This window comes from Papaver somniferum, chromosome 3 (genome assembly GCF_003573695.1).
Source record: "Papaver somniferum cultivar HN1 chromosome 3, ASM357369v1, whole genome shotgun sequence".
NCBI classification, from domain to species: domain Eukaryota; kingdom Viridiplantae; phylum Streptophyta; class Magnoliopsida; order Ranunculales; family Papaveraceae; genus Papaver; species Papaver somniferum.
This window is the reverse complement of record NC_039360.1, coordinates 7681048-7753136: the sequence shown is the minus strand read 5'-3', so window position 1 is coordinate 7753136 and position 72089 is coordinate 7681048. Positions and strand designations below refer to the sequence as shown.

The 72089-nt window shown below is 35.9% G+C and overlaps 3 protein-coding genes and 2 long non-coding RNA genes across 9 annotated transcripts; 3 read left to right on the top strand and 2 right to left on the bottom strand.

The window, feature by feature from the left end:
• Positions 1–11928: 11928 nt before the first annotated feature.
• On the top strand, positions 11929–14326 carry LOC113360893. Of its 3 annotated transcripts, none has more exons than XR_003364851.1 (5): positions 11929–12199; positions 12510–13076; positions 13246–13377; positions 13530–13632; positions 13723–14326. It is a non-coding gene; the product is annotated as an uncharacterized LOC113360893 (long non-coding RNA). The 3 variants fall into 3 exon arrangements; XR_003364852.1 differs by having other exon boundaries at positions 11934–12199; positions 12829–13076; XR_003364850.1 differs by lacking the exon at positions 11929–12199 and having other exon boundaries at positions 12209–13076.
• A 14806-nt stretch (positions 14327–29132) lies between these two features.
• On the bottom strand, positions 29133–30778 carry LOC113355261 (heterogeneous nuclear ribonucleoprotein A3 homolog 2-like). 3 transcript variants are annotated; one of them, XM_026598079.1, is made up of 2 exons: positions 30197–30778; positions 29133–29631 (listed from the first exon to the last, which is right to left on the bottom strand). In XM_026598079.1, exons 1-2 carry the CDS (start codon positions 30626–30628, stop codon positions 29629–29631), a joined length of 435 nt encoding a protein of 144 aa, XP_026453864.1. In that variant the 5' UTR covers positions 30629–30778; the 3' UTR covers positions 29133–29628. The 3 variants fall into 3 exon arrangements, with proteins under 3 accessions (XP_026453864.1, XP_026453862.1, XP_026453863.1); XM_026598077.1 differs by having other exon boundaries at positions 29134–29605; XM_026598078.1 differs by lacking the exon at positions 29133–29631 and adding an exon at positions 29787–29828.
• Positions 30779–36393: 5615 nt separating this feature from the next.
• On the bottom strand, positions 36394–38300 carry LOC113355260 (F-box protein PP2-B15-like). The gene is made up of 3 exons (XM_026598076.1): positions 37940–38300; positions 37742–37860; positions 36394–37638 (listed from the first exon to the last, which is right to left on the bottom strand). The coding sequence occupies exons 1-3, from the start codon at positions 38201–38203 to the stop codon at positions 37146–37148; spliced, it is 876 nt and encodes a 291-aa protein (XP_026453861.1). The 5' UTR covers positions 38204–38300; the 3' UTR covers positions 36394–37145.
• Positions 38301–48212: 9912 nt separating this feature from the next.
• LOC113362254 lies at positions 48213–48613 on the top strand. The gene is made up of 3 exons (XR_003365660.1): positions 48213–48277; positions 48359–48434; positions 48563–48613. It is a non-coding gene; the product is annotated as an uncharacterized LOC113362254 (long non-coding RNA).
• A 13815-nt stretch (positions 48614–62428) lies between these two features.
• Positions 62429–66702, top strand: LOC113355259 (kinesin-like protein KIN-14K). The gene is made up of 11 exons (XM_026598075.1): positions 62429–62815; positions 62905–63038; positions 63118–63203; positions 63310–63429; positions 63509–63652; positions 63754–63860; positions 63974–64152; positions 64521–64679; positions 64825–65081; positions 65471–65593; positions 66300–66702. The coding sequence occupies exons 3-10, from the start codon at positions 63170–63172 to the stop codon at positions 65542–65544; spliced, it is 1074 nt and encodes a 357-aa protein (XP_026453860.1). The 5' UTR covers positions 62429–62815; positions 62905–63038; positions 63118–63169; the 3' UTR covers positions 65545–65593; positions 66300–66702.
• The last annotated feature ends 5387 nt before the right edge of the window (positions 66703–72089 follow it).

Below are 72089 nucleotides of genomic sequence, written 5' to 3'. Positions count from 1 at the left end.
TTGTTACGTGCTAATAAGGGGACTTAATGTTAATGGTGGTTTTTAGTTTAGGGCGAAAATTGTAAAAGTCTATCTACCTGACCCGACATCGGAAGTAATAGACCGTTATATGTCTATATTCCGCAAGGAATTTGAAGAATATATCAAAATCTGATGAGTGCCTATGTCGCTCTTCATATTGTATTGAAATTCAAGCTCCTAGACTAATTGTTCACTAGTATAGAGCCTAACGAGTATTTAAGCTCCTAGTTGCATTATTCACTAATGAAATGGAGTCATTTAAAAGTGTTGAGTGCCTAAGCCTCTTCGCCCATATATGTGTTGAGAAATTCAAATATATTTGTGTGTATAAAATTTACTCAGAATGGTGTATGTAGCAACAATCCCAAATATTCTATAAATTTTATCTTGCACCAGCATTATTCACTAATGCATGACCTGCCTAGTTTTTTCCTATGCTATGTTCCCCAGCAAACTCTCAATATTGGCATGACATGACGATTAAATGTTCGCTCGCAACAGAGTAGCATGAATCTCCCGAAGTGTCAGTATTGAGACCTGCATGAAAACACTCACATAGGCTACCACACTCTCTGAGAAAGAGAGTCTCGACGCGCTTCTAATTAAAGGATAGCTCGATCTAACATGTTTAATTTCCTTAAGGAAAATCTAGACTGTCCATATCAGTCTCAGAAATGATCATGGCCACACAATTTGGCCGCAAGATTTAACAAACCTAGCCAAACCTTGGCAGGAGTGGGCAATCACCGTGATGACCAATGACGGGCCCACTAATGACCTAACCGACCGAACATCATTGTACATCTCCCAGCGCTATCAAAACGTTAACCCTAAGTAGGGTAGTCCCGCTGATTAAAGAGAAGCTCGAACAAATTTAAACTGTCCAAGACAATCTTAAAATCGTCGCAACCGTTCAACTTCGCCAGCATGGTTATACGGGTTAGATGATCACAGGAGCAATTAGGGGAATGATAACATGCACACCGGCGACCCCACTTTCCCCTTGCTCGAACGACTTGCCCATGGTGGGGCCATTGAGCAGTGAAACGCTCGCCCAAACCATGACAGGCGTGATGCTTCCAAACCCTAAATTGGGTCGCGGAAATTCACTAGTGTCTTTAATCGATCACGAACATCCAACTTAGCCAGCCTATTTGGATGAGTTAGATCGCATTTTGGACCATCAGGAAGGTGCACATGAGTTCAGCGTCAGCCCAACATTGTCCCCACAGGATCGATTCCCTCAAAGGAAGCCGACAACATGCCAAACCGCTTGTTCAAAGTCGTGTGGACGTGGCTGTTTCAAAACCCTAATTAGGGTTTACAGCAACATGCATCTATTGTAAATTGATCGTGACCATCCATATTTGCCGGCCTAAATGGTCGGTGTAGATATAGAATCAAGAGGTCCCAAGGATGTCAACGTGATCACTGTCGCCCCACCTTTACGTGTGACCGGTCGGCCTATGCAGACTAGGGCCCGGTGCCTCGAAAAACACGCCTTAAAGGTGATAGGTCGCACGACCTTTCAAACCTAACTAGTGTTTTGCGGAAATATATTTCTTTCGCAAATCGATCACGACTACTCATCTTTGCCAGTAAAATTGAGTGGCCTAGATCGAATCTTTGAGGGATCGAGAGGTGTAGGCATGCACGCCAGCGGGCCATCTTCACGCATGCCTGGTCGATCCATTCAAAATTAGCATCGGTGCTTGGATTCGATCGGCCAAAGAAGGGATGTTTGCACACCTCTAAAAAACCCTAAATTCCTTCAACGGCAGCAAACATGTGCCATAAATCATCTCGTCCGTCCAACTTTGCCAGCTTGGTCGGACGGCTTGGATTAAAAACTAGGCGATCAATGAAGTGCCTCAATGATCACCTTCCGCCACTCTGTCACAGGGAGTGATCGACCAGATGATGGCCCGCCCATGCGGCCTCCAAACGATCACTCGAAGATGGTTGGACGTGCTTAATCTGCGACTTACACAATCAAGTTTTAAAAACAGCGATGCTTCATGCATATCGATTGTTTTGAGATGCTTGCTTAAAAGCGATGCATTACATGCATCGAGTATGCACGATATTTCATGAATATCAATTCCATAAATAACTTAGTTATTTAACCTGATAGCACCGTATGCTATTTCTTGCGGCAGGTCCCACGACTTGGCCCACTCACTCGAGACATCAAATGTAGGATCCAAATATCGCACAATAATAAGATCTCGCGAGAATGTAGGGAAGCTTGCGAGAGAACGTAACATGTGTGCAAATTAAGATCCAATGTGAGCCTGCGAGAACATCGCACGGTGATTCCGAAATTAGGGGAAATGTTAGCTATATCCCACCACATATGAGCTGTCATCCACTATGTAAATATCTATATAAAGAGAAAGGCAAGAGAGAGAAAGGGTAGAGACACTTTAGGGAGGACACATTTGTAGAGAGGGAGGGCATAATTTGTATTATTATCTTCTTCTTCCTTCTTCAACCAAGAGCTCCAAATACTCATTAATGGAGTCTCAATTGTAATCCATATGTAATTACAAACAATCATAGTGAAGATCCCTAACCCCGTGGATGTAGATCACATTGATCTAACCACGTAAATCTTGTGTCTTATTTTCTATTTTCATTGTCTTTATCTTTATTTTCATATAAAATAAGTTTAGATCTAGAAATCATAGTCATGATAATACAAGGGATGTGTTGTAGGATTTCCTGCAACTACATTTTGGCGCTAGAAACAGTACCTGCTACTTGTTAGATTGATGAAGATTCAAAGAAATCAGCTATTATTAGAGTTAAATTCACTGGATATGCAAGCTTTAAGGTGAAATATGGAAGTTTAGGCGAAAGAATTATATTCCAAATCAATAAGCGACTTCTGCGATATAGGGAAATCAAGAGAGATACAAAGAAGTGTTAAATCTACAACAACAACCAAAGACGCAGAAAATTGTTGAGGGAGAAACAAAACTAGTAAAGGATTTATCCTTCCTGTAACTTGTTGATTCAAGAAATTTTCATGAAGATTAGCTACTGTTCATATTTTTCTAGATCTACAAAATTTAGGTTCAAAAATGGAAATTTGATGGAAGAAATCACACTTTCAGGGAGTAAACATCATCAACAATTCAAAGACATGAAAAGATTGAGAGAAAAAAATAGTTGTTGTGGTGAAATTTAAGGAGAAAATGGAAGTTTCAGTGGAAGATTTTCATGTTCATGAGAAGAAGGAAAATGTGAAAGAAATTAAGGAAGGACGAAGAAAAGATAAGAGGCAGATGCTGCAATTTCTATCACAAAAAGAAATTCGCACAGATGGTTTGAGCAGGACCGTGTAAGCGATAGGTCACGGGTTCGAATTTCGCACAGACACATATTTTTCATTTTCTTCTCATTTGCATGGGAGAATAAAAGAATAAGAGAAAAACATTGTGCGTTTATTTCGCAAAGAGATTCTTGAACAGTTGGTCAAGAAAACAATATGTATGTTCGTGGTCGCAAGTTCGAACTTCCCTGCGAGCATAGTTTTCTTCTTTTTACAGATAGCAAAAAAATAAATAATTTCACAATATTTTTTCATTAGTTCGCAAACATGAGGTAGCACAGTTGGTCAAGCTTCGCTAAAGTGAGTTGTAAGACTCGAGTTCGAATCCCTCATCAAGCTTAATTTTTCGCACATTTTTGAAATCCTAAAGGCGAAGAAATGGAATAAAGTACAACATTGTGTGTTTCTTTCGGAAGCAACAAGTAGCGCAGATGGTCAGAGAAGGAGTATGCAAACTATAGGACATGGGTTCGATTCTCCCTGCGACCAAATAATTTTTGCTTCGCAAATATTCATTTCGCAGAGTTGATATTTGATTACTTCGCACAGTCTTTGATTATTTCGCAAGAGAGGGTTAGCACAGTTGGTCAGGAGGCATGAATGCAAGCAGCAGGTTGCGGGATCAAATCTTGCTTCTCACATGTTTATTTTTATTATGCGAAATTTATACAGAATTGCCTCTTACACAGTTGGACTTTGATTATTTCGCAAGAACTTTGATTATTTCGCAAAAGAGGCTTAGCACAGTTGGTATGGTGCGAGAAAATCCAAGAAGCAGATCAAGGGTTCAAGTCTCACTTCTCACACTTCTTTTTGCTGCGCGAAATTCATACATTTCAAGGCATTTATTCACTTCTTTGACAACAACAGCGACTCACATGGAAGCTAAGTACCACTTTCCTTGAACATTTTACTTTATACTAAGAACTAATAAAAAGATTTTTGATTTGATTTACAAAAAAGCGATTCAATCGCACGATTACAAAGATTTCAAAGATTATAAAGATTACTAAGATTTCAAAACTACAAAGACTTCAAAATTACAAAGATTGCGAGATTTCAAAATTACAGAAAACTGAGAAAATTTAATTTATATGTTTCTCTAGAATATTTCTTTTACAGAGAATAAAAAGATTTTTGATTTGATTTATAAAATGCGAAACAATCGCAGAATTACAAAGAATTCACAATTACAAAGATTTCAGAATTATAATGTATTAGAATTTCTCTTGAATATTTACTTTGCTTCAAATGATATGATATTATGAGAATGAAAGAATGGATGAAAGAAATGACATAAATAAAAAGATTAATGAGAGAATAAAGAAACGCGAACATTTTGCAGAAACAAAGAGACGCGAAAATTTCACAGAAACGCGAATAAAATTTCGCAGATATGGGCGAACCTTTATGGCGTACACCCTAGTTCGCGAATTTTTTTTCGCAAGAGGCAAATGTAAGACCTAAAGTATGTCATATAAGGGGGTACCTGTTGCATGGCTCAGGGAAAGGTTACACCGCCCCCGGAACCTGAGTCATGGAGATTTAGGGTCAATAAAGCCCATCCGGGAGAGGCACCTTGGATTCTCAGCCTAAGCATATGACTTAGGTTGGGCGACTAAGGTAATAAGGACTCTCCCAAGGAGTGAAGAATATGATCAAGGCGCCGAGGTACACGGTTGAGTCAAGAGTGCCGGGGGCGTTTGAAGCATCCTTTCCATTCTTGACAAGTCTTGGCTTATACTGCACTCGGCCCGAAGAAAACCCCACTTAGGGTGTAGTCTCGTAACCATAAGCCCTATAGGTAAAAAGGTAAGAGGATGCAAAAACAACTGGTTGTTGTTAAGACCGGATGGGAGGAGCTAACCTTGTATGGTAGAAGTACGCCTCCTTGAAGGGGTAACTAGGGGGAGATAAGGGCGGCACCCTCCATTAGGGAGCTGATAAGTGTCTTAAGACGAAAATATCATGAGGATTTTTACTCGCAAGGGTATTAAGGCTTGTCATATTTGTGCAACAATCCTGAAGAGGAAATAATACTAGAGAAAAAGATAAGACGAGATCAATGGGTCATTACATGAAAGTGTGAAGACGTCCTGCGATTTCGTCGCAAGACGGCAATGTCATGGGGCTTTATTTTCGCAAGAATATTTAGGCCTGTCATATTGTCGCAACAATCCTGAAGAGGAAGTAATACAAAAGAAAAAGTTAAGGCAAGATCAATGGGTTTTTTCATGAAAGTGAAAAGACGTCCTGCGATTTTGTCGCAATGACAAGAGGTGGCAAAATAAGACCTTTAACTAGGAAGGCAAAATAAGACCACATAAGAAAATGAGTAATCAAATAAGCTTGCGAATATGTACATGGAAATGAAACTGAGGCAGTGAAAATTCTGCAGACTTGATATTATGATCATAATGTTATGAGATACTAATAGTGCAGGAAAAAGGAAAGATGAAACACAAGTTAGAACTTGTGAGGAACAATAACTACACGAAGAGGAATGCATACACTAAAGAAAAAGCCAGAGAAATGAAGAATGGAGGCAATTTAAAGCTACATCAATTTTAGACGGCAAAATGAGTTAAGTAACACAAACATTAACTATACATTGCAATAGATAAGCATTCTCATCATACAAGCATCATACTCGCATCATAAAAGCATTGCACAAGCATTTCATTGAATAAACATCGCATACACATTTCATAATATAATCATCACATAAGCATTTAGATTCGCAGAGTTATTCAGAATTTCGCAGAATTATTCAGAATTTCGCAGACTTATTCAGAATTTCGCAGAATTTATCAGAATTTCACAGAATTATTCAGAATTTCGCAGGATTATTCAGAATTTCGCAGAATGTGTCATAATTTCGCAGGATTATTCAGAATTTTGCAGAATGTGTCATAATTTCGTAGGATTATTCAGAATTTCGCAGAATGTGTCAGAATTTCGTAGGATTATTCAGAATGTGTCAGAATTTTGCAGAATGTGATTATTTCGCAGAGTGTGATTATTCCGAACGATATGATCATTTCGCTCAATTATTTCGCACAATTATAATCAACTTGAAGAGATTATACTATCGCATGAGCACAAAACATGAGACAGAGCACAATTAAGAAACAATTCGCACATTCAACATTTTCTCAAAGATTCTACCCTCATAGATAAAGAAAAGAGGCAACTATGGATTACCAAGAAAACATTTTATGTTTTTTATCTTTTCGGAAAGAATCACCAAAAATGGAGTAATAATTTCGCATGAATATAGGCAATACTTATTATTCTCATTCAAGGACGTATATTTCTTACATTTCGAGAATTGAATATTTCTTATACTTCTTCAAGGATATTTTGTACTTCGCATACTTCAAAAGATGATACTTCTTATTTACTTCGCAACATTCCGGAACTTCACAAAAGAATAGAGGCAAGTACGTACTTTTCAAATCCAGTATTCTTTCGCTCGTTCCTTCATCAACAAAGATTAAAGACTACTCCAACAACTTCAACAAGACGGATTTTTCCTTAAAGATTGCTCCTCAAGCAATATTCAAGAAAAAAGAGGCAAGATGTAGGATCCAAATATCGCACTTAATAAGATCTCGCGAGAATGTAAGGAAGCTTGCGAGAGAACGTAGCATGTGTGAAAATTAAGATCCAATGTGAGCCTGCGGGAACATCGCACGGTGATTCCGAAATTAGGGGAAATGTTAGCTGTATCCCACCACATATGAGCTGTCATCCACTATGTAAATATCTATATAAAGAGAAAGGAAAGAGAGAGAAAGGGGAGAGACACTTTAGGGAGGACACATTTGTAGAGAGAGAGGGCAGAATTTGTATTATTATCTTCTTCTTCCTTCTTCAACCAAGAGCTCCAAATACTCATTAATGGAGTCTTAATTATAATCCATATGTAATTACAAACAATCATAGTGAAGATCCCTAACCCCGTGGATGTAGATCACATTGATCGAACCACGTAAATCTTGTGTCTTATTTTCTATTTTCATTATCTTTATCTTTATTTTCATATCAAATAAGTTTAGATATAGAATCATAGTCATGATAATACAAGGGGTGTGTTGTAGGATTTCCTACAACTACATCAAACATGTCACAAACTGGGGGATGTTCGATGAGGTATTGGTCTGGCGGTTTACAGCGTGCGGCATGCAACACATCCATTACGAGAACGTGTCAGGGAAATATGGACGGTTAACGGTGATGAGGGAAGTGGGCAAAGGTGTGATCGTGTGACAATCACCATCCCTACACGACCCCACTACTCCATCACTCAACTTTCTCCACTTCCTACGAGATGAAAGGTTGCACTTAAAATGACTTGTATAAATAGGTTCTCCAACCTATTTCCAAAGGGGAAGAGAAACCAAGTTGTTGTAAAAACTGTATCCAGAAACACCCAGAACTGATAGCTTACATTATGCATGCCAGTTCAACATTCTGATACAAGTCATAAACAACCAAACACTTTCACAAATCAACACCTTCTTCGCTTCCCTCCCTAAGATCAACCCCATCTCCTTCACTTTGTGACCGAAGCAAGTCTGGAACGGCCATTTCTTGGTTTAGGCCAGAATTGTACAGATTGATCTCTCGAATCTTAAGTACTCACGTGCAGTGCATTTGTTTAGGTTTTAGATTCGTTTCTCATCCGCACACACCCAAATTTACCAAAACCAGCAGAAACAGTTTTCACCCTCAAACACCTGTACAACTCGTATATGGGCATCAACCAAATATATCTCGTCTTCGAACTTTTGGTTGTACTATGTATGTTCCCATTGCTCCACCATAGAGAGAGAAAAATGGGTCCTCAACGTAGACTCGGTATATATGTTGGCTATGACTCTCCATATATTATTCGGTATTTAGAACCTCAAACAGAAGATGTTTTTAAAGCAAGATTTGATGATTGCCAATTTGATGAATCAAATTTCCCGTCGTTAGGGGGAGATAAGCCAAAACTTGAGGAATACCGTGAATTTTCATGGAATACACCATCATTAGCCCACTTTGATCCTCGTACAAAACAATGTGAACTTGAGGTTCAAAGAATTATACATTTGCAAAATATTGCAAACCAAATGCCTGATGCATTTACTGATACAGGTAGGATAACAAAATCACATATTCCTGCTGCAAATACTCCTGTACGGGCAAGTATCCAAGAAGGACATCATGATAATCAGTCCACGATACGCTTGAAGCGTGGAAGACCTCTTGGTGCAAAGGATTTAGTTCCACGGAAAAAGAGATCGGTAGTTGGCATTCCAGAAAAAGCCATTCTCTCTGAAACATTGATTGATCAATCAAACACTGATACACAAGTTGCACCTGAAGAGGCACATGTAGCTCAAAATAATGAGAGCTCTATAAACTATGTTGGTACAAGACAAAACTTGGATATGAATACAATTATTCCTGATAGTAAATTTGCTTTTACAGTTGGTTTGGATATCATTGAAAATATTGATGATCATGAACCACAATCTATCGAAGAATGTCGTCGTAGAAAATATTTGTCTAAGTGGGAGGTTGCAATCCAAGCAGAGTATAAGTCATTAGTAAAACGTGGAGTTATTGGTCCTATTGTTGTAACTCCTAAAAACGTAACAGCTGTTGGATACAAATGGGTATTCGTACGAAAACGTAACGAGAAAAATGAAATCGTGAGATATAAAGCTCGACTCGTTGCGCAAGGTTTCTCACAAAGACCAGTTATTGATTATCAAGAAACTTATTCTCCAGTGATGGATGCCATCACATTCCGATTTCTAATTAGTTTGGCAGCTTCAGAAAATCTTGAAATGCGTCTTATGGATGTAGTTACAACTTATCTTTATGGGTCACTTGATAGTGACATTTATATGAAACTTCCCGAGGGATTTCGTATGCCTAAAGCAGACAAGTCCAAAGATCGTAGTGTATACTCAATAAAACTTCAAAGAACTCTATATGGACTAAAGCAATCTGGAAGAATGTTGTATAATCGCCTTAGTGAATATTTACTGGAAGAGGGATATACTAATAATGCTATTTTTCCATGTTTTTTCATTAAGAAATCCAATTCTGGGTTTGTTATTATTGCAGTATACGTTGACGATCTAAATCTTGTTGGAACTCTAAAAGAACTCACTGAAACCGCTGCTTACGTGCAGAAGGAATTTGAGATGAAAGATCTTGGTAAAAATAAGTATTGTCTTGGTTTAGAAATTGAGTATGTCTCAAATGGGATATTTGTCCATCAATCTACTTATACAGAAAAAAGTCTTAAAACGATTTTATATGGACAAAGCACATCCACTGAGTTCCCCTATGGTAGTGAGATCACTTGACGTGAATAAAGACCCATTTCTACCTAAAGAAGATGGTGAAGAACTTCTTGGTACGGAAGTTCCATATCTAAGTGCAATTGGTGCTCTTATGTATCTTGCAAATTGCACAAGGCCAGATATTGGTTTTTCAGTTAATTTGTTAGCTAGATACAGTTCTGCTCCAACTCGAAGATACTGGAATAGAATCAAGCACTTATTACGTTATCTTAGTGGCACTATTGATTTAGGTTTTACCCTTATGAATATAAGTCAAAACTAATTGGGTACGCATATGCAGGTTATCTTTCAGATCCACACAAAGGACGATCACAAACTGGGTATTTGTTTACTTATGGAGACACAGCTATATCTTGGCGGTCAGTGAATCAAACAATTTCAGCTACATCTAAAAATCAATCTGAACTAATAACAATCCATGAAGCAAGCCGTGAGAGCGTCTGGTTAAAGTCAGTAATACGTCATATTCAAGAATCATGTGGACTTCCTTCAACTAAAGATTCACCAACAATATTATACGAAGACAATACTGCTTGCATTGCACAACTAAAGGAAGGATTTATCAAAGGTGATCGAATAAAGCACATCAGTCCGAAGTTCTTTTTCTCACATGATCTACAGAATGATGGTATCCAACAAGTAAGTTCAAATCACAATCTAGCAGACCTCTTCACTAAGGAATTACGAACTTCTACATTCAAGAAATTAGTTCACAAGATTGGAATGCGTCGACTTAAAGATTTGTAGGCCAAGATTTCGCTGAAGTAACCATCAGGGGGAGCATCATTAGGACTTAAACGCGTTGTACTCTTTCCTTCGTCAAGGTTTGTCCCACTGGGTTTAGTTGTCAAGGTTTTAATGAGGCAACATATACGTGTCCAACACTGTTCTGAGTCTCACACATTTCAGGTTTTTGCTCTCTTGATTTTCCCGATATATTTTGTGACTTAGACACAGTGGTCATCAAGGGGAGTGTTATAAACGTGTATTGCACGGGTTGTAATATAGGGAATATCTAGGGTTTTACGTTTATTTTACTTAGATGCCCTTGTGTCTAGCCTATATAAATAGAGGTTGTATTCTCCCTCATTGTTCTACACATTAATAAGAATTCTCCTTCTCTTTCTATTTTTCTATCTTTCACACTAATATCAATCTTAACCCAAACCACAAGAGTTTCATGGATTCTTATGAACATTTTTTTTTATCACAACATGCTATGTTTTTCCACCACCACTACAAACCACCACCACACACCACTAACCACCACCATCAACCATCGCTTCCACCACCAACCAGCACACCGTCACACACCAACCACCACCACCGACCACCGCCGCCACCAGCAACCATCACTGCCACCACCACACCACACACATCAACCACCACCTCAACTTTTGGATTTTTTTTTTTTAAGGAAATCATCACGACCTTTGTTTTTTTAAAATATATTACTAATTGGTAATATACTCCAATTTTTAAAAATCTAACTATCCCTAAGAAAATCCATTATAATCCAGAATCATATATCTATAAGAATCTTAAAGATTCTTTAAGAAACATTATAAATCCACTAGATTCGGGTAAAACTAATATCTAATTTTATCTAAATAAATCCTGATACAATACACCCCTGTCAGTGTAGCCTCACTGATTGATGGCACCCAATGGTTACCTTCAACCAATATTCCGTTTTTTCCGGAATTAAATGAAACTGAGAGTTAGTGGTGAAGGTTTCTGATAAAAAGTGTTGTTGTATTATTGTTTTCTGTTAAAGATGTATGAACTATGAAGTAATTATTATGTCTATACACTATATTTATTGGGGTAGGATCCGTTGACATGGTTATAATGACATAATCTTGACATTTTAGCGCCATTTTTTCTATCAAACCCAACGGGCAATGAATTTGAAGTTAATTTTTTGATGACATGTTCTTCTTATAAGTCTCTACGTTCCCACCAAAAATGAGAGCATTCCGAGATATATAAGACCACCATTTACCATTTTGAATATCAACCGTTGAAGATTAACGGTTGAAATTAAAATTTGTGGACGGTGAAGTTTCGTATTTTGAAATTCTCTCATTTTTAGCAGAAATGTAGAGTTTTATACGAGGAACATGTCGCCAAAATATTAGCTTTAAATTCATTGACGGTTGGGTTTGGTAGAAAAAATGACAACCATGTCAACGGATTATGTCAACGGATCCTTCCCCATATTTATTAACTCTTTTCTCTCCACTGGGATTTATATGATTTCTGTTCTCATTTATCTCACAATTCTAGGGTTTACAGATTGATGAAGGAAATGAAGAAGGTATAAGTTAGGTTTAATCGATTTACACCCTCTCTTTGATTGGTTTGCGTTTTTGGATTTGTAGTAGTTATTTGTTTGATCAATAAAAATGACAACAAAGAGGAGTATTGGATGATCAGTCATGGTGCTACAGTTATTCTCTATTCCCATCTCGTAAGTAACTCTTCTTTTTGATTTTGGATTGAAATTTATTTGATTTTAAATAAAGGGTTTTAATTATTAGTTTGGATCATGGGTTTGAAATCATGAATTTTGATGTTTGCATCTTAACTCAGTTACTCATTTAATGAACCTGATTTAGGAAATCATGAATTTACTACCCAGTGTTGTTTCTCTACTGTGAGTTAAGAGGATCCTTAAATGAAATGAATAGTTTCGATAAAACTGACTTTGATTTCGAATTGAGTTTAATAATGGCTTGGGTTAGTGCTGCATTAACAAATGAATGATACTTGTATGGAAGAATTAGGGGAAGAAGATGTTAAAGGCAATGCAAGGATTATTAAGAAATGCTCCTCTGTTTATGGCCTCAGGGATGATCACATCAGTGCTACTGTTTGTCATCCCTAGGAGTAAGGGACAACCAACAAGTTTGAGTAATTGGAGACCATTGTGATAAGCATCGTATTTTGGCTGTTTATTTTGTTCTGAATATGTATCATTTATGTGCACATTTCTTACATCACCAGTTCATTCAATCTTGTCCAATACTGATTTGAGCTCATGTATTTTAGAATCTGCTTATTGATAACTTGAATCATTGTCATCTGTTCTCAATTCAGCTTCACTTATTCTACCCCAATTGCATATGAGTCCAAGTAAAAATTCAGTTGACAGTGGTGGATTCATCACCACTGCCACCATTAATACTCAATCCCAGAATTCCCAAGTTGCAGCTCTCGTAATTATCGTCCTTCTCACAGTAACTAGTGCTGGATAATTATCAATAAATAAGCAGCCAAATATGATGCTTAATCAATATCATTCTTCTCAAGCAAAGATCTCGTAATATCTGCAGGAATCGCTAAAGGTAATTTAGAAATAATCAATAAATTCTTAGGTTTGGGTGCGGTATATTATTATTCCGCAATGCCTTATTTTTCAAATCATTAGTATTTATGGTGCAAGTTTTTTTTATATGATGTCTTAAATCATTTTTTCTAAAGGGTTTATGAACCTGCTTCTGTGCTGCTATACAGGTGGTCAAGCCTACCATTGTGCCTGTGCCGCTGATCGGACTGGATAGGCTTTGTTCCACACTCTGTATGCTCGGGCACCGAAACACAATTCTTTGCAGAATACTTTGTGTTGGATCATGAAGAGCACAACAGGTTCGAATCTTTAGAATATTCAATGTTGTTATTTTTAGTTTAGTAGCAAAAGGCAACCAAGTTCTTTTGTTGCATCCACTATGGACAAATTATCAAGGTAATATAGCCTAGCTTGTGATGTTTGTTAACGACATTCATTTGTATGACTGCAGCTGGAACCACTACTTCATCCTTTCTATGATGAGCTACGGGACCCAAGTGCGTGGTTGACGAAAGGGAGATTCCTTCCCCCACTTTTAAACTTCAAGCCTCGTGGTATGAAATTCTGAAACTATAATCCTCTCTACCAAAGTATACTAGGCTACCAACACAGATTGCTAATGATGCTCTTGTTTTATGCAACAGTCCTGACAAGCATCTGTGCAAACTGCAACCTCTAACAATCATCCAAATGGTTTATTGATTGAATGATGCAGTTAGTGGGAGTTAAAGCTTACTAGCCTAATGGTTGATGCAATTGATTTGTCGTCAGTTGAAGCGATATCTGAGCTCATTCATTCTAATTTGCCCACTAATGTGAGTGATTATCTCCTTTTTCTGTCTTTTGTAGAGTTTGTCTTTTGTACAATGTAGTTCTTTACAGCAGTATTGCACTAAAAACAAGTCGTTGCTTCTTGAGTTTGTAGGTAAGTTGATTGTGAATATACAACTTAGTGTAGTTCATTTATTTATCAGTTGGGAAAATGTGTCGCAACCATAGCCATTGTCGAATGTGTCATTAAACCAGTAAATTGTCTTGCAACTTTATTTTGAGACACGGATTAGTTCAGATATCACTTTTCAAGAATCTCTGAAAAAATTCGAGTGAATTGTCATTTAGTCAGGGACTCAGATATTCTTTTCTTATGTCTATTCCACAATATGATTTTAGCTTGTTGTAAGTTCTAGACATCGTAAACTCTCTTAAGAAATTAATAATGGATCTTGATAAAAAAAAAAATTTGTACCACTATGTTAACATTTGTATGTACTGTGTTGTTGTATTTACATTGCTTTTGATTTGGTTAAATGAGGGTTTCCTTTGTATGTACTGTGTTGTTGGAAATGATTTTATTGATCCAGGGATACTTAAATATCATTATGTATTATCTATATCCATATCTTGTTTGTACTTTCTTAGTTTAGCAACAAAACACACGACTTATTACAATGAACAGAAATAGTGGTTTTTTCAACAATCGCAGCATTTTCTATTTGATTCGCTACTTCAGTGGTAATTAACCTTACTTGATGGTCTCGTCCTGTTTAGCTTACACTAATCAGTACTTAGATGGTAATAACTTGAGAACTTGTCTCATTAATGATAGTTGATGGTAGACACTAAGTGAATATATCTTCACTTGTGGTCGGATTGAATATCTAATTGGGATTTTGTACATAGATCAGTATATGACATCAAGTCTCTCTAAGGCACATAATGCTCTAGATAGTTCTGCAGTGACTACGAGCTATGGGTTTTCAGAATGAGCTAAATATTAATAATTTATGAGGTGATATTTAGACCACTGAGTTGTGCACCATGTTATGCCATAGGCAGCTGGAATGGTTATTAAACTAGGCATAGGGGTTCTGTGGATAATGTTTTCTCACCTTGGTATTTAGACTTCACTTATGTTGTTATTTGCCGAAAAGAACTAGTATTGCATATGGCTACATTTTTGTCCAGTACTCTTTACTTTGTTGTGTTTGAAACGTAATCTATATTCAATCACTTTTATTAGTGGGATTGTAGGATCAGAATCTCGCAGTAATAATGTCTCAGCGAAATTATTAATAACACAACATGACAGTGTCGCAGAACAACTTTAGAAACGACATAGTAAACGACATCAATCAAATCATGAGAAAAGTGTGACGGTCCTGCAAAAATAAGGAAGTTTTGCGAGATTGATATTTATGAGGTTGCGATAATGTCGCGAGTCATATCCGAAAATAAAGGACAGATTAGTTGTCATCCACTATGTATTTCCCTATAAATAGTCATTCAGTTGTAAAGAAAATGAGAGAGATCTTTTCTGAGCGAGAAGCAAGTAAATAGGAGAGAGAAAATCTAGAGCAGTGGTTATTCTTGATTCCTTTATCTTTTTTTGTAAGATTGTCTAAAGATTCATCAATAAAATTAAGATTGTTAATCCAAAAATGAGTTAAATGTTAATGAAATCTTGTGAGGGGTGTAGTGTAGGATTTCCTGCAACTACATAATGGCGCTAGAAACAGGGACGAAGATTGAAGATCACCCTAGAAAAGGTTGAAGATTAATATTTTGATTTGTGGGAAATTAGAATAACTGGTGAAGAATTTTACGGAATCTCTTACAATTCATTAGTATTGAAGAAATGGCTAGAAGGAGGAATATATCCGAACAACCAACAACCGCTAGAAGAAGAAGTAAAAGACTTGCTGGAAGGGAGAGAAGTGAAACAGGAGAATCTACTAGAATAAGAAATGATGGAGAATATCAAATTCAACAACCAGTTCAACAAACACCGGTACAAAATAGAATTATGGATTATGATAGAGTGAGCATCCATACTTGGCGATCAAATTCAGCAGATGAAGAAGAACGACAAACGAGAAATAATAGATTAACAGAGGGAAGACAAGAAATAGTTGAAGGAATAATTCGTGAAGATGAGGAAATTGGAGCAGTAGAGATGTTGAGACGAAGAATGCATGGAGAAAGAAGAGCTGAGACAGAAGAGCGTGCAAATCTAACAAGGCAAAATCACGAATTGAGGATGGAAAATATGAGACTACAGAGTAGAAGATCAAGAAGTACTACAAGATCGTATTCAAGATCGACTAGAAGAGAGATGAGGCGAAACTCATCCACAGTTAATGCTGGAAATAATATTCGAGAAGAAATACGAAATCCGAATGAAGAACATCGCGAAGGTAGAGAAATGACTGATGATTGTTACGTTCCACAAAATGAAACTTTTGATGATTGGCAAAATGATAGAAATCAGGAGAATAGACAACGTCGGGGAAAAAATAATCAAGATGGCGAAGGGAATTGAGAGGAAGGAAGGAGAATTTTACATGAGAGAGAAACTCAAAGAAATCAACAAATGATTGAAGAAGAAATTGAAAGACACTATGCTGAACAAGCACGTTTAACTTGCGAACGTGAAAAATTGAGAGCGAAAATGAAAGAACAAGAGCTTCAGGAGGCAATTCGCCAGAACAATCATGACAATCGAGAAAGAAGGCGTACACAAACCGGAATAATGATAATCTCAATGAAGAGTATGATAGAGTACATAGGAGGGCTGAAAGACAGCGAATGGAATTGATAAGAAATGAACAAAATCATGGAGGGGAAAATGAGAGACATCATCATATACGAATTCAAGATAGAGATGAGGAAGAGAACCGCAGGAGAAGAAGAGATGAGGATGATGAAGAAGAAATGCAAAATTTCGCGAGAGAAGAAAGACATGAACGCAAAAGAAGGGAGGCGAAATTAAAAAGACCAATGGATCAAAATTCAGGCGTAAATGAACAAATCTTAAAAGAATTGGAAGAAATGAGAGTAATGCTAAATAATAGAGGAGAAGTAGGCAGAAGACAATTAGATGAAGCTATAGAAGAAGCCGCGAAAACTCCATTTACAAGAGAAGTACAACTAGGAGGAATACCTCTGAAATGCAATTTGCCCGCATTAACCAACATTTTTGATGGAACAACTTGTGCAATTCAACACATTGAAGCCTACGTGAGGTGCATGTTGCAGTGGGAAAATCATGATGCCGTATTGTGCAAGTATTTTGCATCCAGTCTAACAGGAGAGGCGTTAAAATGGTTCGAAGGTCTACCAAAAAATACAATAACATCTTTCAATCACTTGCAGACCACATTCTTGGGGGCATATATAAGTAACAATACTTCGCGACCTGGTATTGAAGATGTGTTTGGATTAAAACAAAGGATTGGCGAAAGTTTGAAGCACCTAACTAAAAGGTGGAGAACTATGTGCAGTGAAATGGCTGGCCGTGTGGATGAGAGATATCTTATCATTTATCAATGCTATGTTCGCAACCAATCTATTGTATATCCAAATTTTCAGAGTCAAGAATACGATCACAATGACTGAACTGCGAGAACTTCAGGAAGAGTATATTGCTCTAGAGGAAAGATAAAATGAAATGGAATCATACCCAGTTGCAAACACCAATTCACAAGCAGCGAATGCAAGCTTATTACCTAAACTAATAAACACAGTGGAGAGAACTTCACAAGTACAACAAGAAAAGGTTACGGGCAACAATCAACAGAAACTGGTGGCTATGGGAAGCCGAGATCAAGAGGAGTATGAAAGAGAAAGAAATTTCTACAATCGTGGTGGAAATAATAAGATTCAAAGACTTTATCAGTCGCAAGAAACTTATGGAGGTCAAAGACAAAATTATAATAGAGGACAAGGAGGTCACAAGGTAGTATGGGAATAAATCAAGATGCCACCTCTGAATGCAAGTGTGGAGAAAATATGGGAAGCTATAATTTTGATGGAGAATATACCAACACCATGGAACATCGGAACGGAACCACCTCAAAGCCGCAGAAGTCATGAGTTCTGTTCTTATCATGATTTTCACGGACATACTACAAATGATTGCAGAAATATAAAGAGAATTATTCTGAGAATGATATATCAAGGAAAACTAAACCACTTTCTGGTAGGACACCCACAATCTCAACCATTACTACCACCACCACCAAAGCATCACAGAGTAAACACGGTGAAAAAGAAGGAAACGTTCTTCGTAGAAGTTGGTACAAAAGAAAAGAATCTATTTTGTCACTCTATTGTACATTCATACAAGAAAATTGAATACTTTCATGACAATGTTTTGAGTAGAGTGTTCGCAAGAGACAATAATGGAAGAGAAATTATGAACATTGCGAAAATCTCGCCACTAGAGGAATGGCAGAAGCAGACTATTTCTTTTACCGTAGATGAAGTCCCTGAAGGTGGAGAGGTACATGACAATCCATTGGTGGTAAAATTAGAAATTAATCCAAAACCGAAAGAAGATGAAGATGATGAAGATGAAGACTCATGGGAAATTAATAAGATTCTAATCGATATCGGAAGCTCTGTAAACATCTTATTCTATCATACTTATAAAACCATGGGAGGGAGAGATGATGATTTTATACCATCAACATATAAGATATATGGTTTTAATGGTACTGCCAACAAGCCTAAAGGGGAGGTTACTATGCGAATTCCATTGAAGGGAATATCTTCTGAAATCATGTTCTGTGTTGTTGACGTAGAGTCACCCTACAATGCATTAATTGGTCGACCTTGGCTACATGGGATTCTAGGTGTAGCTTCAACTTTCCACCAGTGCATCAAATTCCCTCACCCCAGCGATGTAGGAATCATAAAAGGAGATTGGGTTGAAGGAAAGAATGTTACGAAACTGAGGTAGAATCCTGCGAAGGAAGAGAAAACAAGAAGGAAAGTTGGCAACGCAGAATCAAAGAGACACAAAGAAGTGAGAGATTGATGGTGGATGCAATCGAACGAAAAGAAGAAGAAATGTTGCGAAACTAATGCTAGCTCAGAATAAGAAATGGTGAACATACCACTACCAAGGAAGCAGTAGCAGAGAATAACAAAGAAGCAGATAATGACAAAGGTAATAAAAATAAGAAGTGTATGAATGATTGATTTGTTGCGACACTCTCGCAACAAATAAAATTCTCAAAAATACGTTTTACTGAATGATGAAAATGAGATTGACAAGTGCAAATATGATATGATGATGTGCGAGAATCTCGCAGAGATAATGAATTCTACAAAACACAATCAGACAACAATGACAAAAGAGAAAGGGGCGAACCTTTATGGCGTACACCCTAGTTCGCGAATACAATTTCACAAGAGGCAAATATAAGACCTAAAGTACGTCATATAAGGGGGTACCTGTTGCATGGCTCAGGGAAAGGCTACACCGCCCCCGGAACCTGAGTTATGGATATTTGGGGTCAATAAATCCCATCCGGGAGAGGCACCTTGGATTCTCAACTTAAGCATATGACTTAGGTTGGGTGACTAAGGTAATAAGGACTCTCCCAAGGAGTGCAGAATCTGATCAAGACGTCGAGGTACACGGTTGAGTCAAGAGTGCCAGGGGCGTCTGGAGCGTACCTTGCCATTGTTGACAAGTCTTGGCTTATACTGCACTCGGCCCGAAGAAAACCCCACTTAGGGTGTAGTCTCGTAACCATAATCCCTATAGGTAAAAGAGATAAGAGGATGCGAAAACAACTGGTTGTTGTTAAGACCGGATGGGATGAGCCAACCTTGTATGGTAGAGTTACGCCTCCTTGAAGGGGCAACCAGGGGGAGATAAGGGCGGCACCCTCCATTAGGGAGATGATAAGTGTCTTGAGACGCAAATGTCATGAGGCTTTTTACTCGCAAGAATATTAAGGCTTGTCATATTTGTGCGACAATCCTGAAGAGGTAATAATACTAAAGAAAAAGATAAGACGAGATCAATGGGTTTTCGCATGAAAGTGCGAAGATGTCCTGCGATTTCGTCGCAAAACGGCAATGTCATGGGGGTTTATTTTCGCAAGAATATTTAGGCCTATCATATTGTCGCAACAAACCTGAAGAGGCAATAATACAAAAGAAAAAGTTAAGACAAGACCAATGGGTTTTTGCATAAAAATGCAAGGACGTCCTGCGATTTTGTCGCAATGACAAGAGGTGGCATAATAAGACCTTTAACTAGGAAGGAAAAATAAGACCACACAGGAATGAGATTTTGAAAAGAATCAAAATTCACTTCGCATATGATTGCGAAATTTTACATAAACAACTGCGAAGTTGAGGCATAAAATAAGAAAAATCTGCAAAATCTCTCATTTGGATACAAATAACAGAGGCAAGTATGGGAATGAATGAAATTAGAAAATGTTATTTGTCTCCACATGATAGATTTACGCAAAAATTCAAAAATTAATGATTATGTTAATTAACTGTATTGCAAAGAAGAATTGTTTTAATGAATGCAGGTCGAAATGAAAGAAACTCATATGTTAAGGAATATGGGGAACCAAAAGAATTCGCAAAAATACAAAAAGAAGGAATAAAATGTACAAGTATTACAGAAGATCAAAGAAAGAAACAAAGACTACTTCTTAGTTGATCCTTCATCATCTTCATCAGACTTGTTTTCTTCTTCGTCTGCATCAGAACCTTTATCTCCATCAGAACCTTCATCACCATCAGAATCTTCATCATCAGCTTCGCTATCAGAGATAACCAGACTAGGAATGTTCTTTGGGATCTCCTCCAAGAGACAAGGATAATCAGAGTGAGGAATATTATGGTCATCACAAACCACTTGAATAGTTTGATTACGAAAATGCAGAGCGTCATTCTTAAAATTCGCAACAGTGATCTTGGTTTGATTCTTTAATCTAGAATATTTGTCGTTGCGAGAAGAAAGATTCTTTGCGAGTTCCTCTTTTTCAGCTTCAAGTTCCTCAACTCTTTGGCGATATCTACTTTCAGATCCTGCGAAGCATATAGCAATTAATCAGTAACTTGATAAAAACTCGTGAAAAACCAAAGATTAATAAAGGAAAATAGTTAATGACCTTCTCTCTCAGAAATCATATCTCTAATCAAGGCTGTATGCTCAACTTGGAGACTAACATTTACACCTAAAAATCTTTTCTGGCGTTATCCAATATTGTTGCGGCCCAAGCGAACTCATCATCACTATTTATGAGAAGACGAGAACGGACTTGGTTTTCTCTCCCGCTAAGCACGGCATTTTGATGATTGGCTTCATCTCGTTCAAGTTGAACCTCAAGAAGAGTCTCTTGGAATTTCGCCAAAGCCTTAACACCTTGATCAGAGATACGATCTTTATCATCTATAATTTTGCTAATCTTGGTTCTTAATTCATTGATCTTCTCTTTAGAATTGAGATAAAAACATTTAAATTGGTTGGCTAAACCTAAACTAGATCTATGATCAATCTCTAAGAGGCGAAATTTGGATTTAAGTTCATTTAAAGGCAGAGATGAAGTTTTATCATTAGAGAAACTATCCAAAGATTTATTAAGATGTTCAAGAAGAGTTTCATTATCTAGGGCATCGGGAAATGAACGAAGAAGAATGACTTCATCAGAAAGACCATAAATATCTGCAAAAAGGATTAATCAAATAAGATAAGACAATAGGATGAATGAATGAAAGGAAAGGAGAAAAATTGTATACCATAGAGTTGATCATTAGCTTTTTGAAGAGTAGAAATTTTGTTCCTTTGCGAAGAAGTGTCGGTTTCCAGTTGTTTGTTCTTCTCGCGAAGACCTTTAACTTCAGCTTCTAATTGTTCGTTCTTCTCATGAAGACCCTTAGCTTCAGTTTCCAGTTCTTCATTCTTCGTACGAAATTGAAGATTCTTCTTTTCAAGAATTTCGCGTCTCCTCTCTAAATCTGAGGCAACAGAGAAATAAGCTTTTCCAGCCTGCGAAGAAAATACAAAAAATAATTAAAATAAAAAGAAATTTTGAGTCACAATAATGAAGAAGTAAAAAGACGAAAGCATACCAAACTATTGAGGGAATTTAGGAAGCTGGGAGTCACTGATCTGGAGACTCCACGAAGAGAATTATCACCATCCAACAAAGGAGTATCGCAAATAGTTGCGAGAGCTTTCGATATACTGGCGAGGAAATTATCTCCCATCCCTTGCCAAGAATCAGAGAAGATACCAGATAACTGTGCCATAGAGGATTCAGGTGGAGAATCTTTATTCGCAGCAAAGTCGTCATCATCATCTTTGTTGTCTTCATCATCTTCAGAACCATCAGGGAAATGAACATCTGAAGGAGGAGGAGAATTCCCTCTATTTCTTTTCTTTGAAGATGATGCAGATGATTTTCCTTGCGAAGAATATCTTTACCCTTATCACCAGCCGTCGCAGCCTTGGTGGGTTCTTCTACTTCAGCAATAACCTTCACACACAAATGAAGATAATAAATAGGGGCAACAATATATTTTTTAAAATCATGAAAGAATATTTCTTACCTCATCTGTGTATGAGCGAAGAGCTAACAAGGTATTGGCTTTACCAGTCCTGCGGTAGCTATCTTTCAGTTTCTGGATCTATAGAATGTCGCAAGAATCAACGAACAAAAGAGTAAAGATAAATAAAGAAACATAAAGTGGGCGAAATTAGAATAAATATACCTCTTTCACTTTATCAGGCCAAGAGAATACCCAGGGTCGATAAGCGATGAGATTCGCAGGAATGACATTAGAACCAGCAATATAGGGTCCTTTCAGCATCAAGGGGAAGACGCACCATTTATCATCTTTGAATTGGCGAGGGGTTTTATTTATTCCAGAGTGCCAATCAATATCATGCATGAGCCATTTTATCTTCAGCAATAACATCCTTCATTTTCAAACGAACACCCCAGCGAGTATTCTCCTTCTTCATAGATATTAATTCATAATTTTCGAAGAAATTCGCTATTGTGTACTTCTCAGCGACTATCTCCAAGTATGCGAATTTAGGATCCCTAAGCTCTTTAGGATAAAGAGATACTTTACCAGCACCGCGATTAGCAAACTCCAATATCAGACGGATGCAATCCCCACTCAATTGGAAGATAGCTCGCGAAAATCCCGAGTGAGCGAGAATTTTATAGAACAGAGGGATATCTGAGTCATAAAGAGGAATGGGGAGACCTGCGAGAATTTTACCCAGCGAAACTATGATTGATTGATCATCACAATATTGATCAGAGAAAATTTTGATAGAAACAATTGACTTGCCACTTTCACCAGGAATGGTAGAAAGTGTGAAACCTTTCTCGGCAAGATCTTTTTGAACATTCTTTAAGGTTTTCTCATGTTTTTGACCACTTGGAGGCATATCTAAATATAAAGTATGGGAATGGACGAAGAATTAAGAAGATTGAAGAATGAAGATAGAAGAAAAATTACAGCAGAGGAATTTACGGAGAAAATGATGAAGTTGCAGAGAAGATGAAAAAAGAGTAAAAAAATAAGAAAGGGGAGAGTAAGAGTATATATAGAGGAGATTTTCGAGAAGATAAACACAATTAATGCGAAAGGACGTGAGCGGTTGAAAAGCAGCGGTTACAAAAGACGTGTCAAGAAACAGATGAGAGAAAGGATACGTGTGATAAATGCAGAATATGAAGTGATGGATAGCTGCGGCATTTCTCACATCGTTCTCTACTTCGCAGAGAAGATATGAGAAGAGAAAAGATGTAGGATCAGAATCTCGCAGCAATAATGCCTCAGCGAAATTATTAACAACACAACACGACGGTGTCGCAGAACAACCTCAGAAACGACATCAACCAAATCATGAGAAAAGTGTGACGGTCCTGCGAAAATAAGGAAGTTTTGCGAGATTGATATTTATAAGGTTGCGATAATGTCGCAATTCATATCCGAAAATAAATGACAGATTAGCTGTCATCCACTATGTATTTCCCTATAAATAGTCATTCAGTTGTAAAGAAAATGAGAGAGATCTTTTCTGAGTGAGAAGTAAGTAAATAGGAGAGAGAAAATCTACAGCAGTGGTTATTCTTGATTCGTTTATCTTTTCTTGTAAGATTGTCCAAAGATTCATCAATAAAATTAAGATTGTTAATCCAAAAATGAGTTAAATGTTAATGAAATCTTGTGAGGGGTGTAGTGTTGGATTTCCTGCAACTACAGGGATCTTTATCTAATTAGTGACATATTCTCTATAAGTTTTAAATTAAAGTCCTGGTCGTATATTGTTTGATGTGTGATAAATCTAGCATTTAGCATTTCTTTATCTTGAATGGGTTATCTCAAAGGAACTATAGAAAGACTAGGGGAATGCTCTCTATGATTCATGTGAATTATAAATTTTGAAAGTTGTAACCAGCATCAATATTTGTCCTTGTCTTGTTCCGCTTAATTGTAATTGATAGTCATGGTTTGCTCTAGTAAATATGTATGCCAAACCTTAGGTTTTCCTCTCTTGTGATCAGTAAACATGATTGCGTAAGCTTGTCGCAGATGTAAATAATTGTGTGCACAAGCTGGTGCATGTATTAAATAATGACGGCATTAGCTTATGCATGCATAAATAACTGCGTGGACAAGCTGATGCACATTTGAAATAAAAATGACTCCATAACCTTATGGAGGCGTAAATATTTGAGTGCACAAGCTGGTGCACATACAGAATAAATGCATGGCTACTTAAGTTCACGGTCTGGATGATAATGTTTTAGAGGGCAGAGAAAGCTCTGTCCTTATATTATGACATGTTAATTGTAGCTTGTTCCAGGAATTGTTGCAAGAGTGAGCGAGTGATGTTAATTCTAAGAATCGTTACAGTTGAACATGAAGATGTTGACTTGAAGCATTAATTGGGCGTGTCCTAATTGCTGACTTTTGTTGCATAGAGGTGCTGCTGTTTGTGATCCTAGAATTTGCAGAGTTATAATTTGGTTCTGCCATGTTTTCAGCCTGCAGATTATACGAGTCTAGATGAAATTGGGAGTAGATTAGGTTCCCTGTGTATGGAAGGGACGGCTGGAAGGCTTGATCTTATTTTCTGGCAGTTATGCTTCACTGACTTGAGCAGTTATGCTTCATTGACTTGAGAAGTTTCAGGATTCAGCACAAGCATCATGTAACTAGACTAGTTTGTACATATTAAACTCTTGTGCGAACTGAATTTTAGATTATCTCAACCCAAATTTTCGGTTGCGGGATCATATTGTGACTGGAAGTCTAGAACCAACGATGAAGAAATTCTACTAGACTGAACCAAACAAAATAGGTCATAGCATCAGCAGGTAAACCTTTTAACTTCATAATCCACCTAACATAATATATTCAGATAGATACTGTTTGTTTAGTGGCACAAATAGGCCATACAAGTACAATATGGGTACACCCCGAGCAAATTAACACCCCTTTAAATATTGCGATTTATAATGTTTTTGGTTGTTTTTTCTGGTTTGATCTCAACTCATTAGTGGAACTATACAGTGACTTGGGCTGGTTTAAGCCAGCCCAGAGTCCAAAAAAAAAACTTACATTTTACAGTGGAGTGGTGTTTGGTTAAAAAAAAAAAGTTCAAGCCTAAACAATAGGCTAAGCTATCCCAAGTCAAACCAATTTGTTTTCAAGCCACCTCAACATTCATTTTCTAACTCCGTCACATTATCTCACCTCTCATATAATATACTACTTCTGTTTCAGAAAAAGAAATGTTTTAACTTTTTCATTTTAGTCTAAAAATAGATCAAATTGAAAAAGTGAAAGTAACACTTTTTCAGAAACGGAAAGAGTGCGTAGCTTTCAGAATATTTGACCACAATTACGATTCAATCCAAATTTTAGGTGAATCATTCATATGGACGACAAGAACCAACGACAGAGTTCTGCTAGACTGAAACAAACAAAGAAAATAGGTCATTGCAAGTAAACCTATTAAATTTATAATCGGCCAGCGAGAATATATGCAGCTACTGTTTGTTGGGCCATATTAGATCTCTTAAACTGGTCTAAGATTTCTACCTTTGATATATTGATACGCGATCTTTTCTACATTTGCAGAAACCTCAAAACGCATATCTGGATTCTTAGACTTAAGAGTGTCAATTAGTGAAGCGAGTGATTTTCATTCAGAATGCATAGTTTTGTCTTACACGCTAGGCATATACAAAATACCTCTGTATAGACTAGAAAATCCATTCCATCAATTTTTATTTTTTTTTGAAAGACTAGAAAATCCTCAATATTTACTAATGTAAGAAATCAAAAGGATAAGACTAAATCTTTATTGAAATAGTTAACCATGAAAGGAAGTGTACTGATGATCCAAAAAGATACTTTATTGATGAATAAGAACATACGCATATGCTGATATCATATCCATACTATTAAAGATATTGCAGTTTTGCACTGTCATGGGAGATGGTGCTGGTTTGAAAGACTCTTCGCAATCAGATGCGTATTTTATGAAAATACCTGCTTCTCTACGTAACCCAGTGTAATCTTTTTTTAGTAGTAACTGAGATAAGGATTTCAAATCTTTTTGTAGAAAAGAATCATATAATTGTTGACAAAATTTAAGGTGAACTTTTTGAGCATCGTCAGCCTTCGAAAACAAACCCATTATTTCCTCCTTTGCATCCCTAGCGCTGTACATTGCTTGATAATCGACAAAAACAGTCCAAACTTCTTTATAATCAGAGTAATCATAGATACCGGGATAACTCACCAATATATTTAAGCAGTATTCCTTGTCTTTGACCAGAGGACAAACTTTGTGAAGATCAAAGTGCACATCCAAATCCGAAGGTTTGGCTTCTCTTGCTGCAGTTGACACAATTCTGGCGAATAAGAAAATCAAAAGACCTGTCAAAGGGACTGCGTGTCAAGATACCACCATAATTGTATATTCTTTATTTTATGTTTCTAACTGAATGTTTTGGATTAGAAATCTTTATATACTCCTTTTATAGATAAAATTGACATACCACTTTTTCATTAATTAGGTAATAAAAATAGAGCAATGGAAATTTTAATACAAATTTTTTACATATTTAAGAAAAGATTTTTATTTTCTAAGGATAAACATGTATCCCTTTGTGCTCTCCAAGCCGGTTCTGTATTTCACAAATGTGGATGATGAAGTTTTGTATTTCAGAATACTCCCATTTTTTGTTGGAATGTAGAGACTTATAAGAAAAACATGTCACCAAAAAATTAACTTCAAATTCATTTGGGTTCAGTAAAAAAAATTATAACCATATCAACGGATTATGTCAATATAACCATGTCAACAGATCCTACTCGTTAATAATATCCCTTGCCCTCCGGTTATTTTTCCACCAAAAAGAAAAAAAATTAAGAGAAGAAGAACCCCAAGTTCACTGTATTAATATTCATTCTTCTCATTCCCTTCTCCGCTATTCTTCCATAGATATCTGCTCGACTTTGCTACTCATCTACCGGTTCCTTAGAGCAACTGCAGTGGTGCGATCAAAACCAAAGATCAAAGATCAAAAAAAAGATCAAATTTTGGGTTTAGTCCGTGTTGTCACGTAACCGTCCCGATTAAAATTTGGTCGCGCGTAATTTAAATCTCCGCCCCAAAAAAATTTCATCGAAAGTATCTCAAATGTCCGCCCAATCAATCACCAGGCACACTTTAAGTTTACGCCTGTCAACAGGCGTACTTTAAGTTTACGCCTCGTTTTTTATTTTATTTTTTTAATTTGAATTTTCATCGGGCGTAATTTAAATCTCCGCCCGTTAACAAGCGTACTTTAAATTTACGCCCAGCAACAAGCGTACTTTAAATTTACGCCCGACTATATTAGAATTTGGTATTTGGTCGCGACCAAATATGGTCTGGAATTTGATCTTTGGCTGGGATTTGATCTTTACTACGTCCCACTGCGTCACGATCTCATCCCAAATTTTTGGTTATAGATCACAGCCGTAGATGATAAATGGTGGGTGTGGGAGAGCTTTCGGGGGACCAATAGGGGGAAGGCACATACGCGAGGTATTTTTTTATTTATTTTTTTGTGTATAGATCCGGTTGATTTTTAGCATTTTCCAAATCCGCTAGGGTAATCTGAAAATGTCGAAAAGGAAGAGACAGTTTTTACCTGTTTGTTTGGTTGATTGGATACTCACTTGTGTTGACTGTTTTTGATGGCTTTGACTCTGGGTATTTGGGCCACTATCCACAGATGTGGGTCCAACTTGATGTTAAAAATAATTAAAAAAAAACATGTAGGTGGCCTGTGAATCTGTGGTGGAGTCTGCCTGCTGGAATTGGAATACAGTTGTTGCTCAAGATGGACGGGGTTACTGTGGTATGCTGATTCCCAAGTTACCTTGTATACAAATGCAACACGGCTTTGTCTTATACAGTGGTTAGGCTTTAATGTCTTATTATAAGGACCAAAATTTGGAAGGAATGAAAATAAAGGTTATTTGAATGGGTACCATCTTGTGTTGTGTTGAAGGTTATTTGAATTGGTACCATCTTGTGTTGTGTTGAAGGTTGGTGAGTTTGAAATCTGACATAAAGGAAAGCTATACGCTTGGACTGCTACATTCGAAAACATGTGAAAAACTATCAACACACAAGCCACAGATTCATACACTTCACCATACACTTCAATCCTTCGACTAGTACGATGGAATGAGAAGATTTTCAGCATATTGCCCAATTCAACTAGTCTCTTCGAAGAAGGTAAGAAAGGAGTCAAAGGTAAATGATGTCGGAGAGGGGGGCCACAGAACCGATTGTTTACTAATAATAAATCTTTGTGCTGTGTGGTGTGTGCCTGTCTTCACTCTTAACTTCTCTTTCAGAGAGGGTTTAATAAGGAGAAAAAAAATACCGTACACACTACCTGCAGCTGACAAACAACAAAACCTCATGCAGCAGTTAAGATTCTTCTAAAGAACACATTGTGGTTTAAATGTTGAGAAAAGTTCAGCAGACTTCAAAACAAAGGAAACAGAACATGAAGGAAGAGTCATTAATCATTATGGTTACAAATTATCGACACTGCAGTGTTGAGAGGTGTATAACCTTATCAGTCAGTAAATCTGGGAATTAAGGCAAATGCCAATCCACTAACCATAAACCCAAACTCTGCAGTAAGATTTTCTCCTTTTAAGCTACGGTATAGAATACTATACACAACTCAAAGTGACAGGAACTTATAACAGGCCAAAAACAACTAATCGCCTTAAGTGCACTCCTGTGAGAAGTAAATACTACCACATTTTCATTGTACCCGAGAAAGCAAAATTTTGAGCAATGCAAGAATTGTATAGAGAAGTCTCATGTCAATTCTGTCAACTCAAATCAGGGGTAGAACTCTAAGAGCGTCAATTGGCAACTAAATATAAACCTAGATAATGACCACACTCCATATTCATGACTTGACTTGCAACAAACAACCAAACCAATAGGAACATATTAACATAAGAGCCTAAATTGGCATACATTTCTTGTTCTAAACAATCACTGGTCGGATGGATGATACTGCACCTGTGTTGAAATAGATAACCCCAACAACCACAGAAAGACTCTGAATTCAGCATTCCCTACCTCTGCTAAAAGTACATTCACCCAGATTTAACAGATGCATGCGGAGAAACAATCTTTTCCTCTTGCAGGCAGAACTAAAGTTCATGAAAGACTAGAATTACTACAAAAACCAAAGAAAACAAACTGATCCACTTTCATGACTCGCATAACAGAGAAAAACACAACAAAATTTTACCAACTGGCACCGAAACTACACAACCCTATGATGATACACACAGACTTTATACAACCCCAACTAAATGTATGTTTTAGCAGGGACAATCACACCCATCATTGCATAAGCAATAGAATTAAAGCCTGTAATATCATACTCCAGACGTAAGTATATTGCAAAATTCGCAATGTATAAATTGATCAAATTGTTGGAATTCTCCGACTTATATAATAAATAAACTACTTCGTTTTTATATGAATTAAACCTAAGGAAGAAAACGGAACCAAATTATATACATATATTTACAAATGTGATTTCGCCAAATTCCCCAAATACTTTTCCCCATTTTGAGAAAGTTTTGAGTTGCCCTAAGCATCATTCATCTTCAACAGACAGAAACTGGTACTTTCTCTCTAGATGACCTAGTATCATCATTAGCATCACTAAACCCATTCACAACTTTCTTAAAAGCGAAATGAACACAATTAGAAAGCACAATCCAACTAATTACCTCATAAACAAAATCAAAAGCTGGATCAGCCGACGCTAACAGTTCCTCGTCTTCATCATCATCCCAATTCGATCCACCACCATAACTCCACCCTCTTCCGCCACCGCCACCGCCACCGCCACCGCCACTTCCACTCCCACCAAACGGACCATCATCACCAAAAAACCCATTTTCAGCACCATCGTCACCACCGTCATCAGAATCACCACCAGTTAAAGATCTTCTCCTAGTTCGGCTTCTTTTTCTGATTAATGTCCGAGGTGCCGATTTATACAAGTTTCTCCTAACGATCGGTGGTGCGATTGCATCAATCGGTGAGAGTCCTGATGAAATCCTGCGATTGATTAGGTATTTTGAATACCCTAGGTTTTTTTGTGGTGAGGTGGGGGTGAACATGACGTTAACAGTATCAGGGATTGATAAAATCTCCATTTCTCCGTGAGATTTGAAACTAGGGTTGATCTTTCTTTGTGAACAGAAGAAAAATCGGAGATTTTGAGTAATAAATTGGGGGAATCGAAGAAAATAAAAGGTGAGAAAAGTATTATTCGTGGAGAAGGGAGAGTTTGACGCGTTACGTTTTGTTCTGTTGCCTTCTACCTCTCAATGGGCTTCCCGATGGGCTTTTTACAAATACTTCTTATTGTTTTCGGCAAGTGGGAAATTACGTAACATGGTACATGGATGCTCAGACTAAGAAACCTATTTTGAGGCATAATAGATTTTTTTGAGGCATATTAGATAATGTCAAAATAGGGTTACTAAATAAAAAACAAGATCACCCCTTATCCACCATTTTTGATAATGGCATAACTATCCTTATATAATTAATGTAAATGACTATCAGGGTGTTAGTCCTCAAGGGAGTTGGGGGAGTTGGGTGTAGTTGTGTTTTTTCCCGTTAGTCGTGAGGGAGTTCGAGGGAGTCTCTTAAAATCCCAGTTAGTCGTGGGAGAGTTTAGAAGAGTCCCCCAACTCCCTAGAAAACCCCATTAATCGTGTGGGAGATTGAAAGAAACTCTTAAACTCTCTGTTAGTGGTAAAAATTAGAATGATAGGGAGTTTGTTTTTTTTGGGAGTTCTGGGGAGTTCTAGGGAGTTTTTAGTGTATTTTTGCCTCACTCCAAATCTCTCAAAAAAGTAAAGATTTTGGGAGAGTCTCTCAAACTCCCTACACTCAACACACCAAACTCTCTCAAACTCCCAATACTCTCTTACAATCTGTCAAAATCCCCAAGATTCAAAATACATTAAACTCCCTCCAACTCACTCGTGGACTAACCCCCTGTATGATTAGAATTGATTAATTATGAATTTTAAGGATTGATTAAACATTAAATTATTAGTGGTGAATTAGTAGAAAAATCAAATTTATGTGAGAGAGTTGGGATTTTTGAGAGGAAGAAGAATAAGTGAAGAAAAAAAAGCTTGGGTTTTGACTTTTGAGATTTTAGTGATTAGAAGTGACCAAAATGTGTGATTCAAATCAGAGGTAAAGTTCTATCGAGGTTTAATTTCCTTTTATAAGTTGAATCTGCCAAAAAATTGAATTTTTAAAACCCAGATCTGCTGACCAGATGAACAGTTCGGCTCAAAAGTTATCAGCCGAACTTCACTCAGAAACTGAATCATCCACTAGGTTCAGCTTGAAAAATTGAGGTTCGGCTGAAAATATTGTAAAGTCGCATTAGCCAAACATAGTGTTTCTCTAAATCATACACTAAGTTCGGCTCAAAATTGATACTGCAGGATCAGCCGAACTGATCTTCTGAAAACCCTAATTTCATCTTTGAAATCATATTCTACCGATCAAACAAAATAGAATCAATCAAAAACAAGATGGGTTTGTTACGCATACATTCTAAAATACATCTAAGAGCAATTGAGATTTGGATTTCGCATTCCAACATCGCTCACTTCGATTCGTGTTTCCTTTGTTTGATTAATTTCTTTACTGAATTGGAGTCCTAGATGTTTAAGTTTAAAGTTTATTTTGATTTTAATTTTAGGTTTTTGAGGATAAGGTAACTATGACAAATTGAAATTATTTAGGGATATATAGGTAATTACGCTACCTTTAGACACCCCTTATAAACCCACCCTAGATAATATAATGGATGAGTATGCCTCAAAAAAAATGAGTATGCCTCAAAATAGGTTTCCAGACTAAGTCTTATGGGCTAGATTGGAGGTGCTAGATTAGCAATTAAGTGTTGCAATTCAGAAAAAAAGTGTGGCAAAAAAGTTAATACTAGTTCTCTCTCCTACCAGTTGCTAGAATGTGAATTAGCATGCTAGATAGTTACGTTGAATGATTCAGCGCTTGAAAAACCACCTTTTCGCGGAATGGTTCAGCGCTGAGAGATTTATTTTTGATCTGACGTCTGAGATTTAAAGCGCTGAACCATTCAGCGTTGGGCGCTGAATGGTTCAGCGCTGGGCTGACATGGACTGCTAATCTAGCTGCTAGATTAGCACTCCCATAAGACTTAGGAGGTAGTCCTGACTGCTAATCTAGATGCTAGACTAGCACCCCATAATACTTAGTCTCAATGAAGGATTGGAAAGTGGATGTCTACCCGGTAAAATTATCAGGTGATGATGGTGATATCAGTGAGCTGAGTTCGATGCTTGTCAGCACCAAAATCTTCAATGTTCAAGAAAAAATTGTTTATAATTTCTTAACGATATTTTTAGTTGAAAAATAAATATGTTGCAATCTTATCAGTTTTTAACACCTCCGATCTGCATCAGAATGTCCTTAATAGAGGAAAGAAGATGATAAAGAGGGAAACAAATATAGTGAAATATTTTTAGATTTTGTAGGATATAATAGACTGTGTTATTTTTTTTTAAAATTAAAAAATTAATGCAATTAACGATCTTCTTTATTGTTTTGTTTTCTTTTTGATCGACAAACTATTTTGTGTTGAAAGATCAATATCGGCTAACAACAAATAAATCATTTTTTCCGATCAAATCTAAGACTTTTAAACTCTATGATCCAATATCATTTGATTTATGTTTATTCTTTTTGAAAGAAAATTCAAATTTTATAAATAAAAAAAGACATACAAAGCTAGCTTATGTATAGAAAAACTGCCTCCTAATCATATTAAGAGGTGTTACACACCACACTCGTGTATGCGTATTGGTTATTGCAAACTTAACCGACCTATTAGCTGGTTTATTACATACTCTATTCATATAGGAAACCATACAAGAAGGAAAACAAGAATTCGAAGCTCTAATCTGGGAAATGAGATTGAGATATTTTCTCCTACAACTGGAAAACAAGTGAGAAATTGCTTCAATCACACCCTTATTATAGTTAGTTTGTACAAGAAGTTTATTACACTGCAGTTGTTGCGCCCACAATAAACTCTAAAATACTGCTAAAGCTTTAGCTTGGTCAATGTCTATCGCAGTAGTTGAGATAGCTTTGGCAGTTAAGAACTCTCCTGCATCATTACAAATAACAATACATAGCCCAGCATAGTTGTTATCAAAACACATAGAAGCATCAACAATGATGGAAATTCAACTTACATGAGGAGGAGACCAATGTATATATTGAACAGGTTCCCTAGAAGGATGATCATAAATCAAATGACCTAATGTACTATATATACGATATGAGGGTACATAAGTTAAAAATGATTAAACAATGGTAATGGGATTAAGTCTAGTACATTGAAAAACCAAAGAGCCTCGAGTTTTCCAAATGTGCCACATTGTAACCACCGCCAAATTTGCCAGTGGAGACTTCTTGAATAAAATTCGGTTTTGTTCACTAGACCATGAAGAAACCAATCTTGTAAAGTGTCTATTGTTTGTAAGTGGTGCAGAATATACTCTGGAGTAGCAAACCAAATGCTCTTGCAAACGTATATCAGATAAAGAGATGAATAATAATTTCATTTGCTTCACCATAAAGAGGACAAAGCTGAGCCTGTTGTTGGGAATACATGATACCACCATAGCAACTGGGAGGATATTATGACATATTTTCCATAAGAATAGAAAACAGTTTATACGGGGGCTTAATATACCAAAGTTTAAGCTAAAATTTCAGAAAATGAGTGTCAATATGCATTACTTGTTGATGTTGTCGTAGTTATAAGTAGAACTTACATAAAAAAATTTGACTTTGTGAGACCACTTAAAAAAAACCTATAGCTTATGGAAACACCAGTGTATGTGCTCATGAGTAAAATATTGATGAAGTTGTCCAATATCCCAATTGCATTGGCTAACAAAATGAGGACGAGTGGTTAGAGGATGTTGTGTACCCTAATTTTCTTGACCAAGAGCTGAGGTGAATACAAAATTATACTTCCAAGGACTAATGGAATAGCCACCACCAACAGTCCAAATATAATGGTGTTTGACGATATGTAGACCTAATTAAACTCATTCATATCCAAGTATCATTGGCAGGTAGTTCATCAAAGAGAACATCTTTATATCTGAAATATCTTACTTTTAAAGCTTGATTTTCGTTTATCAAGTGGTTTGATGTCATGGGAATAATAATGTTCATTTTCTGATGAATCGTTGCATCGTGATTATATAATTATTGTTGATGGCTTAAGAAAAAGTTTGTGGTGTATTTTGGTACCTTCACGTTTTCACGTAGCTTTAACTAACTCAGCGAAAGCTCAATCTAACTCAAAACTGTCCAAAATTTTTTTTTCAGACGTGATTAGTGATCCTGCAATGAAGAAATAAATGGGAATTTGTTTCTTGATCAAAATCATATAATACACATAGTGGAGATTGAACCTTCTCAACACTGAAAAGCAAGTCTCTTGTAGGTACATCTTTGTAATATATTAAAAAAAAGATACTTTCAGAAGAATCAAAGAACTTCGTACTTGCTCATGAGAAAAAACAAAAAAACCGTCGTTGTCAAAAGAATCATAAGCACCATCCAAAGTAAAATATTTTCCACTGAGCCAAACCTTTCATCAATAACTTCATAAATATGATCACTAGGAACACCAATAAGTCGTAACAACTGAATAATGAAGCCTAATTCAGTTTTGTTTAGATTTCTAAATGGATCTTGTTAACTTGTATACCCATATACATGTTAAGGTTCACTAAAAAAACTATTTTTTGCATTGGAAACAAGATTTGTTTGTTTTATTGCATTGAAATCAGTGATTCTTTGCATTGGAAAAAAGATTTGTTGTTTTTCATGCAAGAAAAACTTTCTAGTAGAATAAGACAAAAAAATATAATTTCCAATGAAATAAAATAATTGTTTATTAATATTAACATGTATACGGGTATACTAGTTAACAAAAGCCTTTCTAAATAAGTTAACGTTCCAAACATCTGTAATTAGTAACTAAATCAACCACAGTAGAATTTTACTTATGGATATTTTGAATGAATAAAAAATTAATAGTTGTAAAGTAGTGTTACCAACCCACACAACTTTCCGAAATCATATGCTAGGTCCATTTCTAATTATCTAGTAAGAATTTCTGATAACCAAATCCCTGAAATTTAAATTACCTGTCCATAAACTATCTGCACGACTTAGTAGAATGGTTAGGGGGAAAAAAATCTTTATTACCTCCAAATTTTTGATGTCTGATCTGTTTCTACAAAACAAATTTTTCATAACCATATCTCCAAACCCATTTTGAGTGAAAGGCAAAGTTAACTAGCTTAAGTTTTTAAATGCCAACTTCACCTCTTTTGTTTTAACTGCTTTCTACCAAGTTACCCAGCTAACTTTATCAAGATTTTCAACAATTGAAATCAGAGTTTAAAACATAGTGGGATAATAAATGGGAAGACTGGAAAGAACGTATTGAATCAGTTAACCTACCACCCTAAGACTATAAAATCTCTTCCAAAAAGCAATTTTTTGCTGAGTTTTTTTAATCACGCCATGTAAACAGCCTAACATTTGGATTTACTACTCAAAGGTACATTAAGGTAGTTGATCGGAAATGTGGTAACAATATATACAACTAAAAATAATAGCACAATTCGCAGCATTATGACTATAACCAATGCCAATTATTATATTTTTTGAAATTAGCTTTAACCTCATAGGTAGTTTCAGAACCAAAAGAAATAAGCTTCAAATTGTTTACCTAAGCTTCAGAATCATCGAGAAAAAACAACCAATTCATCTGCAAATTATAGACTGATAACATGATAACAATATGAGAAACTTTAAAACTGAAAACCAAATATATAGAAGAAGTATTTTAAACATTACAGACAGACACTAGGATAAACATAAAAGGAAATATAAGATCACTCCGCTTAATCCTTTTTTAACAATTTTGAAAAGGCTTCCTCTTTAAGAAATATGACAAACCTTGCATTAGAAATGCCCCATTTAATTTAACTTCTCTAGGAAAAAGCAATGTCAATTCGATCACAATTAACGTTATCAAAAACCTTTTCAAAGTTTAACTTGTATAAAATCTTATTTTTCTCATCTCTTTTTCTTGAATCTATAAGTTCCGCAAGAGTAAAAGAATCGTCATTTATTTATCTACCATGAATAAATACCCTTGAAAATCATATAAAAGTGAAGTTGTAACTCCCTTCATCAGTTCTTTCGGTTAGAACCTTAGAGATAACGTTGCAGCAACCTCCAATTAGACTTATAAGTTTAGCTCCATTTAGACTTAGAAGTTTGCACGAAGGAAAACTGCACCATTACATTAAAGTAAGGTTGGTCACTGGGTCGGACTTGACAACACCCCATGCGCATTTAAAAATATCTGCAGCAACGCCATCTGGTCCAAGAGATATATTTGTGCCAAAATAAAAAAAAAAAAACGCAATCTTGACTTCATCTTTTGCAGACCAGACCGGATGGTAGGCTTGTTCGGAGAAACTCTGTTTAATGGTAGGACTTGTTATACTGTCCTGCAAGCATAATAAAAACATCAACTTCTTTGCTGCTTTTTACTCAATATTTAGGCCTGATTTCAATTCCCTCAATAACAAGTCCTCCTTTTAGGTGATACCCATTCACCTCCAAGAGACTCATCTTTACCTCATCTCCATCCCCATTACCACCACAATCACATCCTCCTCCTCCTCCATGGCTAAAAAACTTGCCCAATTCAATCTCCATCCACCCATCGTCTCTACAACACGGAACTCGATGCTCCTCACCGACGACTTGGCCGCTCAACAGTTCAAACCGATGCAAGAAACAAAGCTTATCCGGCGACTTTTTGTTAGTGTCACAGTGACACAAGTATGCGGAGAAACTTGACCGCTGGTCCCCAACTTCGACTGATGTCTCTGATGGTAATGTATCTAGACCGTACGCCCTTTCGGTAACTTTTAAAATGAGATATGCCGTGTAATTCGTCTCTGCGGACAACATTTTCCTACTGAATTTTCCGTGTATCTCTAGCCAACATATAGTTCTCAGCTCAACCACCTCTGAAAATCTGGAACACCAAAAATAGTCGGATGCTACTGGAACAAAAATGCTGGAAATTTGTTTTCATAAGAAGAATTCAGCAGATAAATATAGATGGAAATGAATCGTACCGAGATTGAGGGATGGATTTCCATGTCCAGTACATAGGCTCATTACCCCAAGTGATTAAAAGCTCCCTTGCACTAATCATGTAACATTTTTTCCCGCTGGATTTCTCTAATGAAAACGTCTGTGAAATTAAGAGAAAAAAACGTTAAACAGAAAATTAAATTAAAGTTAAGTGAATAATCAAGAGATCGAAAGATTACCATTTTGCCCTCATCGATTCTTGCTGGATTACAAAGATGAAAATACAGTTCTTTGATCGAAGAATATGATGCGACCGGAGAACACAATCTAGAGACAATATCTCTGTAATCTGATGGCAAGAACTTCTCCCATACCACGTTTGATTCACCGGCTAATCGAAAGATCGGAGAAATCAGCGACGAACGACAAATGTCTCGAGGAGTTGTGAAGGATAGGATATGAGCTATACAATTTTCCGGCAACAAATTGATTAAATCCATCATATCTATCTTTCTCTTCTGATGGAAAAAAGAAAAGAAGACTCAAGAACCTGGCTTAATTAATCTGGACTTATATAAAGATTTTCATGGTGTTAGTTAATGCACATTACTAAAAGATGATAAGCATATGACGACATTTAGAGAAATGAGACAATGTGGACATTTTGTACACATTTTGTGTGGGTCCTCAAAAGTGTTTCGGATTTGGACGGAGAAGAAACGGACTAATTTGGGGATAATGATTCATGCATTTAGTGTTTCTTTATACGGTGCGCGAACTATAACCCCAAAGGAGTCACTATCCATCCACAAAAAACCCGTCAAAACAAAAGTAACATAAAAACCCTAAAAAACAAAATTTTGATGAAATCAAAATTTGGTTTCATCATGAAATTTGATGAAACCTCATACAATTTGACGAAACCAATATTTGGTTTCGTCATAAAATTTGATGAAACCAATTTTAAAATTTGGGGGTTTTGTATCAAATTTTTAAAATTTTGGGGTTTTTGTATAATTTAGTTTAGGATGGAGTTTTAATGAATCTCAACATTTGAGCTGGGTTTTTGTACCACAAGTTTGGTCACCTTGGGTTTTTTTGACTAGTTTTGTTATTATTTTCCTTGATCTCATGAAAATTCCCTCATTTGAACAAAATTCCTTCGTTTCAAAGAAACTCCTCAGTTTTATGGTGTTTCCTTCACATCAAGGAAATAATAATTAATTAGGAAAGGTGTGTAGGACCAAGCCTACTAGCCGTCCGGTCATGCCCTAGTTGTGGCCGGTCCCACACCTTGTTTTCCTTATTATTTTATTATTATTTCCTTGATCCCATGAAATTTCTTGATTTCATGATATTTCCTTCACATTAAGGAAACATGATAAAATTAGGGAAACTCGTGGGACCGGGCCCTAGACGGCCGACCATGCCCAAGCCAGTCCCACACGCCCTTATTTTATTGTTATTCATATTATTTGTTTCCCTCATCTCATGGAAACTCCTTCACTTCAAGGAAACTCCTTGATTTCAACAAAACTCCTTGGTTTCAACAAACTCCTTGATTTCATGATATTTCCCTAAAATCATGAAAATAATATAAAATTAGGAAAAGTGCCATGGGTCGGGCTCTTTGGCCGGCCGGCCATGCCTTGGCCATAGCCGGTCCCACGCTTCATGATACCTTCATTTTATTATTATTATTTCCTTCATCTTATGAAGTTTCCTCAGTTTCAGCAAAATCCTTGATTTCTTCATATTTTCTCAAAATGTTGCTCAAACGCACATCAAAAAATATCAAAATTCTCGGGACCGAGACACGGACACTTTGGCGACTGAGCATATTACCTTGACCGACCAAGGTTGTCTCTTTGGCTTGCAAGAGGCCGGTCCCACATACTTTCATCATTTCACCTAATTTGTTCACATTAGGTTCAAACTCTTCCAAACAATTTTGGAATTTCATAAAACGATCGTCAGTCGATCCCTTGACCAACCAGGGACGGTTTCAGGACCCCTTGGTCGGTCCTTCATCTCTTCATAATTTATTAGGTTTTATTACCTAAGGTTCAGATGAACATTGTTTGAATAAATGATTAAACCAGCATTTAATCATCTTTTCACCAACTGGTCTTCAAGAGACTTTGGTATTTTGTTCACTCGAACATCTGGGCGCTACATGGTCGATCCATCATCCCATGTAGCCGGTCCCTCCTTCACTCCGTGGTTAATTTCAATAAACCATAATTGATCATCAATTGATCGAATTAGGGTTTCGAGTCCAAGGTTCATTATTCCATATTCGAACGCTAATAATTTTACGACGATCCCATGATCAATATTTTATTAATTATACTCGGTTCAGTTGCCAGTATCTTAAAACAATATTTTATTTGGTCATGCTATCAATAATTCATCAAACGAGCAATATTTAATCAGACTAAAGAATATTGGTCCAACTATCAATATTCAAAAATCCATCGAATGAGCAATATTTGCTCACCTTAACTATAAAAATTTACTTGAGAATCATACCTCTTTCTCAACAGACACGTTCAATTCACGAGTCTCAGAACATTTGCGAATCACGTTCAACTCAGCGATACAAGGACTCATCGTCCCATGAAGTCAGCAACTGACTAACTAAATACACGTCTGCCTTGCATACTTCATAATCACGAGACATCAATCGTGTGACATGGGGGGATAGTAACTAGGGTTTTGGTCTGGCGGTCTACGGCACGTGTGTTCATACACACAATAAGAATGTGAGCAAGTCGTCCAATCAGTTGAAGGAGTTAGAAAAGTAGTGGGTAAAAAATTAACCAAGTCTCCGCACGATAAGCAACTGGTTTTAACACGATTTCCACTTCCCCAGTCTTTGACTCCATCAACTGTCACACTTCATGGGATCAAAGTGTTTATAATTCTAGCAATATAAATAAGTCTCTGAATCATGATTGGAAAAAAGACAAGCTTTCTTCAAACAGACAACATGAGATTAACAACTCAACGTCTGAGCAATTACTCTCAACAGAGCAAATTCAATCAATCAGAACTTATCTTATTTCTTCATGCAAAATACAAAACACACCTACAATCTTCGATCACCATTGATATCACAAATTTCTCAGCTTCCCTCCTACAGATCGACCCATCCTCTCTTGTGACCGAATTGACTTTGGAACGACCATTGTCTTGGTTTAGGCCGGAGTCATATAGATTGATCTCTCGAATTAAAAGCACTCCCTTTTTGCAGTGCATCTGTGTGAGGTTTGACAGTGCGCTCGGTTCAAGGAGTTTCCTCCGCAGGTCGTCTCCTCAATTTCATTAAAACCATCAACTCGTTTTGCCTCATCTACAGTCCCATCGTCGCCCGTTGTTGCGTCAAACGCCAACGTTGTTGCTAAAAGCGCCGCGTTGTTCCCAAAACCGCCAACGGCTAAATTTGGACGGCTGAAAATCCATCTCATCCAAGGGTTAAAATTTTGAGTTTTATAAATACTCCCCATTTCAACTTCAATTTCACATATTCTACACATTTTTCACTCTCAAATTATCTACAAAAATATCTCACAGAGTTCGTGGTGTTAGATTCACTCAACAATAAGATCTAGCTATTTGTAGAGCCTATGTTTTTCACACAGAAGATGTTGTCGGTAGCTATTTGTAGAGCCTATGTTTTTCATCGTTGTCTTTCTGGGAGAAAGTTTACCGAGTGTTCACCTTTGAAACAGGGAACATTTATGGGCGCGATTGTGGCATACTATCGTATCGTTTTGGTGTAATTAGTCGTAATGTATTGGAATTTGTAGTCGTACTAATGGAAAATCACAAAAATAAACTCAACGGTGAAGCTGTGGATGAAGTGGAACCTAGAACACCAGCGACGTGGGAAGTATCTCAAGGAGGGCATCCTTTCGACTTCCATTCTTGTTTCAACATTCTCAGGGTGCTCAATAAATACAATCACTACATCGCCCTAGGAATTCCGCCACCCAACGATGTGGCCGTTTAATCCACAAATCTAATGTATTTCTTCTATTATCATGTAATGATATGGTTGTTTAATCCAATGCAGTATGTTTTTATTTCTGATATTGAAGGTGCACTGTTTAATCCAAGAAAATTTTAAATTAGTTATGATATTGATGGTGCAAATGTGAAGACATCCAAAATTTTGGTTTAGATAATTGTATTAACAAAAAATAAACAACAAACTAAATAACATAATACCATAGTGAATCGAGTTGTCGTTCAACTTCAATCAGCGCACTCTACCAAAAAACACCTAGGACATTTCCAGAAATGCCTTCCATATGTGTCTTCTTCAGAAGAAGTGCACAAATCCATAAAAGTCTTACAACCGGGCTTTGAGCATTCATTGATTCTCTATGTACAATGTTTGTATTCATAATCTCCATATCCACAATATTTGCAGTGTAATAATTTCTTCTTCAATTTAGCTTGAAGTTTGAAGTTTTTGCAGAGTGTAGCAAGTTTTTTTCTTCTACTTTAATCTTCATAGCATCATCTAGAATATGTGATTCCTCTAGACAGATGTTATCTTGATATTGCAAATACCTGAGCTTTTACGATTGTGATTCAATCACCATTCTGATGCATGAACAACCTTCCCGCGGACACTTTGAATACATCTAAGGGCATTGCATAAGACTGTGGTTATCCATGAAACATAATGGACAAACCTATTTTTCTTCGACACATAATATTTTCTTCGCTTTTCCTTTAGAAAACATGGTGGATGTTGTTGTCTTAAGAAAAAAATCTGTTTGTTTGATGAGAATGAATAAAACCTAGTGTTGTATTTATAACAAAAATAACAGGCGTTGGTAATTCAAACGGGCGGTTTTAGTAAAGCCGCGTGGTTTTACCACAAACGCCAACTCCAATGGGAGGTTTTACCACCCCATTCATCACTAAGGAAGTCAAACATTATACAAAAGTTTTGTGGATGGTTCACCGTAGAAATTCTGGTTTATCCAACGACACACTGGTGAGTATCTTACTTTTGTCCTCACTGATCAACTGCATCATAAATATCTTAAATTGTTGTTTATCTGTTTTAGAGAAAACCATCACTCAGAGACCAAGTTTACTGAAGAAATCGGAAGAGAGTTTAAGCATTTTGAATGCTATGAACTCTACAGAGATAATGTCGCTGGATTTGATGTAGTTTGATGTAATTGTTGTGGTTATTAAAATGTAGTTTGATATTATATGCAAGTTTAAATTGTAATAAATATTGCTTAATCCGAAGTGGAAATCAATTTTAAAATCTAAATATTTTCATTCATTGATATTACTTCCAATTATTTTACAAGATATAAATTTTCAAAATAATAAAAAGTACTAAACAACTTCAATAAAAATCAAGTACAAGCTTTATCTCCTGTTTATCTTTAATTGACGTATCTTCCATTCAACTCGCTCTTTCACAGTTTCGCCTTTGTTTTTGAATTTTTATTGTTAACTTTCAAAACTGGAGCTCTTCTTTGCCTTTTAGAGGAACATTTTCTTGGAGCAACTTCAATAACTTGCACTTCCCTCTTACAATTTTCAATCTTTTTAAAACTCCCACATATCTTAGAAACGACAGCTTCAAGTTTTGCATCGCAAAAAAGTGTGATCGCTTTTTCAGCCATTTCACCAACAATAAACTTAAAAATTGAAATAGATTTAGAAGAGAAAATTCAAGAGAAGTGAATTTTGGTGTGAGTGAATTATTTGAAGATGATGGTAATTTATAGAGGTAAAAAAGTGATTTTTGAATTTCAAAAAACTACCAGTTGGCATTTTTTCTTCTAACGCCCGCGTGGGAACTTTCAATGGAAGCGTTTTTGTCTTCAACGCCAGCGTTGCTTCTTCCAACTTCGTGTGAAAACCACACACACCAGCGGGTGTCCCATGTTCTGGCGCTTGATTATCAGCCGCCCACTGCTTTACCATAGTGGAAAAAACTTTTTGGCCATCCACCTGGCTAAACAAAAAAATCGATTTGACCATTGCCATAGGAATTGCCCTAAGAAATAAAGTAAAATAAGGTGATTGGATAGTTTAATATTAATTTTGTTTCAGAAAAGAGAAATATTTCTTTGAAAAGAAAACAATCATCTTTTTCCAAAATAGAGGGAATATATTAACAATTAAAACAAAATATAAATGGATCATAAACAAGATCAAACCTCACAGATATTAACTATTTCACGGAAACGTATACTGTCACAGTCGGAATCTTTAAAAAGGTAACAACCATGTGCGAGTTGGACTCAGTCCAACTCACCCACTTACCCGTTCCAATTCCTATCTAATCTATCCTTCCTTAGTTAGTCAGTTACATTAGTTGGGTTAGGTTAGTTTAAATTGGTTGAGTTTACTCGGAAGAAATGGGTGGAGGGTTATATCTCGTAGCTTCCCTTTAATCCCAATGTCAGTTTCAGTTTCTCAGCTTCAGTTGTTCTTTTCCCTCTTGTGTAATTTTGCATAGAACCAAAGACCGGTGGATATGGATTCACCAAATCCAGATGGTATAGGCATGTATCTTTTTTTGTTTTTTTTTTTTAATTTTTCATTTACATCAGATAGTAGGATCATTGTAATAGCCATTTTTTCCTAATTGAAACCCTAACCCTCTCGTTACTGTTTAAATCCCTAATCCCAGTGTTGTCCTCTAGATTTCGTTAGGTTTATATCCTCGCAACAGTTGAAGGTTAGGGGATTGAATGGAATCACGTCGGATTTGTATAGTTGGTTATATGATTTAGAAGTGAGTCTTGATTTTAAGGATTACACATCTCATCTGGAAAAATTATTTTTATTGATGAACTTTATGTTAAAGTTAGGTTTTCGTCAGTTCCATGAAATTGATTTTGATTTTTTTTTTAATGTGTGCAGTGTAAATGGACCAATCCTTGATTGTTTTCTTTTTGGTATACATGTAGTTAGGATTAAAATTACAATAGGTATTCTTCTATGTATCACTAGAGGTTGTACGCAATAGTTGTGTTCTGCAAATTTATTCGCAGTTTAAACTGGAGTTCTGTTTCCATTTGAATTTTTTGGGTTTGTGTTAACAGACCCACCCAAACAATGCTTTCCATAATTAGGGCTGAACATGGTGTCGGTTAACCGTTGGAAACCGACCGAACCAGACCAATAAGCAAGAAACCGAACCAAACCATTTAGATTTGGATTGGTTTGGTAAAAAAAGTTGAAAAACCGACATTACTAGTTTGGTTTTGGTTTGACCTGAAAACCGAACCAAAAACCATTGGGGAACCGATAAATATAGACCGTTGATTAAAATCATATAAATTTAATCTACCACGTCTATAACACACTTTTAAACCTAATTTCTAAACGTACGCTACACATTTTCTTTCTCTTCTTCTCCTCTTCGTAAACAGTCTCCAGAAGCAAAAACCCTCGCCATTTTCTACACCAGTCCACCACCATCTCCAGCCATAATGAAACCACCACCCTAGTCCAATCTTCTCTTCGTATTTCTTCTTATTCTTCTTCTTCTTCTCAATCTTCATTTTTCTTCTTCTTCTCAATTTTCTCAGTTCTCAGATGTACTGAAATTCTTAAACTTAGAAACATCTTCTCACTTGTCACATAACCAAATCGATTATCTAAGTCGACTGTTTTCATCATTTCAAGGTACTTCAACTCGATGATGATGATAATTTTGCTTATTTAAGCTTATAATTTATAATTTTCAAAACTAGGGTTTACTAAAATTGATTTTGCATAATTGATTTTGCAGGTTCCCTTTGATTCAATCATGGAGGATTCACAATCAACACCCGTTAGTTCCTATTTCTCAACTAGTTTGGGTTTGTTTCTGGTTTTGATAATTAGTTTGTGAAATTTGGATTATCAATTTTGCTATATAACAACTAATCATAATAATAGAGCAGCAGTAACATAACAATGAACATAATAACAGTGGGCAAAACTTCTGTAGTTTGGTTTTTTGTTTGCCAAATTGCCTTAGGCCTATGTAACTTCTCTTGAGTAGATTTGTTGTGTTTATTTATTACATCACTAGCCTTGGGTTTCTTAGTGACCCTTCTTGTTTTGCTTTGCAACTGTGCTTGTGATAGTGAATAGTGATGTATATAAATTATATGGTCTGCCAAATGGTACTGGCACTTAGTGAGTTATGTATTGCAATTTACTTCTATTATGTATGTCTTTATATCATCAGTTCAACTTTACAATAGTATATTTTCTATTGGGTTAAGCTATATTGGTTTGTTGATTGGCATTTTGTTAGTGACTCAGCTTTTATGAAATGGAAGATTGTGATGTATAGGATTAGTGACTTATATATACATGGTAAGAACTTAGAACAGATTGGTGCAGGTCAAAATGCTTCACCGTTGATTTTTTAATGAAACACTTCTCTTAGTTCTCCTCTTTAACTTCTTTTTAGAAGCAAAGCGCATCATCCTGTTGATAAGTGAACTAAGAAAATTTTCTGCCTTGTTTATATTCAGGCTTCCGTTAACTCAAATGCATTGTTGCCACCACTACATCCTCCTCCAAGATCTTCTAACGCCTTTACAGAAGTTAGTTCAGTTGGAAAAGTACCAACTACAGGTGAAGCTCCATCTGCACCAGCTGCCAATGTTTCCGATGCTGGTACCATCACTGGCACTGCACCAGCTTCTAAGAAGCGGAAGAAAACTTCATGGGTATGGGATCACGTTAATCTGGACCCTCCTCCTTCGATAATGGTAACTTGCAAGAAATGTAAACAGAGAATGAAAGCTGACTCTTCTACACATGGGACCGGCTCCTTGAATAACCATTTAAGAAAGTGTCTGAATCTTATTCCTAAGGATTCTGGTCAGTCGACTCTTTCTTTTGAACCTGCTAGGCTGGGAGAAGATGAAAAGTTAGTTGTTGTAACTTTTTGTCAGGATTCGTGTAGAAAAGCATTGATTATATTCATCATAATGGATGAGAATCCTTTTAGAATAGTTGAGGGGGAAGGTTTCCGAGAATTTTGCAGGGTACTTGAGAGTAGATTCAAGATACCATCTCGTATCACTGTACGGAGAGATGTTATGGAACTGTTTGAGTACGAGAAAGAGAGATTGAAGAATTATTTCAAGGTTAATAAAGTCAGAGTTTGCCTCACCACTGACACATGGAGCTCACTTCAGAAGTTGGGATATATGGTTATTACAGCATATTGGATAGATGCTAACTGGAAGTTGCACAAGAAGATCATTAGTTTCATCCAAATTGTAGGTCATAGCGGTGAGACTATTGGTAGGATGATAGGAACATGCTTGTTAGATTGGGAGATCGAAAATGTGTTTACTATAACTTTAGATAACGTTTTTTCCAACGATGTAGCTATAACATATCTGCAAAACCAAGTGCTCAGAAAGAATTTAGATTTAGTGAAAGGTTTCTTACAAGTGAGATGCGCTGCTCACGTCCTTGCCCTTGTTGTAAAGCATGGAATCAAGGAGTATGACATCTCAATTAAGAGAATAAGGGCAATAGAGAAGTATTGTATGGGTTCTCCTACAAGATTGAAAAAATTTATGGACTGTGTCGCTTACGAGAAGATTGAATGCAAGAAGGGTTTGGTCCTAGATGTAGACACCCGTTGGAATTCGACATTTATTATGTTAGACCTCATCAGCACCTCCTTTGCACGCGCCATACCCATCAGATTGGTCGTATGCTAGAGCCTTCGCGAAGTTTTTGAAGGTATTTTTTGATTTTATTGTCAAGTTCTCCGCTTCTACTCATGTTACTGCACACGAATTCTTGTTTCATGTGAGTGTTATTCATCGAACTTTAAACACATGAACAAATCACAAAGATACATTTCTTTCTAGCATGGGTCTTAAAATTCAAAGTAAATATAACGAGTATTGGGGACGTTATAAAAAGATGAACAATCTTATGTTTATTGTTGTATTATTGAATCCACAAGATAAAGAATTAGGATTGAAGTTTCTTCTTGGCCAGTTAGGAATTGGTGGTGGTTATTTGAGAACAGAAATAATGGATCTTGTAATGAGGGACTTTAAGGCTCTTTTTGAAGAATACTGGGATGTCCAAATGAGTGCTGGAAACTCAACAGTTGTAACAGATAGTAGTGGTGGTAATACTGTTGGCGCTGAACCAGATGATGAAGGAGATTGTGCTGCAGCCGCCCTTATGGCAGAGAGAGCAAGAGAAGAAGAGGAAAGTTTTGATGATGAAGGAAAAAAATGAGCTGGAGACTTATTTGAGAGAGAAACGAGAACCGCGGAAAGAGAAAGTTTCTTTTGATATCTTAGGTTGGTGGAAGACGAACTCGACTAGGTATCCTACTTTGGCACTAATCGCAAGAGATATATTGGCTATACCCATCTCTTCAGTGGCATCCGAATCTTCCTTTAGCACTGGGAGGCGTATTCTCGATCCATATCGAAGTTCTTTACTTCCCACAACAGTTGAGGCATTGATTTGTTCTCAAAATTGGTTGAAGACGCCGATTGATCTTGATATTTCTTCCTTGGGACCAGAAGAGGAAGTTAGTTCAGGTATTATTTCATTCGTTAATTTGTTTGTAGATTTTTTGGACACTCACTGTATACTACTGATCGTGCAATTGTTCATTGCAGAATTTTTGGACTCTCTCTCTAAATCCATGTTCGTAAACATAACAGATGATGATGTTGAGGACTAAGGAGTACCAAGGTAATTCATGATAAGTAGAAATATACCTGAATTAGATTTTGTGGATATTAGTTGATTAATGCAGTTGATTATAATGATGTTAGTTGATTAATAAAATTATAATGATTGATGTTAGTTGATTAATGCAGTCAGCAACCCTGGAAAGTTGAAGCTATCAGTTGATTTTGTGGATGCATGGAAAGTGTCGATGTTGTTTAGCTGATATGCAGACTGTGGATGCTTAGGTAGAACCAGCTTAGTTTACTTTTTATTATATAAGTTTTGGTGAAACTGAAGAAGATGTAGTCTTTATCTTTTGAATTGTGTTTAAGAATGTTATGAATTTGGATTGTGTATGGAACGTGAATGTAGGTAGGTTTGAAAATCTTTGAACTATGTTTTTCTTTTTTAGATTTGAACTGTCAGTTTCCTGAAACTGACATAGTAGCCGGTTAACCGATATCCAATTGGAATTAACCGAAACCGTCTAGAACCATTAAGAAACCGAACCAATGGTTAATCGATTTGTTTGGTTTACATTCTTAGAAACCGATAGTATTGGTTTCGGTTTTGGTTTGGCTGGAAACCGAGCCGAAACCGACCATGAACAGCCCTATCCATAATATAAATTGGGTAAGAAACGTTTCATAATATAAGTTTCATACGATGAGTTCTTAAAAGGTCGCATAATATAAGTTTCATATTTTTTCATCTTGGTTGCATAATATAAGTTGGGTAACTTTTTAACGCGTTTGTATAATATAACTTGGGTATCAGGGTTCCAGAAATTGGATTATAAATTGTTACTATAAAGAGTGAATTAGAAATGCACATAATACTCGAATTTGTTTCAGTTTTTCTTTCACTTAATCTGATATTTGAAAATTATTTACTTAGTGCTTAGAGTATTTTATTTTTTTTGAAAATTAAGATAGACCTGTTGCTTTGCCAACCTCAAAATAGTTTGTTATGGGGATAAAAATTCTGGATTTTGTATATAATTGGGAGGCAGTACTCCAGTGACCTTTAGCTCGTTTGTTTTTTTCTTTCTATTTTTGTTTGTGGTGTCACCCTTTTGTTTAGGCTTGTACTAAATATGTGATATTGCTTTGTACAAGGTAACACGGTGTGCTTAAACGTGTAGAACCCTTGGTGTCGCGGAGAGAGAAATTGTATCCCTTATGTTTTGAACAAACTACTCTTTGTTTAAGTTTATGGGTTTTATTTTTTCACTTTGGTGTCATGTCCTATTCTGGTATGTGGGTGTCCTTCGTATCTTTCCGGAAGGTGTCTGGTGTAATTAGGTTTCTGGTTTCCTTCCCTGTGGAGTTGATATTTCAATGACCACAGGTATTGTGTATTTGCCTTTGGGATTTACAGGAAAATCAAGAAGTGATTATATAGAAAATTCAGTCACCTCTAATTTTTGTAAGTTTTTTCCCCTCTTACTTCCTTTTCATATCAATCTCTCTGTAGTTAATTTTCCCCAATTTCCCCTAATTTTGTTAGATTCCATTTCATTTCAATGTTGTTGAAGTTTAGAGTACATAATTGTATGCTTTAATATATATTTTGTATGGTTGAACCTTCTTTTGCCAAATCAACATCTTCAAGATGCCATACTCATTAAATGGGTGGCTTTCTAAATTTTCTAAACATATTGGCTCATGATTTATTACATTTTTTAGTGGTTAATGCTTGATCTTTGATTAGATTAATGTGCATCAAATAAAGTTGTTGTCAGCCTCCGCATGATAGATCACTTTGAGGTGACCTTGCGTGAGAAAATTTCTGGATGTAATCTCAACTATCTTGGGATACTCATACTAGAATGTTTGAGTAGCTATTATACCTTCAGGTACATGCAGTTGGAATCTCCAGCACGAAATTTCCTTTCAATCTTTAATGAACAAAATGGTGCTCTGTTAGCTAACTAAAACTTCGATTTTTCGGGGACAATGATGCAACCATAATTTCCAACCTATGCTCCTATGTGAAGGTTGGTGTTGAGGCTTCGGAAGATGAAGATGAGCGGAGATATCATATATATAATATATGAGATAGGTTGGTTTTGCTCTCACCTCTTTTTCGAAAAAAATCATATGCATAGTCAATATAGTTGTTTCCACCCCTGCTTGGTTGTTGATCATGTTTCACTGTCTCATACTAAAATCCTAACTGATGTTTCTCTCTCTCATACTCATGAGTCATGCTATTATACTTCCACCAACACAACCACCGCCACATCCATCATACATCTCTCTTTCTTTTGGTTTTTCTTCTCCATTCTCCCATTTTTCATTATAAGAGACGAGGGTACCCAAATATACCACAATCTTTAACTTTTTCACCTATAAGTCCTCTTACCGAAAGTGATTGTCAATGGACAAAGTCAAGACACTACAACAAATCGGTATTCACACTTTGTGCGATCATCTATGGATACGAAATCGAGACAATACAATAATTAAAGTGTGATTACTTTGTTATAGGTTCGGACTTAACCAAACTCTATAGGATCATTATCAAGTAATACAGAATTAATGTTTGTGTAATTTACTTTAAATTATAATAAAACGATTATAATTGTGGAAAGAAAAAGTAAATGACACAACAAGATTTTGTTAAGGAGGAAACCGCAAATGCAGAAAAACCCTGGTATCTAGTCCATAATTGAATACTCTCATAATTAAGCCGCTATACAAAATCTAAACCAACTTTGTATAGTTGAGACCAAGCAACTAACCCTAGTTCACTTCGTTTCTTCAGTATCCCTGCGCTTCCGACATTCGATAAGTGCACGCACTTGATATTGATCATACAGTTAAATCGGTCGTGAACCATAACTATTATCAAGTGATTATCTTGTTATTGTATTGCCTCGACTTGTTTGTTCATAGAAAATCAAAAAAGGTATCGGACCTATAGTTTGATATCAAAAAGCGATAGTGGTGGTACCCTCGTCATTTAATTGGTATCAGAACATGCAAACTTAAAATGATCTAACAATATGTGTTTGGTGCGGTCCAACCTATAAATCTGAAACCTAAAATGGTTATGAAGAAACCTGTAATTAATTTAGTTATTGTATCATCAAGATTTGATGACTTCAAATTTTCATGGTGGAATACATGAATAAAGAAACACTCTCGTTCCAATGACCTTTTAGGAACTGGATAAAGACTAGCTATATCCCAAGAATCTTTTTCTTAGAGGTGAGACACAACCCAAATATTCCTTTTGCTTTTGTCAAACTAAGGAATCTATACATTTCAACAAGAAATATTTTTCTTTGTAACGTTAATTTGAATGAGTTACGTAAAGTCTTCTTAACTGTTTCAAATTCTTACAATGTATACATCTATACTACTATGAGAAATGAAATCCTATGTTTTGTGAATTTTGTAACTTTTGCCTACTTGTCTTTAGTTCTCACAAGTAGTCCTAATGGATTGGATTTCATAAACATCATAAGAGAAATGTGCTCTCAAATAGAGAATAAAAAAAACTATCGACCATTCTCTATTAACACAAAGCTTTTCTAATAGGATAAGGAATTTTGTACTGCTAAGAAAACTATATTGCGGTAAAAACTTATATCTCAATATAATTTGTTTTAAGAAAATACTTCAATCCTTTGAGGACCTGAAAAAGAAGTACTTTTCTCATTTGCTCTATTGGAAGTAGAAATATGCATTCACCATATAACGGTTTCCTTGAAACTAATGATAGGCTAAAAGGAGTTTGTGATATTAAGAATTGTTGTACTTTTATGTCTGAAACTCTTTCTTCAAACATGACTCATATTGCCTGCTGTGTTATGTTTGTGTCATATGATTTGATGTCACTCTTTTATACTATGCTAATATTTTGTGGATCGGTTCGGTTCGTAAAAGCCCACATGTGGATCTGTATCTTCTTAGATAATAAAAGTTTCTTGTTTCCGAAAATATATATGTTGTATTCAAGAAAAGGATGAATTTCTGTTTTCGAAAATGAATATAAAAACTTGGACCCTTGCGCAAGTTTAGAGCTATTTTCGAAGTAGAATTTTTTTTGATGAATGGTACCTAAAGAAGACCTGAGAGAAAGATTGTCAGAATTCGTCTTCACTAACAAACTTTCTCATATTACATTCTCTATAATGTGAATGGGATAATCTGTGGTGAATTTGTTAGTGATCATTGTCTCTATGGTCGTGTTTGGTATCCTGGATATCCCATCTTTGTTTGGGTTATCCAGTAAAAAATGATTAAAATGTGTTTATCTCAATATAATTCAAGCCTTGGATAAGGATTATTAAACCTTTCTTGATTTTAGGAAGCCAAAAAAATGGGTTTTGGTATTCTCCCAAATACCAGAGATACCTATATCCTCATCTGGGTTACACAATTATTTTGATGTATAATAGGTAATCGTCTTAATTTCTCAAATTATTTTTATTTCTATATACAATATTTAATACTTTATAATTATTATTTTTAATTAAAATAATCATTTATGTTAGCCTACTTCTGGAGTAGGTGTCAAACAAACACCAATTAACATTAACGTAACCCAAATAGGATAGAGTTTTAGACAATGAAACTAACCAATAACAAGGTTATCATAAATTAAATTAATATGAAATTTTTTGGGATGTGGTTTTCTATTTCCAAGCTCCCAAACAGACACTATAAGATTAAAAGTATCTTGATTCTTTGAAAAATGAGAGATTTACAACTTGTGTTGATATCTGTCATCATATAATTCTTCTCTCATCGTCTTCAAAGGTGAATGCATTTAGCCTGCTTGATGGAGTTTTAGATCTGATCAGAAAAATAGCACTACTTAAAGAAATATTATATGCTGAAAGAAATCGTGAAAGCTTCTACGAAAATCTTTTAAACTCATCGAATGGTATTGAGTTTGTTACAGAAATTCTTGATCACCACAAGAATGTTATGATGAAGTTCCTGTCTCTACTCATTGAGATTTCTTGGTATACCGAAAATATCTAATTTTGGTCAGTAAATAATATTGCATATTATTAGTTTTCACAACCCTAAAAGGTACTGAAAAATCAAGAATGTCAATCCCGAAGAGTAGTGACCTCAAGGACTAGTTTACGAACTTTTTAAAGTGGTGTAGAGTATCTGAGGTATGTCGCTGAAGATACCAAGCAAACTCTTTCAGGGCAAAAGAATGAAGAAAAAGATGCATCAAAAGACTCATAAGATTTGATTCTTATTTTATGTTTTTTTCATGAATAAACTAATCAATTGTGGATTTATTTCAATGTTTATGTAAAATTTATTCAAACTATTAATAATATGAATGATTAAGTTTTTATTTTAAATTTTTTGTGTCATTCTTTTGATGGTTACGATTTCATAGCTTAATGTGAATGATTATTTTTTTGCTTTTGCTTTCGGTTTATGAGATATTGTTTCGGTTTTGATCATACCTTAACATTTCCGATTTCATCTATGTATATCTCTTATTATGTTGTGATTCTTTGGTGTAAGAAGGTTTCGGATCTAAATATGTATGGATGCTTTTATCAAATGATCATAAGTGGATATGATAAAACTCATGTATGAAGTCACAATTACATTATTATCGATTTATATTCATAAATTGTGTATGTAGTATACATATGAGTTTCCGGTTTTAGTTTTTTTTTATTGGCAACGTAAAAGCTGAGACTTTGTCGACCTTTCTCTGGTAAAGTTTGTCTTATTTGTTACTCTTTTGTATTGCAGGGAATAACAACTCACGGGGGAAAGTTTTATATTGAATTGGTACTTAAACGTTATATCTTTGTGGGAAGAGTGTTTGTGGAAACCGAGGAAATAATTACTCTGATAATCTTTCATGATATGAAGACTTGATCATCTCGAATCTTATTTTGTCATATCGAAGAGTAAGGTAACGATTTATTCATGTTTATTAATCGTTTTCCTGTTAAGAGAAGCTGATTTAAATTGCATATTCTTTTGTTTTGCTTAATGAAAAGTACGGTACCCTCGCCTTTTCAGAAGGTATCAGACTTATAGGTGGATATCGAAAAGATTGTGGTGTATTTGGTACCTTTGTCATTTCAGAAATGTTGGATCAGGTTTTAGTAAACTTGTGGTAGAACAATTCCAGTAAAATAAATAACAAAAAAGTGAACTCAGACTCATGTATGTATAGTAGTCGAGTCACATGACAATTAAGACTATAAAGGACGGATCACTCTCACGTATCATAACAAGTTACTAACTATTTTGTTGTAACTGAACTAACAGAAACTAATAGTAATTGTTGAAACGATCAGATACTATTACATATTTATCTTAAGGGAGAAAAAAAATAAAATTGCTCAAGTGTCAGTCCTTACGTTCCCTTCAATTTAATGAGGTGCATGAAGAAGATTGAACTGAAGTTGCACAAAAAAAAAAAACGAAAACCTTCTAATAAAGATGTAAACCAATTGTAGATGGGATATTATGCTTAGCAACAAGAATCTTAACAACATGGTAGTCCAACTCAGTGTGCTTAGCACAAGCATGGAAGACTGGATATAGAGCTACACCCTTAGCGCTAAGATTGTCACTATATAACTTGAATGACTTTACCATATCAACTTGTAGGTCGTTCAACAAGTAAAATATCCACATTGTTTTGTTGCTATAATTGAAAGTGTTTTCCATTCATCTTTAATAAAATACTCGGCAATTGTTGGTAGGTTCTTTGATGACCATGACATTGGTGAAGACCCTAAAAAGACCGCATATCCTTAATGGACGTGTCAGGTTGGCTTGCTAGCCATAATTAGAAAACACAAGCCTATCTTTTAGAAACGGAGGTAGTAGTGCAAAAATTTAACTTGTCGCCTTTTCGGAAATCCGAGATATAAAAGACCAAAGAAAATAGAAAAGAAAATGCTCCCTGGTGGGAGTCGATCCCTCTGCTTCTCGCCTGTACACAAGATAGAGGCTAATAGGCCTAGGCTTGCAACTTTAGCCAAATTGGCCGAATCAAATTTTTTTCTAACTAAAGAGAAAAACCCTAATTTCTTCTTCTAGATTTTTGTATTCCTTTAGGTGAATCCGAGGGATAAACCTGATGGAGTATTTCAACATTCTCCATGTTGAGATAAAATTAAACATTTTCATGCGTCTACCCATTGAAACACTAACATAATGCAAATTGGTTTTCAAAACATGGAAAAATCTCATTCATTATCCGAACTTCGTTGTAATGCACTTCTTTCGTATGTTTGATTCTTGTAAGTGCAAGAGTTTTCCTTTTAAGAATAACCCATTAATCTACTAATCCATTAAAGGATTACTAATACTTGTTTTTTTTTGCTTAATTTTCTATAGGTGGGACTTGGGTTGGATCAACCCACCCAACCTATGTCCAACCCGAACGTTGGGTGGACATGGACAACTTATATCAAAATTTTGGGCAAGCTTGGGCATAAATTTTATAAACCCAGGTTCAATTTGAGCAAGCACGGGCACAAATATCTCTAACCCAAGCAACCCACCAACCCGAAGAACTATAATATAATTATATAAAACTATTTTATAACTGGTATTATTATCTTTTTAAAGTAATTTTAGCCGTTGTTTCCAATCCTGAAAAATTTCCAGTAAATTATATCTATCTAATTAATAATTCTACAAGAAAAAAATTATACTATTGTAAATAATCTTCAGTTATTTGGAAATTTAAAATAAATGAAGTAATTAGATCTTATTATTACAAAAAAATAAAATAAATTATTATTGCATTAACATAAATGTCATTTCTGTTATGTCTAGTTAAACTTGGGTCAACCCGGAAAACCCAGGAAAGCCGAGGAGTATAACTAGTGCATACTTGGGAAGCGCCTCCATGGGTTCCACGTGTTCTATGGGTAATCTAGTCAATGATTTATAGCTCGGTCGTTCCTCGGCCAAGCCTAACTCGACCACCTAACCCAATTCGCACCCCCTACTCAGAATATATGAACCATGATCTGATTTTTTATGAAAACTATATCTTGACTGTTTGAAATAATGGTGTGAAACAGAATCATCAAGAAAAAAATTAAAATGTTTTCATAATAGAGATTTCAAGAAAATTCTTTGTAACAAAAGAAGTGATTTATGTAGTACTAAGAATTGTCTCCAAGCACTTTTACTGAAGAGCTGTAATACAAGGAATATAGATTATTCTTTTGTTCACATTTTTAAAACATTGGTATTTTCGAATTCTCTCTTGATTTGGAGTAAATTTTCTCTGAATCTTGTTATTTTTGGAAAAAAAATTAGAAAGAAATACTCTCATGGAATCATGTGTTAAAATCAAGGAGGTTTTAATATCGAATTGTTATTTGTACTCATATTTGAGCGCTATTCCTAATAAGTACTTATAGAAAAAATATGTTACATTTTTTCTGTCCGGTTCGTTTACCATGATTTTTGAAGTGTGAATCTAGTTTCTAGAACTAGTGTATCGGGTTCACGAACCGAGTGGTTTTACACTAAAATGCACCACCAACTTTTGGTCTACTTATTCGTGAACGGAATTTTTTGGAGTAAAAGGACAACACTTCGATGAAGGATTGATAGCAGGAAATAAAGTGGAACATCTAGAGTAGGTTGCATCAAAGAAAACGGTCTCGTGGCATCATCTTTAAATCATGAGAGAGTCATTTTTGAATTTGACGATGAACTTCTTATTAAGTCTGAAATGAGCCCTCCCGTATAATCTTAGATATTAATTTTTTATTGCGGAATAAACCTCTATGTGTTTGTAAAACTGTAAAACATCAAAACTAAAAGAAGGAGGTCACAAAATCTACTTCTTTTAGTTTTATGATGTAAAAGTTAAAGTTACAATTTGAATACTATCATCATTTGCATCGATATCTACTCCTAGATCTTGAGTTATTTATGATGTAACTTTTTAAATAATCAATAAAATAATGTTAGGAAAAAAAAAGTAAAATAATATTCCCTTCGTTTCAAAGAAATATGCTTGTAGATTGTAAATAAAACATACCTATACAGGAAATAAGTCTATCAAACAGCTTGGTTTGGTGATTATACATTCATGGTGAGGCTAGCATGTTGGTTAAACTTCAACATAGAAGTCACTAACAAGCTGGTTAGGACAAGATTAGGAAATTGATGTAATCCTAAGGGAATTAGAAGTCATCTAGTTCTAAGAAAAGGAAAGACATTTAATAAGGTAATAGGACTAGGAAAAGGAATTCATAGTTCTATATATATATGATCACCAAAGTTGTGGTTGATCATATGAGCAAGATTAGAGCTTGTGTTTAGTTTTGAGAGATTTTCTAAACATCAATAAAGAGAGTTGTCTTTATATAAGCTAAGTTTCATCTTGCAGTTGCCATTAATTGGTATCAGAGCTTGTTTCTGAGCCATGGAAAACGAAACCACCATTGTGGGTGCAAAACAGTTCACGCCACCATCAATACAAGTTCCAATCCTCAACGCCACAAACTACACAGTATGGGCCATGAGAATGAAGGTACTGATGAAAATGTACAAAGTTTGGAAAACAATTGATCCTGGTACATTGGACCCAGACAAAAACAATGTTTCCATTGGATTACTCTTTCAAGCAATAACATAATGTCTTTTTCTACAAGTTGGTGAACAGGAAACTTCAAAGAAAATTTGGGATGCAATAAAGGCACGTAATCTCGGAGCTGATCGAGTTAAAGAAGCCTGTCTGCAAACCTTAATGTCTGAATTTGAAAGAGTGAAGATGAAAGACACTGATACTATTGATAGCTTTGCAGGAAAGCTATCAGAGATAGCCTCAAAAGCTACGTCACTTGGACAATCCATTGATGAAGATAAACTGGTAAAGAAGTTTCTCAATAGTTTACCAAGATCCAAGTATATTCATATCATAGCTTCTCTTGAACAAGTCTTAGATTTAAAGAAGACTAGCTATGAAGATATAATTGGAAGATTGAAAGCATATGAAGAGAGAATCCTTGATGAAGAAAACAATAGAGAAACTCAAGGAAAACTATTGTACACAAACTCTTACCAACAAAACTCTGCGACAAGAGGAAGAGGTCATGGAAGAGGTGGTAGAGTAAACAGAGGCCGAGGAAGGGGAGGAAGGTTTAACTCACAAGATAGAACAACAAGTCAGAATGATCAAAACCAAGGGAAAGAAAAGAAGGATAGATCAAACATTATTTGTTACAGATGTGATAAACCATGACACTTCTCCTCTGTATGCCCTGAAAGAATACAAAAGATGGAAGAAGCAAACAAGAATGAAACAAGGGAATCAGATACAAATCTTTTCATGCACGAAATTGTATTCTTAAACGAAGGGAAACTAATACCAAAGAACTACGAATCAAAGGATGGAGAAGAAGGAATCTGGTATTTAGATAATGGAGCCAGCAATCACATGAATGGTAAGAGACACTAATTTTCTGAACTCAATGAGAAAATCAAAGGACAAGTGAAGTTTGGGGATGGATCTTCTGTAGAAATTGAAGGGAAAGGATCAATTCTATTTCAGAGAAAGACCGGAGAACAGAAGCTTGTCACAAACATCTACTTCATCCCAAACTTACAAAGCAACATTCTAAGTTTAGGACAAGCTACAGAAGTTGGATGTGATGTTAGAATGCGACAAGATTATCTAACAGTTCATGACCCAAGTGGAAGACTTTTAGTTAGAGTCTCACGCTCACAGAATAAACTCTACAAGATAAGTCTCATGATTGGAAGGTCATTGTGTCTGAATATGAGACTGGAAGATCAGACATGGAAGTGGCACGCAAGGTTAGGACACATAAGTTTCAGAACCTTAAAGGCAATGTCTCAAAACAAGATGGTTCGAGGACTACCACATGTCAAAATGCTTAGAACTGATAGAGGAGGAGAGTTCACTTCCTTAGAGTTCAACAAGTTCTGTGAGTCAAATGGAATCAAAAGGTAACTCACAGCACCATATACACCACAACAAAACGGAGTGGTGGAGAGGAGAAACATGACTCTAATGGAGATGACAAGAAGTTCTTTAAAGGCTATGAAGGTCCCTAATTATCTATGGGGAGAAGCTGTACGACACTCCACATACCTAATAAACAGGATACCTACGAAAGCTCTGAAAGACATGACTCCATATGAAATCTTGCGAAAGAGAAAACCAAACATAGATCATTTAAGAGTGTTTGGTTGCAAAGCATACACAAAAGTTGATTCTGCAACTCTTAAGAAACTGGATGATCGATCTCAGACTCTTGTGAATCTAGGAATTGAGCCTGGATCCAAAGCTTACAGATTATTCAATCCAACAACGAAAAGAGTAATAGTGAGTCGAGATGTGGTATTCGATGAAAAAGCAAACTGGAACTGGAAAGAAACTAATGATGGACCAAGTAGGGATCCAGGAATGTTTCACATGAGATGGGGTCAAGTAATTGATGAAGGCGAAGGACCCATAATCATCAATACCAATGGAAACAATGATGTTAATCAAGAAGAAGAAGAGAATACTGAAAACACTGAGAATAACGAAGAAGTAGAAAAAGAAGAAGAAGAGGAGATCGATGAAATAACTCAACCCATTCCACTGCGAAAATCAACAAGACAGATACAAAAGCCACAGTATCTGGAGGATTATGTTCTTCAAGCTGCAGAAGAATGTGAGATTATGCTACTTTCTGTTAATGATGAACCAAGGAATTTCCAGGAAGCAAATGTCTCGACTAAATGGACACAAGCATGTAGAGAAGAAATTATTTCAATCAACAAAAACAAGACTTGGTTTCTAGTTGATAAGCCAGGTGGGGTAAAAGTGATTGGTCTTAAGTGGATCTTCAAAATAAAACGGAATGCTGATGGTACTGTCAACAAATATAAGGAAAGACTTGTAGCTAAGGGATACGTTCAAGAATCATGCATAGACTTTGATGAAGTTTTCGTACCAGTTGCTAGACTAGAGACAATTCGTCTCTTAATAGCAGAAGCAACATCAAACTCATGGGAAATTTACCACTTAGACGTTAAGACAGCATTCTTACATGGTGAATTGCGAGAAGATGTGTATGTTGAACAACCAGAAGGTTTTGAAGTAAAAGGACAAGAGCATAAGATTTATAAGTTATCAAAAGCTCTATATGATCTAAGACAAGCTCCTCGATCTTGGAATACAAAGTTAGATCAAATCTTAAAGTGAATGAGATTCATAAAATGTTCTAAAGAAACTTCTGTATACAGAAAAGAAAAAAAGGGGACACTACTAGTAATTGCAGTCTATGTAGATGATCTATTTGTGACTGGCAACTCCCTTAAGGCGATCAATGAGTTCAAGAGAGAAATGTCATCAAAGTTTGAGATGTCAGACCTCGGAAAGCTCACTTATTACCTTGGCATAGAAGTCCATCAAGAAGTAGATGGGATTCAGATTAAACAAGAAGCTTATGCAAGGAGAATTCTGAAAGAAGCAGGACTTGAAACTTTTAATCCAACTAAGATACCAATGGAGTTTGGACTTAAAGTTTCAAAGGCACAAGAAGAAGCTGAGATTGATCCAACGAGTTATAGAAGAAATGTTGGATGCCTTAGATACTTGTTACACACAAGACCAGACCTGGCTTTCTCTGTGGGAGTAGCAAGCCGTTATATGCAGAGTCCACGCAAGTCTCATGGTGATGTAATAAAGCAGATATTGAGATATCTAAGAGGAACAATCATCTATGGATTGAAGTATGGTCGAGGAGGATCAAAAGGAATTGTTGGGTATAGTGACAGCAGTCATAATATTGACCAAGATGATGGAAAAAAGTACAACTGGTCATATATTTTATCTAGGAGAAGCACCTATTACATGGTGTTCACAGAAGCAAGACATTGTAGCCCTCTCATCCTGTGAAGCTGAGTTTATGTCTGCAACAGAAGCAGCTAAACAATCAATATGGCTTCAAGAACTGTTGGGTGAAATCAAAGGAAGAGAACCTGAAAAAGTTCTCATCAAGATTGATAATAAGTCTGCAATTGCACTCACTAAAAATCCAGTGTTTCATGGGAAGACGAAACACATTCACAAAAGGTATCATTTCATACGAGAATGCATCGAGAAGGAGGTCATTAACGTAGAACACATACCAGGAACTGAGCAGAAAGCAGATATATTGACAAAGGCATTAGCTCGGATCAAGTTTGAAGAAATGAGACAATTGATTGGAGTACAAGATATGTCACGGGTAAGGTTGAAGCTTAACGGGGAGAATGTTGGTTAAACTTCAAAATAGAAGTCACTAACAAGCTGGTTATGACAAGATTAGGAAATTGATGTAATCCTAAGGGAATTAGAAGTCATCTAGTTCTAAGAAAAGGAAAGACATGTAATAAGGTAATAGGACTAGGAAAAGGAATTCATAGTTCTATATATATATGATCACCAAAGTTGTGGTTGATCATATGAGCAAGATTAGAGCTTGTGTTTAGTTTTGAGAGATTTTCTAAACATCAATAAAGAGAGTTGTCTTTATATAAGCTAAGTTTCATCTTGCGGTTGCCATTATAGCAAACCATCAAAACGGATGAGCAAACTCTCAAATGAAAGGTTTTGTACACCGCGTCTCAGAAGGAGTTGATAAACCCGTTTTCCACTGCCGAAAGTTAACTTTGACCATCCACCGGGCCTGCCAAACCAAGAAATTACGGGGGTTTACTCAATAAATACTTTTCTATATTTGCATAGATTCAAAAAGAGTCATGAAAAATAACAATTTTTGGAGAGTTCTACAGAGTTGGAAAAATACTTGCAGAGTTCTGTAGAGTTAGCCTAATTCTTGTAGAGATTCGTAGAGTTCTAAAACGTTATGAAAACAAGATTTCTGGAGAATTGTATAACAACCAAGTATGACAAATCTAGATATTTGTAGAATTCTATGAAATTTATCCTATCAAAAACGATTCTTGAAAAACGTTGATTGCAAATTAAATTGAGCCGCAATCATAATCTATACACTTTAGCCATTAACGGAAATTTTCATTTCAACAAATAACAAAACCAAAAAAAATTGATCGTATTGTATGTGTGTTTTTTTTCTTATATATAAAAATGTGTATCGCATTTAGGATATAATTAAAAAATAGAGAGAAATGGATCTAGAGTATAAGTGCTTGCATCAATTTTTGGATAGTCTATTACCTAATTTCTTCTTCTAGATTTCTGTATTCCTTTGGGTGGAATCCAGTGGTTGAACCCGATGGATTATTTCAACATTCTCCCTGTTGAGATAACATTAGCCATTTTCAAGCGTCTACCCACTGAAACCCTTATAGAATGTAAATTGGTTACTAAAACATGGAAAAATCTCATTCATGATCCAAACTTCGCTGTGATCCACTTCTTTCGTCTATTTGATTCTAGTAAGTGTGGGAGTTTTTCTTTAAATTATCAGTCTTAATCATGAATTACTAATACTTGTTTTTTATTTTTTTTGCTTAATTTGCGATAGCCACAAAAAATCTATTTGCACTGTCTCCCAAGTTGAGTGAACTCAAAGAAGTTTCGAAACATGAAGTTGAGAAATGGTATAAGACAGAAGAGGCATTTCAGAATTTTATGGACTACCATTTACAACTTTCTCAGGTAGTAAAATCCCCCCTAAATTAATAATTTCAAAGGGTTTTGTGTTTTGTAATTACTAAGGTTTTGAAAGACAATACAGGAATTAAGGCAAACTTCTATGGCTGTGCAACACGTTGTTAATTGCTAATGTAATGGAGAACTATGATAAAAACTTTAGTGACATGGGTACTATGGTGGAAGTATATATCTTGCTTAAGTAGTTATCATAATAGAATTTCACCATCATAAATTGATTTCTCATTTGTTACTATCTTTTTTTTCTGTGGTGCAGGTTTAAAATATAAAAATCTAGAAAATACAGCTAAAGAGACTTGTCGCTCTTGTCTTGTGGAGAGTCGGAAGATGTTTAACCAGAATTGTAGGTTGTACGATGAGTTTCTAGACTCAAAAGGTACCAATGCTTAAATACAGAAAATCTGAATTTCATGCTCTAAATTGTTTTTCTTACCTGTGTATGTTTTCTTGGATAGGAAATGTTAGAGTGTATGGTCGTGTACGACCATGCCCAGACAAAAATCAGACAATCATACCGCTCATTGGCAAGGATGGAGAGTTGTTATTGCAAACCCTTCCGTACATACAGATGATGGTCATAGGTTGTTCAACTACTGATGGTACTCAATTTTTTTCTAGAACCAGAACTTTGTTTGACTTGCTTAGTGCGTCTGTTGTTGTCGAGTTTGACTCATCCATGTTTGTTCATTGCTATTTTCAGAGCAAGTATTTTTAGATACACAACCAGTGATAAGATCTGTTATTGATGGTTACAATGTATGCATTTTCGCTTTCGGTCAGTCAGGCTGGGAGAAGACTAACACTAAGGTATGTGAACTTTTCTTGATTTCTTCACACTACAACAAGTCTTGGTATTCAAGATAGAAATTCCTGTTATTGACTAAATAACTAAATTATTCACTGGAAATTGCGTCTTTCAGACTGGCCTTGATGCATCGTCCACAAAGGATTGGGGTATCCATGTCGAAGCCCTTAATGTTCTTTTCCAAATGTTGCGGAATAGAAGAAGCTCCTTTTCACATAAAATTGATGTTGAAATGGTTGAAATCTATAATGAACAGGTCCGCGATTTGCTACAGATGGGTGTCTCTCATAATAAGTATCCTTTACTTTAACTGATAAGTTTCTCTCTTAGAAGGATATAGGTGTATGTTAGACATGTATATTCTTTCCTGGATGCAGTTCTTATTTTTCACCTTTTTTTATTCTAGTTAAGTATCTTATACTTGAACTGTAGGGCGTGGTTGGATCTTGGAAGGAACACTTTTCAGATTCTTAGGACATGACAATAATATCGACAGTTTTCGCTTGTGCTTGGACTTCTTCTCTTTCTTGTGTTCTTCTTTTTGATGAAAATATCTTTCTCCATCTTTCACCCCCTCCTGTCTAGTTTTATATAACAAAATTCAATGAAAAGTATCCTTTTATGTGTGGTGGAATATTTTCCCCTTAACGGGTACACACTAGAATCTCTACTAGCTCGCAACCGAATGGGTTAACTGTTCCTGACGCCAGCATGCACCCTGTTAAATCTGTCTCCGATGTCCTGAAATTCGTGCGAATAGGACTAGCAAAACAGGCAAGAGGTCTCACTGCTCTCAATGAAAGAAGTATTAGATCGCACAGGTTTGTAATTTTGACTTCATGTTTTTGTATATTGCACCTTCAGATTTACAGTCAAATTGTGAGCTGAGTCTGCTCAATTACTTACACATGTTTAAGAAATTCCATCACAGAGTTGAGTTCTTATATCAGTTAAATGTTTATACAGTATTCTTACAGTTCATGTGCGATGCACGGACTTGGTTACAGAGGCCACACTGCGTGGTAGTCTCCACTTAGTTGATCTTGCTAGAAGTGGAAGTGTTGACTGCTCTCATCAGGTAACTCGAGGCAGATTCCGGGAAGCACAATATATTAGCAAATCATTATCTTCCCTTGGCGACGTTATGTTTTCTCTGTCCCAAAAGAACGATCATGTACCTTACACAGATAGCCAACTAACTCGAGTACTTCAGAGCTCTCTAGGTAAGTTTGTTGTTATTTAATTTATGAATTTACAGGCCTATTATGAGAAAACAAAATTGTAATAAAGTAGAAGTGTAGGCCGTAGAGGATCGGTTAATACCCGCTTCTTTTGCACCTCATAGATACATGGCTTTGAGGCCTACATAGCTAGGAGCTGGTTTAGTGAGGATGTTCTTTTCACCATGTTAATCATCTTTACTGAAGATCTTTTTAATTCTGGAAGTTTTAGATGTAGCTTCCTATACTTTGAAACAGTTAGAACAAAAAACATCTGAATGACATGTTCTTTGATTTGTTTGTAGTTCTTGAAGGCGGGTAAATTTGCTCATAGTTCATCCATCTTTTCGGCTTTCACATTTTTTCTGTAATACTAATATCCTATGTTACAGGTGGTCAGGCGAAGACTGTCATGTTTGTGAAACTTAATCCCTATGTTGATGCGTACTCTGAGAAAGTACTTTAAAATTTGCCGAAAGGTTCTCGCTGGGTCCTGCAGAGAATTAATGGATCAGGTATATCTCATTCCTATATGTGTCATTGTCTTCTTTTTATGATTCTGGATTCAACAATGATCATGTGCATGTTGCCCTGCCAAGATGAGCCTAGCTCCTTTAATGGACTTTCTAGCTTTTTTATAGAGTCTTAAACATAGCCATTCATTATTAACAATATAACATCATGCTTTTTGTCAGTTGTCATTTTGGTTATACTGGGATGCTCGTATTTACTGCAAGGATGAGTAGGTCATCTTTAGGTTAATGGCAGCTAAAGAGGAGGTAATGCTCTGATTTTATACGAGATTCTGCATGTATTAGAGAAGGATATCTGTAATGCTTTGAATGTTTATGACTGAAAGATTGAAACTGTTAAATTGCGAAGAATTCTTAAGGTTTGTGATGATTTGGAATGGGTATCTTGCCACCATTGGGTGCATAGAACGAGCTTAGCTTTACTTGCGTGCTTCCTGTGAGGCAATAACACTTGAAGAAATTTAAATAGCTTGAAAATGTGAGGAAAGAATGTAGTAAAGGAATCTTCTCTAGAAGTATTCAGTGACAGTCATCGATGTTTTATCAAATTAGGAGTATATTCTCTCTAGTTACTGCTTCTTTTTGATTTTTGATACCTTCAGCCACCATTCTGGTTATTTGCTTTTCATTTTATATCAAATGTTGTTTGGCTAACACTACTCTTTGTCAACTTTATGTACTGTTGCAGTCTCACTGTGATCCGACACAAACAGATTTTACTTTCTTTTCTGTTGCCAAAGAGGAGTCTCAGTATTATTTATTACTACAACGCTATTGGATTTTGGTTTGATGCTTGGCGACCCTAGTCGGGATGGCAGATTGATCAATCAGCATTTCTCAAGCTAACCCTTAGTGTTTGATAACTTCCTTGCAGGTTGCAGCAGTCTCCATCAATTTTTGTCTTAGAATTGTTAGCATTTCTGTTTGTCTAAATGTTTTGGAATTTTAGTCAAGTTGAGATTGGTTATATGTTTCATAGATGCACTTTCGAGCAATTTTTTTTCCGGGTTCTTTTCGTTCATGAACCACTGGTGTAAATTCACACTTAGGATGCATCTCCTTGTAAATGGATGCATCTATTTTGAACTGCCTCCTCTTCCATGATTCTACGATTCATTGTACTGTTTTGTGTTCTGATATACATACACCAGTCACAGAAGATCAAACGGACACATTGTGTTTTATTTATTTTTTTGATGTTTTTTTTTTTTTTTTTGAAAACACTAGGATTGACGTCCAAAAATGCAATTACCCTCTGTACATCTGCTTGGGCCTTGGTGGGCCAAAATTTCTCCCAGATCCAAAAATTACTTGTAACCCAAAATTTACACTCCTAAATGTCGAATATCATATGATTTTGGACTTCACAAACAAAATGCAAGTCTGTATCGTTCAAACTTTCAAGCACATCTATGAACCACTGGTGTAATTTCACACTTAGGGTGCATCTTCTTATATTACCGACTGAAATGTAAAGGGTTGTAAATGGATCATGCATCGGTTTCCTACAGGGTTGAAGTCAGGCAAATTGGCATCACGAAGTAGGAAAAAATATGTGAACTGCGTCCTCTTCCAGTCACAGAAGATCAAACGAACACATCGTATTTGAACATACTAGGATTGCCATCCAAAAATGCTATTAGCCTCCGTGACTGTATCTCTGCTTGGGCCTTGGTGGCCCAAAATTTCTCCCAGACCCAAAAAATTATTTGTAACCCAAAATTCACCCTCATAAATGCCGAATATTATAAGATTTTGGACTTACAAAATGCAAGTCCTTTATTTCATTTTTTTTATTTTTTTTTAATCATAAAAGTAAAGTCATTATTAAAAGCAAACATGTTACATAGAGTTGTCTTCTCCGGAATAGAGAGGATACATCTTGGTAATAACTCAGACTATACTTGATTACAATTATATTTCTCGGCATATTTGGCTAAACCATCAGCCGCTTCATTACCAAACCTAGGAAAGAACACACACTTAATATTACTAATAGATTCTATTATCCTACTTATATCCGAAAGAAGATTATGGTCCCGCTAGTTAGATTTAGCATGAATTTGAAGTCACAGCTTCAATGACATACTTGCAATCTCCTTCTATGATTATATTTTTCCATCCCTTACTCTTAATCCATTCCACAACTTCTAAGAGTGCTAAACCTTCTCCTTGTTCAGCATCCCTGGCTTTTGTCACTTTCACCAAGGCCTTCAAACATCTCCCTGCACAATCTCTCAATATTAGTCCAATACCCCAGATTTTTGTTTCTTTGTCAAAAGCTGCATCAAAATTTAGTTTCCACCAATTTTCTTGTAGTTTTTCCCATTTTTTCAAGGTTTTACTAACATAGGGCCTGCAAGAAGAATTAGTTTCAGAACTTAAAATATTATATTTTGTGCAAAAGTTTATAATGCACATGATTATATTAATAGGGTGAGTGTTTTCTTCAATCAAGCTAGGAATATGGAAAGATTGGATCTCCCTTCCGTAATCCTCTTGATGGAATGAAAAGCTTGCATGAATACTCATTAAGAAGAACAAATACTGAAGTAGTTTCTATGCATTGATTTATCATATGACACCATTTGTTGCTGAATCCAAGTTGCTTCATGATATCTAACAAGAATTTCCATTCTATTCTGTCGAAGGCTTTCGACATATCCAGCTTTATCCCAACCTCACCATATTTGTTCTTACTTTTTTTTTTCTTCATATGATCAACAATTTCATGGGATATTATGGTGTTTTCTGAGATGTTTTTACTTAGAACATAAGCGGCTTGAAATGAAGAAACTATTTTCTGGAGAATTGGCTTGAGTCTGTTGGCAAGGATTTTTGAAATTATCTTGTAGTTTATATTGCATAGGCTTATAGGTCTATAATTTGAAGGGGTATGAGGACAATCGATTTTTTGTATTAGGGTTTGAAAGGTATAGTTGAGTTCTTTAAGGAGATATCCATTTCTTAAAAAAATCTGAACCATGAGAGTGACATCATTACCTACTACATTCCAGCATTGTTGATAGAACTCTTCCTGAAAACCATCCGGACCCGGAGCATCCCAAGCTCCGATTTGAAAGACAATATTTTTTTTATTTCTTCCATGTATGGGATTCTTGTTAAGATGATGTTGTCTTCTTCTGTTAAGCCGAGAGTAGTGAAGCTTAATATTTCTTCATTTCTTTGAGGATTTGAAGATGTTGTGATAGTGCTGGAATGATTGGTGAGAAGCTTCTTTATATCATTTCTTTCTGAATGCCATATGCCCATGTCATCTTTAAGAGAATTAATGTGATTTCTTCTTTTCCTATAATTTGCCTTTGAGTGGAAGTTTTGGTTTTTCTGCTTTCTTTCTTTGAAAGGTTTTCTGTAGAATTGTGATATTTCATATCTGAGTCCATTTTGTACCAGAATCTGAGTTCTTTGTGAAGATTTTCCATGACACTACCATTGATTGTCTTCTGATTACTTTGAGTATCTTGGATTTTCTTCTCTACTTCCTTAATGTGTTGAGTCACATTGCCAAAAACTTCATAGTTCCATTTTTGAATTTCTTTTTTTGGTGAGCTTTAATCTTGACACCATTTGGAAGGATGCAGAACCTTGTTGTGGATGAGCCCAGGATCTTGCAATTAGATATTTATAAGAGTCCTATTGAATCTAGTTTTCATATACTCTGAATGGTTTCTTGAAGTCCCTCTCTGCTGGGTTGGTGTGAAGCAGGATTGGTGAGTGATCTGACCCGAAAGCTGCAAGATTGTATAAGGTTGCTGAGTGAAAAAATTTCATGCCATTTTGAGTTGGAAATTGCTCTATCCATTTTAGCTTGAACAAGTTGATTATTTTGTTTGTGGTTATTCCAGGTGTCTGGATACCTCGAGAATTTCACATCTAATAAATCAGCTTGAAGAAGCCACTATTTAAATGCGTTTGTTGATGCTTGACTGAGATGAAACTGCATTTGAAATCTTTTCTTGAGAGTTGATGGTGATGTTTAAATCCCCTATGATTATCTAGACTTCCATGTTATGGCTTCTTGAAGTGATGGATTCCCAAAGATCTTTCTTTTCCTGGTATCTTGAACTTCCATGAAGGCAAGTTAGTAACCACTGCACATTTTGAGGACCAGTTGTAACCATTACCTCACTTGGTTTCTGTGTTCATTGACTATATTCACATCCAAACCATCCTTCCATATGAGAGCAATGCCTCCAGAGATACCAATAGAGGACTGTAACCAAAAATTAAGAAAACCAAAGTGTCTAATAAAAGTTTGTTTTAATTTTTTTGGATTTGGTTTCTGAGATGAAAAATATGTATGGGTCATTTCTATGGATACAATGCCTTAGATGGTCTCTAGTGTCTTTTTGGCCAATGCATTGGAAATTAAAGGCTAAGACTTTCATATTTTCAAAGACTTGGTTTAGACAGTTAAAGAAAAGAAGATCGCGACGGGAAAATTGTAAATTTTTTAATTAACAACCGAGAGAAAAAATGAACTTGAAAAGTGATTTGAGTATGAATGAAGATGATTACCTGGTCTTCTTTCCCTGCATCTTGTCGGTACATGGTTATAGAATTGCAATGTTGGTCTCAGTCCCCAGCTCGGTTGTGATTATGATCTTGAATTTTTGGTGCATTCTGGTAGACACTGTTTTCAGGTTGACTGTCGGCATCCATGTAAATAGGATTATCAAAGTTGATAGCTCTTGCCACATTTTCACACGGATTCTTTTTCCCATTTTCTGACTTGAGCCTTCACCTCCCTCTTGGGTTATTCTTTTATTAGCATGTAATATACCATGTACTCATCCTGTGCTTAAATTATGCTTAATTATAACTACAAGTCTTTTGGCCTCTTTAGGTGGCCTCGAATACTCATACAATAGTGTATCTAGATGTTGGAAAACCTTTCTCAAAAGACCAAGGAGTTGATGTCTGTGATGAGAATCATTAAATAGTCAAAGTTTTGCCAGCCACGTCATATAATAGTTTTGAGAAGACAAGCATTTTTATATAGAAGGATATGGTTGAAATATGAGCACATTGCTTCGACCAAAGTTTTGCCAGCCACGTCATATAATAGTTTAGTTACTGATATAATGAATACAGTTTTAGATATGAATCATTGTCGACGTATCAACGTGTCTGTGGAACTGATTAGTACATGGGAAGGCAAAATAAGATTGGCCGAGAAACTTGAATTTAATATTAGTTGGCTTAGAGACCGCTTTAATGAAGTTAACAAAAATTACAATAGTGGGTGGATTGAGAAACTTGGAAAGGAAACAAAAGAGGAGGACGGGCCTAACCACTTGCACAGGTGAAAAACGAACCAGTCGATGATATCCAAGAGAGTTTAACTGACTTTCTGTTTAAAAGAATGTTGTAAAGTGATTATTCCAGGAAAATGAAAAAAAAAGGGATAAAAAAACTTTCATAACTAAGTTTCTTTTTAGAAGTTTGAATAATGTGTAGTTCAATTTAGGAGTTCGAATAATGTGTTAGTGGTAGATTGTCAGTATGTTCTTAGAAGTTTGAATAATGTGTAGTTCAATTTAGGAAATGAAGTTGTAACCAAGTTGCAGAAAAACTTGCTAATTTTTCTAGATCCAGCATTAAGTTTCAAGTTTTGTGGGATATTGTCCTTAACTCTCTTCCTACTCATCAAATAGGATGTTTCAACATTCTTAAAAATTTGATTGTCGAACTAGACTCTCTCTAAAGAAATTTCTGATGGGGTCATAAAGGTAATATGTGGATTTTTTTCACCTTCTTCACCCAGAGATTTTTGAGATGAAATTGTAAAGTGTCGGGTTTCATATGTTCAGAGGCAAGAAGTTTCCCAACAATGCTCGTAGCCCATTTGGAGATTCCTTTCTCGAGATTGACACTAGCATACACAAAGGTTTGGCGTATTTCTTCAGATTCAGAGGTGTTAAGGTTTGTTGACATCAATTGTTCTTCAAGGTATTTCATATTTCCCAGATTAGGATCCATATTTTTGGGTTCTGGGAAGTACTTTGGGCTTATACCGAATAATGATATTATTGTGGTGATGAAGATCAAAAGCTTGAATCTACTCCATTTTATAGGGTCAGTGCATGAAAATGAATTGAGACGTGGAGATATTGTCATAAATATAACGCCACTTATATTCCAACAAGAAGAGAAATCATAAACCTGAGAATCAGCAGAAAAGCGATATTCATAGTAATAGATAGTTTTCTCCGCCATTGACCTTCACCAGGGATGAAACCTTGAACACCATAACCTTTGGGGGAATAACCTTTGCAATGACTACTTTATACCAAACAAGGCAACAAAGACCAGGCACAACCTTAACACCTAAAAGCCATAATCAAGAAACCAGAAGGGTAAAAATGAAACAGGAAGGTTTTATTTTTTATAAATCAAAGACATGCAAATCTCGTTTAGGGAAAAAGAGAGTTAAGACATGAAGAATATAAAACCC

Excerpts from the sequence above, each read along its gene's own strand:
- LOC113355260 (XM_026598076.1), bottom strand. The coding sequence starts at position 38,203 with ATGATGGATTTAATCAATTTGTTGCCGGAAAATTGTATAGCTCATATC. Across the intron at positions 37,861-37,939 it reads GAATCGATGAGGGCAAAATG|ACGTTTTCATTAGAGAAATC; the intron begins GTAATCTTTCGA and ends TTAATTTCACAG. Across the intron at positions 37,639-37,741 it reads AAATCCATCCCTCAATCTCG|ATTTTCAGAGGTGGTTGAGC; the intron begins GTACGATTCATT and ends TTGGTGTTCCAG.
- LOC113355259 (XM_026598075.1), top strand. The coding sequence starts at position 63,170 with ATGGAGAACTATGATAAAAACTTTAGTGACATGG. Across the intron at positions 63,653-63,753 it reads AGGTTGTTCAACTACTGATG|AGCAAGTATTTTTAGATACA; the intron begins GTACTCAATTTT and ends TGCTATTTTCAG. Across the intron at positions 65,082-65,470 it reads AGTACTTCAGAGCTCTCTAG|GTGGTCAGGCGAAGACTGTC; the intron begins GTAAGTTTGTTG and ends CCTATGTTACAG.
- LOC113355261 (XM_026598077.1), bottom strand. The coding sequence starts at position 30,628 with ATGGAGATTTTATCAATCCCTGATACTGTTAACGTCATGTTCACCCCC. Across the intron at positions 29,606-30,196 it reads CTTTTGATTTTGTTTATGAG|TTCTGCCTGCAAGAGGAAAA; the intron begins GTAATTAGTTGG and ends CATGAACTTTAG.